Consider the following 72,089-nt stretch of genomic DNA (forward strand, 5'->3'; position numbering starts at 1 on the left):
GAAATTAATAAGTAGCCATTTCCATAGATTACTTTTCAAAGCACAAGCCAGAGTGGTATTTTTTTTTTTTTTTGGGGGGGGGGGGAATATTGCTGTACATTTTTAAAAGGTACTGTATGTTACAAGGTGTTTTGAAAGAACTCGAACTTTCTCATTTGCTTCTGTTATAAATTTTGCTTCATTCTCTTGGCATCCTTTCTTGAAGAAGCACCAATGCACTACTGAGAGCAACTGTAATACATTGGAAAGCCAGTCAAAAGAGACATTAATGTGCAGCCACCAATCAGAATCTAGCTATCAGTTCATGAGCCTACCTGAGTATACTATTTCAACAAAGATATAAGAAAACAAAGAAAATGAGATAAAAGAAGTAAATTGGAAAGTTAAAATTGTATGCTCTTTCAGAATCACAAAAAGAGAAAATGTGAATTTCATGTGTTAATTGTAGGCTTAATTTAGCACGTCATTCTAAAAGTAAAGGAAGATTATTCCTTTTTTAACATTATATTGCAGAAATAAAGAAAGCTTTAATGATTATAAATGAGTTATTGGTCTTTGGTTCTTGTGTAATGTTAAGTATCGTATTATGATGTATGAATTATTTTTTACTGGATGGGAAAGTAGTGTAATAAAACAAATATGTAGACATTTGTGCAGTTTCAGCCATAACATAAAAAATGTAAAAAAAAAACTTTATACAGTGGAAACAAATTACATAATTCTTGTAAAAAAAAAAATAATACACAATATTTTGCCATACTAGAAGCATTTTAGAAGACATGGACATTCTTTTTCATTCGAATGCACATTTGTGATGAAAATCGGATTTTTGTTTAATTTTAACAAAGTAAATATCTGAATAAATGTACCAACAGAAATTAAAGTAAAAAAATAAATAAAAACTGACGAAAATCATCAGTATTCATTCATTTACTTTTTTATTAAGGGGTTAATACTTACCTTAGTGTGTTCTCCATGTTCTGCAGAAAACCAAAGAAAACCAAAAAAATTACTGACGATAATTGTCACCATTCATTTTTTAAAGGGGTTAATACTTACATTCATGTGTTCTCCATGTTCTCCAGAGCCCATTAAGGTAAATATGGTAGCCAAGAAAGTTTCGTTTAGGATAAAATTTTCATTCCGAATATACGGTGGCTGCACTATTCAGTATTGGTTTTGTTTAAAATAAATACTTAATAGTGTAGCCATCGAATATGCAGGGAAAAGAATTTCCCTGATTATTCAGAAGGAATATTTTGTCCGAAACGAAAATCTCTAATAGACACATATTAGAAGACAACACATAATAAGATTTATTCTAGTTAGCAGCTGTAGCAGTTGATAGATAATGGCTCATAACAAGAAAAGAAAATATTGTTTTGTCTCACAGATTAATTACATACATTTGTGAAGACACAAAAATATAACTATAATAATAGACAATTTCTTATACTCTAAATGGTATATGACATTTGCCATACCCCTACATTTTCTGAGCAGCTTTCTTCTTTCTAAGAACCATCCACTTGCTGATTTTCTTCAAAGAATCAAATAGTTTTTTTTTCTTACAGCTTTCAGCTGTTTTGGGGAATCTCCCTTCAGCTGATTCTCTGTCACTGATCTGTTTCCATAGTTACTTCTTACAAACCTGCTGGGGGGTTTTGTTTTCACTGTCGATCCGAATCTTATAGTGCTGGAGTTCCTAGCACTATATTCTACTGGGTATTTCACTGTGCATTCCTGCTGTTCTTGGTTTTGACAAGTTTAGTAGAAGAATTGTCAAAGGCTATAATTACCGACAAGTGACAACAATTGAAAACAATAGCTCAACAATTATTGAATAACAAAAGGTTGACAATGATATATGCCCTGAGTTTCCTGGAAGTATAGCGTTTCCATTTTTTGCATTCACCATTATCATCCATCTTTATATTCATCTTGATATAATCAACATTAATCTTTTTTCAAAAACATATTATCAATAGTCTAATATAGAGACAAGAGCATTTGGTGACTCTGTTCCTTCATAAATGGGGGAAATATGTGTATGAAATCAATAACCAAAATATCCTATGAACAACATACTAACTGTTTAGCAATTAATTAGCCAATTATCACATACCTTAATCTATAATATTTCTATAAAATACAAAAAATATTTGAGCATCATCTAAATTGACTTAACAATTTAAGATACATTTAAATTCACCAAATACAATACTATAACATTCAATTTATTTTCTAAACTGCATTTTTTGTCTGAAGCAAAAATGTTCTTACTTATTTGTAATATTGATTGAGCTGCAATGTTTATTATATTGCAAAATGTATTTTTGTATGTCCAATTTTACATATGACTATTTGGTTTTTCATAATCTTAAAAATACATCAATTTAAAGGGATACTAAACCCATTTTTTCTGTAATGATTCAGATAGAGCAGGCAATTTTAAACAACTTTCTAATTTACTCCTACTATCAATTTTTCTTCATTCTATCTATTTATTTAAAAAGTAGGAAATTAAAGCGTAGGAGCCAGCCCATTTTAGGTTCAGACCCTGGATAGCACTTGCTTATTGGTGGATACAATTAGCAAACCAATAAGCCAGCATAACCCAGGTTCTCAATCATAATGGTCCGGCAAGTTGCTTAAAATTACATGCTCTAGCTGAATCATCAAATAAAAAAATTGGGTTTAATAAAAAAAAAATGTCCATCATTAAACTCTGGTTCAAAGAAATTGCTCCAAGAGTTAATAGATTATTAAAAGAGGTATATACATGGTGTCAAGTCTAGATTGACCTACCAGGATATCAGGAGATTTCCCAGTGGGCCGTATCAGCTTGGCCTTGCCAGCTACAATAGGCAGTGGTGCTGCTGGTGAAGTAAAGCTAATTATTTCTTTGTTTTTTTTTTCTTACACCATGTACCATTTAGTAGCCCTTCTTTTAATATTTTCTAATCAAGTCACACTGTGAGAGAGTGACACACCGTTTTGAGTGTCTTCTCCAGATCACACTATGGATAATCATTTTCACTCTGTGAAATGTCATGGATGAAATGGGGTTGAAGTATGTAATAGCAATCAGGCTTTTTTTTTTTTTTTTTTTTTTACAAACTAATATAATTTAATTCTGAAAAAAATATTAAGTAAGGAGTATCCTAGTATTTTACCTTGAGAGAAATGGGGAATGTGCATGCTGCAGACTGCATGGTGTGATGTATGCTTTAATATAAAAAACGGAACCCTAATTTTTTTCTTCAACTATTTTGGTATAAAGGACTTAGTAAAAACAAAAAATAGATGACGTGTATGAAATTGAAAATGACAATTTGTACCTTTACATTATTATAATAGTAAAACAAAAAAGATCTGAGATTCTGCTCAATTAACCAGTCTTACATTTAATTACAATATACTACATGTGACAAACCTGGCTCAATAGATACCATTTAGCCCAGTGAATATGAACACTGTAGCAAATCTTAGTAAGATACATAAAGAAAGAGAAGCTCTCTACTAGGAACAAACAACAGCTCAGTAACTTGTTGTATGGTTAGTTTACCACCAAGAACAGTCTTTTTTAGCCCAATTGTGCTTTTCACAGAGGAAAACTTTCCTGAAGTATATCAGTCTGATCCTGCATATCAAGGTCAGTCCAGCCCTAAAATACCAGGCAATTCTCCTCTGAACAAGGAGCATAGCAACCCCAGATAATCAGTTTGGCCTTTTTTGGTCCTTGTCAGTGAGATGCAGCAACTTTCCTCTAAGCACATTGGGCAAGGAGTCCACGTCTGGTTTCCCCAATTACCCTAAGGGAGAGTTTCTCAGGGTCATAATACAAATGCATACAGAAAAGATCATCTAGGGTTGCCATGTTTCTTGTTCAGAGAAGGATTTGGGTTCTGAACAGACCTTGTTAGGAGGGATCAAACTGATATACTTCAGGAATGTTCTTTTTTATAAAAATAACATTGGGCTAAAAGAGGCTGCTCTCTGGTGGTAAATTGTCATAGAACAAGCTACTGACCTGTTGTTCACTCCCGAAAGAGCTTCATTTTCTGTATTTAAACTGTTAAACAGTTCTCCTTTGGTAAAAAATAAATATGTTAAATCAAAGTGAACATAAAAAGAAACAGATTGTGTACAAAAACAGCAAACAACTTACTTGTTTTTTTGCATAATGATCATGGTAGCCCCTGCCCTCATGCCCTGACATGTTTAAAAAGCTAGGTTACATTCTGACTGATCTGGACATGAGCAAATATGACTCCTTGTTATCCGCGCTTCAGGTTTTTTTCTGACTCCTCCCCATTGATGTCTATGGGGAAAGCGTGCATCAGCACGTCAAAACAGCACTTGAATTGTGTACGGTATGGAGCTCAACGCAACCATATCACACTGGCAGTTTGAAAACTTGGCTGCGCTATAGGGGGTGAAATAACGCAAGGCGGCAGACAGAAATCAACCTGATCGAATACGATCGGGTTGATTGACACCCACCTGCTAGCAGCCGATTGGCCGCGAATCTGCAGGGGGCGGCATTGCACCAGCAGTTCGCAAGAACTGCTGGTCCAATGATAAATTTCCGACTGCGTATGCGGTCAGCATTTATCGATGTGCGGCAGACATGATACGCTACATTGTATCACTTTAATAAATATACCCCTATATATCATCCCTTTCATGAATTCAATCATCATTAAGGAAATTTGTCTTAATCAAATATATCTTAAAGGGACAGTCTACAATAGAATTTTTATTGTTTTAAAAGATAGATAATCCCTTTATTACCCCATAACCAACACAGTTATATTAATATACTTTTTACCTCTGTGATTACCTTGTATCTAAGTATCTTCTGACAGCCCCCTGATCACATGACTTTTTATTTATTATCTATTGACTTGCATTTAGACTGTGTTGTGCTAAATCTTAACCCTTTCGTGTCTGGTCTAAATTGTCTACACCGGAACATCATTCCGATATAAACAAATTGAAATCACGCGATCGTGCATATGATCGCGATATTTCAATGATGGAATCGGGTGAGTTGATCATCCGTATGATGCTTGGCATGGCCTCCATGCCGCAATCCCAATCTCTAAGTACCGTTGGCTTCAGTACAGTCAAACGGCTAGGATGTTTCAACGGCACTAAAGCCCAGAGCAGTAAGATGGCATGGAACGTCCTAATAGTGGCAAAAGGTTAAATAACTCCTCGGGCCTATATGGTTCACATGAACTAGCAGTCTTCTGTTGTTAAAAGCAATTAAAAATACATGTGATAAGAGGCTGTCTATAGTGGCTTATAAACAGGCAGATATATAAAGGTTTAAATGTTATAAAGTATATTAATATATCAATGTTGGTTGTGCAAATCTGGGGAAAGGGTAGTAAAGGCATTATCTGTCTTTTTAAACAATAATAATGTTAGTGTAGTGTCCCTTTAAAGAGATGTGACAGTGGACATATTAATCATTAGTGCTTCTATGGAATTTTGCATAATCAGTCACTTTTGTAGTTAAATAAGAAGTATATAAGCCGAAATTTAGAGTTTTATAAGGTTTATTTGTATAATCACAAATCTAGTTATTACAAACATAGGAAAATTATCTCTTGTCCATTGCTGTTTACAAAGCAATATTTTATTATTTTAATAAAAGCACTTTTATGCATATCCAGTGTAGTTTTCTCAATATATATGTTCTGCTACTAAGGTTTTTGTTAATATAAGTAATTCCCAAAACAAAACTGTGAAAAGGGAACGATTTCAAATCTATGTCAGCTTTTGTTTGTCCGAAAAAAAAGCTAAAGCATTTAATTAGTTACTTTTTTGAGGGGAGGGGGGAGATGATGTTATTTTCGTGCATTATTTTGTTGGATCAAAATAACAGACAAGATAGGATTTTGATAAAGAGAGATCTAAAGGCATAGTTCTGGAAACCATTATATAGAGTACAAAGGATTTAAAGTTGTGTAAAAGAGGGATTTTTTTATTTCTAAGTGCTGCTATAAATTACTGTATGTCATATTTATTATCATACATATCACTCTTCAAAGAATAGAATCCATTATAAAATAAAGGTTCCAGTTGGAAATCTGTTTCCCTCACCACCAAAAATATAATTACACCTTATTTGGCTTATGGGTTAGAATCATTCTAATTTTATTACAAAATAGTTAAATTTAAGTCAATTGCCACAAAAAATACAGAAATCAAGAACAGCAACACATACTCTTCATTGGTTTTCAGTTTACTTGAGTTTTTGGAAATAGTGTCTAAATTTTTATGCTTTTCCTGTTGAAGTTATTTTTGTTTTCCATTAAGCTATACCAGATGGGTAGTTGCCATTTGTCATGATTTTTTTTTTTTTTAAACTAGATGGCTTGAGTATTTATGAGAACATCAAGAATGGATATGTTATTGATGTCAAAATCAGTTACATATGAAAAAAAAAATTGGTTAAATACCACAACTAAAAAAAAACAAACAAGCAAAACATAACAGGAAGTATAACACACACACAAAATGGAATATATATATATATATAATAAATACAAATAAAATAATGCTTTATACTGAATTACCCTAAAAAAAAAAACTTGGAAGAAGCTATGGATTATTTAACAAAATAAAATTAAAATACAATGAATTTTTTTTAGTGGCATATATTTAATACTAATTAGAAGAGTGGTTTAAATAGTACTGGTATATTTATTTTAATAACTATAGAGTTATAGAGTTATCATTTCCAAAAGCCATTCAAACAGAATATATAAAAAAAAAATCTACTAAATATATTTACTTTTTGACTTTCCATAAAAAACAATAATAAATGTATATTCCATCTGTATAGTGTAAAGGGTTAAATTGAGCGTTACCTTATGTGATATTGCATTATCCATTATTTATTAATGGTTTAAATTAAGATTTTATGTAATGAATGGTTTTATGATTTATGCATATTACAAAGCAGTATCCAATATAAAAACAATTTGCTAAACAATTTAAAATCCTGGTTTTCTATACATTACATTATATGTTCCATATCCAATTTGTCTTTTTTTTTTTTTTTTTTTTTTTTGCATTTCTGATAAAGATGTGTAAATCACTTTAGTTTTCAGTCGCTCAGATACTGGAACATCCATAAAAGAAAATAAAAGTGCAGAGGTTATGAAAGAGAACAGCTTGTTGTAGTTATTAAGGGGCCGATGTTTTAAACCTCTCCAGATCAGACAAGTTTTTTTTTACACTGACCCTTGCTGCCATGGGGGAAAAAAGGGTCAGCCCCTGCGAGTGGTGAAATGGCTCCAATATAAAGTAATGGAGCACACAGGAAAAGGAAACTTCACTCCATAGAGTGAAATTAGAAGGGAGCAGGGGGACACCGTATAGCATCTTGCAATCACTTCTATGTTAGTACGCATGTGTTTTTCTATTAGGGTATAAAGTATTTTGAGTGTTTTGAGAAAAGCTCACCACCTTCCTACTGGTGAGAAAAAGCTGTGAGATCTGCAGTGCAAAAATGTACGCTGTGATTTGTGAAACAATTTCATATCTGCCCCTGCAACGTCCATGATCCCATGTTCGACCCATTTTTGCAAAATCAATTGCACTTTTTATTTTGCACTTGTAAGTACAAATTTTTATGGGGTTTCTTGCACACCCAATGTACTTAAATTATGGTTTACACTGTGCATATTTAATATGATTTATTACTGTGTAATTTACATACAAATTTTACATTTTTGATAAAACATTTTTTGGTGAACGATTTTTGATGCATCATAACAATATCATTTTTTTCCTGCATATTTTTATGTGAATAATTCAATTATTCGTTTTCTATGAATTTTAAATTACAAATTAAATTGTGCACTTTTGTAATGTATGCATCTCCTTCACATAAAAAATGCAGTATACACCCCCTTAGCAAGACACCCTGTTTTCAGGGTAAAAAGAATTCCACCAGGGAAATAGAAGGGCTGGCGAACTTTCTTATAGAATCTCACCAGCACAGAAAGCTTTAGAGAATCGGCCTCAAAATCACATTAAACCATAATAAATATATAAATAATAATATTAAAACATATTTTAACTATTGATACATTTTCCATTAAAATGTATGTAAATGTAATAATATAAATGTTCCAAATATGTGTTTTAAATTGTAGCATGTTATATAGGATGATATTTATATACACATAATATTTTATGAAAAAAATGGAGAGCGCCACTGATACTATATATAAAAAATCCTGATGAAAGGGCGTGACCCAGAAACGCGTAGTGAGTATATTGTTTGAGTAGTTTGGCCGGACCAGTAGGTTGCGACTTGCTGTTTGCTCATTTTAATTTATATATATTTTTATTTTGTATGCACTTGTTTATATTATTGTGTAACATTTTATAACATTACGAACAGTTCCTTTGTACTGTATTGATAGTAGATATCATTACACTGCCAGTGGGCATTGATGTATTAAGATACAATTCACTTGCAATACATTCTCAAGTGTTTAAATTGCTACTAAAGCTGTGATTGTTCACTCTGTATAGAGGTTGCAACTATGTTTGCATACTGTGTTTTATATATTTGAAATAAACATTAGTATCAACACTACAAGGTTGTTTTGCACAATTATTTGCGAGCGCTGTTACCACTTGTTATTTACATAATATTTTATAACATACATGCAGAAACAGAAATGGAAAGCAATTCACAGTACACTTTCATATACTGTATATGATAATATAATTTATTTTTCATGATTTATTGTCATTCACAAATTAAAAGACTGTTTGGCTGATTGGTCAAAAAGAGAAATGTTTTAATGACATTATTATCAATTATAGAAACTGATATAGCATGTATGAATATTATAAATCATACATTTACCATCAAGATAAATTTAGCAAGCAAACCTAAATTCCCATATGATGAAAACTCTTAATGATAAATTATGCAAATATTAATACATTTGGAAAGAAGTAAAAATTATTACAAATACATTGTATTAAATTAAAGGGACAGTCTAGTCCAAAATAAACTTTCATGATTCAGATAGGGCATGTAATTTTAAAAAAAAACTTTCCAATTTAAAAAAAAAATCACCCATTTTGCTTTGTTCTCTTGGTATTCTTAGTTGAAAGCTAAACCTAGGAGGTTAATTTGCAAATTTTTTAGACCTTGAAGACCGCCTCTTATCTAAATGCATTTTGACCGATTATTACCACTAGAGGGTGTTAGTTCATGTGTGTCATATAGATAACTCTTTGCTCACTCACGTCGGGTTACCTAGGAGTCAGCACTGATTGGCTAAAATGCAAGTCTGTCAAAATAACTGAAATAAGGGGGCAGTTTGCAGAGGCTTAGATACAAGATAATCACAGAGGTAAAAAGTGTATTGTTGGTTATGCAAAACTAGGGAATGGGTAATAAAGAAATTATCTATCTTTTAAAAAAATAAAAATTCTGGTGTAGACTGTCTCTTTAATAATGAAAGAAAAATAATATTTCACATATTAAAAAAGCATTTTCAAAAGTTTTTTTAATTATTACTTAATTTCTATGGAGTTTATTTCTCAGAAACTTAATTTACTGTTAAATGAATAGAATTAGTATATTTTCTAAATAGAACATACTGTATATAAGTTAAGCAATGCTATATAAATATTGATGTTTTCATCACAGCATAAATAAGCAGAATTTAACAGAAATTGGTATGTAGCATTTGTTTATCTATTTTGCAATTTATATATATTATTTCTGGAAGAGAAGAAAAAAATTATAGTAATTTATCATAATTGAATACATTTACCCTTAAATTTATGTAGTTTAATAAACTTAATATTCAAGAATGTTAGATGAAATCAAATATTTTTATATTGTTTTGTATTTATATATATAGATTTTAAACTTTAGTAAAACTCATTTTTAAATAGTAAGAAATAAATATTTGTATTGAATATTTTTTTTATTTTTTCATTCAAAATTAATTGACAAAAATGTATCAAGAATAAATGCAATAAACCATTTCTATTAAAGGCCAGTAAAATAATTAGTCATTAATAAAGTGAGGAAAGTACTAATTGTTATTCATAGTGTAGTATTGAAATCAAGAATTTTGTAGACATAATAAATGTAATAGACACTATGGGGTTGATCACAATTGTGTGCTTCTTTTTGGGTGATAATCATTTCTGAATGCTGAATAATATTTTTAGCGTTTCTGTCTAGCTATCACAATCACAAAATGTTTCTGCCAATAATATCCATCAGGCACAAAATACCCCCTAAAAACATCACAAAATCTTTATTTGTTTTTTAATCTCACAAAAATAGACACAAATATAGAAGAACAAAATGGTGATACCAGGGACTTATTGTTTAAATCACAGATTGAAGTATCTGTATGTTTTATTAATGTGCTTTAATAGTTTGTAGTGATGCTAATAAATAAAATGTGCAATTAACCTGATGAGCCAACATAGAGCTATCTATACATGTCAGATCACACATTTTTAATAATTTAAAAGTGTTTTTGTTTTATTTAAACTTTGATTGAATAGACAGTGTTTGTATCTATTTAGTGATATTAATTCCTAGTATCATCCAATATCGTGGGGTTAATTTCAGTGTTGTTTGTGTGTGGAAAAAATCAATGTTACATATAAAAAGGTTTTGTGCTACCAAGTAGTAAGTAAAAAAGTGTTGTCTGGGGTTTTATCAGGTTCTTATAACTGAGGAATTTGATAAATAATAATGAACTATTTTTCACTAAGTGCTTCCTATAAAAAATAAATATTGTGTCATCGAAAAGGGCTTATCTACAGATCTACAGCCATTAAAGGGATGTTAAATAGTCTGTTTCATTGTTGTAATAAAAAAGCACTACGCAGTTTAACTTATACTTAATAGAAATTATTGCAATATGTATTATTCATCTATTTAAATTGATTTGTACCTATTATTTCATTTTTTACACTGCATTTGTGCTTCCTGTCACAGACCTACATAGAAAAGAAGGCCTTTGCAGGAAGTTTTCTCTTAGCCTGATGTCATAAAACATCTACGCTAGTGAATAGACTAGATAAAAGAAAGGGGTCAACTTCCGGAGGGGGAGGAGCTACGAGATATCACGCTCCAAGTCGGCGTTGTGTTTGAGCACCAGGAAAAAACGTTCCCTCAGCTCCCAGCTACTAGCCACTTAGCCCTGAAGTTCCCCCGGGGGGGGGGGGGTCATGTGTTGTGGTGCATCAGCAGGTGCTGGAAATACAGCAACAGTTTTTATCTGTCTGTAAGCTGGACATCTGTTCAAGAGATCTGGGGAGATCATTGCTGGCATCCATACTGCAATTTGGAGCAGAGCACAGAGTTTGAATCTGAAGAAAGCCTGGGAAACAATCTCCTTTACCCTGATTCATGGATATAGCGGAAATACTACACCCTGAGGCCGAAATCAACTACTCTGCTTGAGGACGGAGCTGCTAATGCCCAGAGGGATCTGAGCGACACGCACTGTCCTTGCAGTCTATGCTGGCCTGGGATCAGTAGAAACCCTGCAACTACACAGAGCACTAGGTAAAGAAGTGCCCGGCAGATCAAGGGTTCAAAGCTTCAGCTTGTAAAGCCTACGGTAAACGGAGGTGAGCCAAGTTGTATTCTACTATTCAGGTTGGCAAGTACACACTGTTGCTTCATGCTGCCTCTGCTATTCTGAGCGTATAATTGATTGGACTTGGATAGCTATATCTCTACAGATGTACACTGATGCATAATTGAACAGGCAGTTTTTCTATTTTGCCACTTGCTCTCTTTTTTTTGCTGCCTTATATAAGCTAAAATAATAGAAGGGTGTCAATAAGGTCAATCTATCCTTGAACAAATGCTTAAATTCTGTTTATCTGTTTTTTATATAGCTGTTCCCTATTGTGTGGGATAACTTTAATCTCTTGCCCTGCAAGTAATAGTGTTCTCCTGTTATTACATTCTATTTGGTTTTTCTATTTAACGACTGATCTTGGTGTAAGCTTTAGGTGGCTGTGTATTTATAGCCTTGTATTTAATATAATCCCAGCTTAAAATATATCTGATAGACCCTTTTGATATATGCCCGAGGAACTGTTCCCTCCATACAGGTATTCTATGTTGGTTATATTCTTCTACTGAAAAGGAGGATACTGATTTCTTGTGGAAGGAAGTTATCTGTATGTACTGTATTGTAAATATCTGGGGATGTGCTGTCATTCTCACACATAATAGCTGTTAGATTTTATATTGCATTCTCAATCCCAGTTTGTAGAGTCGGTTCATTTTGTTAGGTAAGAGTCAGGCTTGAGTCACTTTTTTATTCACTTACTCTTTCCGTGGCAAGGGGTATCTCCCAACCCAGAGAAGGACTTTATCTTAAAAAAAGATGCCTGCTAAATCTAAAGATAAGAAATCTAAAATGACAGATGTTAGCTTAGATACTGTGGCAGACACAGCGCTCCTCCATAGTTGATACTCAAGTATTGATAGAACAACTCTCTGAATTTTTTGCTCCACAATTTAATTAAATTAAAAATGAATTTAGTTCTATTTCCTCTGAATTAAGTTCACTCTCTATAGAGGTTAGACAGTTTTCCGAGTAGAATTATGGAAGCGGAGAACAGGATTTCTAAAGTGGAGGATAAGGTCAATATTCAATAAGACATAATTTAAAAACAGGACACTAGAATTAATAATATGCAGGCCCACCTTGAGGACCTGAAGGATCGCTCAAGGCGTAACAATCTTAGAATAGTTGGTCTCTCTAAATCTCCTGTGTATGAAGACCTTATGAAATTTACTTCTACAGTCCTACCACAGATTTTAGGGTTCCCCTTACATCAGCTTCCACTAGCTATAGAAAGGGCCCACAGAATAGGCTCTAGGAAGACTTACACAGACGGCACATGGAGAAGCAGAATTTGTATAGTTAAACTGTTTAAATTTCAGGATAATATAGAAATGCTTAAATTATTTAAAAAACGGCACTCCCTCATGTTTGGGAATAATAGGGTCTTGCTTTTTCAGGATTTCTCTAGTTAGACTTCTCTTAAAAGGAAGCAAATGGCCCCCTTTTGTACACAATTATTTGAGGCTTTAAAGCACACTTGTTGTACCCAGCCAAAATAATAGTTGAGGATAAGGGAAACCGACTGGTGTTTAGTGATTCAAAAGAAGTTAGGGAATTCATTGAATCTAATTAATTTTTGTTTTATTAGGTTTTTGATATAATCCATGTTGACTATTGTCATGAATTATTTGTTAGGTAAAAATGTAAGGGTTCTGATATATCTTTGGTATCAGGATGTTATGATAAGCAAGATAAGGACTTTTGATTTTCTGAACCAGAATGTTTTTCGCTTTTTTTTTTTTCGCTTTTTTTTTTTTGTTTTGTTCTCTCCCCCCCCCCCCCCACACACACACACACACACCCTATGGTATAATTTTAATGGTAAAAAAAAAACAAAACTTGTAAAAAGACATGACACAGAAGGTGCTGGATAAACTTAGTATTTTATCATGGAACGTTGGAGGGATAACCTCACCTATGAAGCGCAAGCTTATTATTAAATCACTTGGAAAAGTCAAACCAGACATTGTTTTTTTACAGGAAAAGCACCTTAATGTTAAAGATATATACTACTTCAAATTCAAATAGGAAATACGAATTTTACACTTTAATGTTCAATTTTGGGAGAAGATTAAAATTAAAGTGTTTCCTTTTATTCAGGAGAATTTTATTTTAAGTGGATACTTTAATATGACCTTATGCCCAGATCTAGATAGATTTTCTAATAAAAATGTTAAGGAATACAAGAAAACCTCAAAATATTTCCTTAAATTTTGTCATAAGCTTAAATTTCTGGATATATGGCGGATTAAAAATCCTAATGCAAAGTGCTTTTCGTGTGAATTGAAAGTGCATAGAACATTTTCTAGGATTGACCTCTTCCTAGTTTCAGAATCTTTAGCTATTTCCCCGATTGATGTGGAAATTGGGGAAATTGTGATATCAGATCATGCAATCATCTCAATGTCATTCCCTCTGAAAGTTAAAGCCCCAAATAAAGCACAAATGTTTTTTTTTCCCACGGTATCTTTACAACAGTCCTATATTTTCATCCTGGCTTAAACAGAAGTGGAAGGACTATTGCACTTTTAATATAACTCATTATAATAAAATAGAAATCTTTTGAGAGGATTCTAAAGCTGTACTTCGTCGAGAGATTAAATCTTACTTGAATATTTGGAATAAAAAGAATAGGCCCTTAGAAATTCAGCTTGCAAATCAGATCAGGAATGCATTTAGAAGATATTGTTCTGATCAGTCCCTAATTAATTGGAATAAATATATGCTCATGAGAAAAGAGAGGGACATATTCCTAAAACAAAAATCAGTAGAAGAGGGGCGGAGCTAGCCATCAAGCAGGAGAGACGTGTCCCTGTGAAGCTCTCTCTTAACTGATAGTTTTAAGCATAGTTAAGACATCTTTAATGCATAAAAATTCTGTGGTGCACCTTTATATTTCACCCAACACTACAGCATTGATAAGAAGGAACCGAAAATCAGGAGCTATTTACCACAATTAGGTGAACTTTTAGCCGTGCTTCACATAAGCACCAACATACCGCCATAACGAAGTCACGCTACAATAAGAAGTTCCCGAAGACCCTACCTGCAATAACCCTCTTTACTCAGAGCGCTCACTGCCAGCTGTCCAGCTTGATCGCCACTGCTGCCCGGAGGGTCGGGGCTCCGCTCCGGTGCAGCAGCTTCACACTACTCAGGCATCTGACGAAAGGAGGTCTCCCCGCGCTGTCGGCAACTGAGCTCCTTCTCACCTTGGACCCTGAGAGGCGAGTGTTCCCAGAGCTGAGCCCGATCACTATTTGACCCCTGCTGAAGGCGATCCCTGCAGGTCTAACTACACCACTTGTGCTTTGGCGCGAATAGTCGCCATTTTGCGGCCTAAGTTCTTACAGTGCCGCCGGCCTGCATGTGAAGAATCCTGTTCCGGACCCCATCAGAGATCACCGGAGGGTGAGGTAAGGAAGTCTGTTTGCACCTCACATGTCTACATGCCCTCTCACACTAAGTTACTATCCCAGAGACCGGGAAAACCACTCTGACCAAGCTACCATCCCTGAAGTCTTACCTGTAACAAGGGCAATTATATTTGTTGGTCACCCAGCCTTCTCACCCTCCTCCTGCTAGCCCTGAAGATTAATATTGGGTAGACTTCACCTCACTATCTAGCCTGTGGGGCGCCGGGAACTATCCAACCTGACTCTTTCAGACCTATTTACAGCTCCGCAAGGCCCATGGAGCCTGAATAGTCTGCTGGTCCTTGGGACTTCCACTTACAAGGACCCTTGCATTGCCTTAGACCCTTTCTGATCACTCCTGGTCTCTCACTGGAAAGCAGGTCCTCATTTAACATAGTGCATGAAAGAAACTCTTTCTTCTAACTACCCTAATGAATCAACACACTCTGTTTTACTGTATCACTGTGGTTTGACCACAAAACACAGCTATCAAGCTTCCATAGTCCCAGCATATTCCATCTGGGGTCATCCCTCACCACTATACAGTGTAACAGTTATATGGATGTTACTGGAACTGGTTTTCCTAATTAATATCATAGCTGCTGCGCCAGCTCAGGTGTCCCTGTACTTCTTGTACAGGGTGTAGTGTTTTTTTATTTAACCTGCTTTTTCCTTTGTACAGGTTTACTCCTATGGTGCACACCCCACATACAGCTAGCATAAAAGCCTATAACACTGATTAATCAACTGCACCTTATTATTGAATCAGTTTAACTTTACATAACTCATATTTCCACCATCACTGTAGAGAATACTGACCTGGCTGTGGCACTAGGCAAGAGATATCATAACCCACTTCAGGCCTAATCAGATCTTATACACTCCCCTTACCACGCACTCACACAGACAAGTCTCTCCAAGTTTGCACCCACGCATAACTCATTAAAAAGTTCCACCAATATAGCAAACTCCAGATCTAAATAACCAACATTTAGACTTTAAAGAGCATACTTTATATCAGCCCTTTGTATTACTGGTTCAAGGCACTGGTTCTAAATAGACCTATAAGGTGTTTCTTGAAGCACACTGGTGGAAATAATTTAATTCAAGGTCACGCCTAAGAATTAGGATACTATAGTGCTCATGTTAACCTGCCTCCTAATCTTAACATTTTTCTTACAAGCACTTTATAGAAAATATTAATAACCTAGGTGGCACATACTAAATACCACTCACCCCGTGCTGTTTTATAGAGGTGTATTTTTTTTTGATCTCACTACGCGAGATTGGCTGTCTTGGTCCCCCCCGCGCTTCTTCCTTTCCGGCCCAGCCTGTCTGGGCTGGTCACTTCCACTACCCTTTCCCCTTCCTATGGTCGTATCCTCCTTACCCGAGGCGCGTGGTGGCTCTTGGGAGCCGCCGCAATCACTGACACACAGTCCACTAGCTGGACTTCTTTTATCACTAAGGTAAAGGCTTAATACTATGTACTAGATGTAATTTGGTACGAGGGATGTGCTAGCCCCGCTCTTGCAAGTGTAGCATTTATCATTAATGTAACAATCAGGTGTTGAAGCTTAATTCTTCTTTATCTTTGTGTTTAGTCCAGGGGTTCAACGACTCGCCTGTGGGTGTGCGGTCAGGGTGGGCCTCCTACCTATCATTCTGCTGTACCCCTTGACCCCATATCACCAACAATTATGTCACACTCAGCCAGGAAAAACACCAAGTCCCAAGCGGCCTCAAAGCAGACTGTCCTTGACCACTTTTCTCAACCACGCAAGAAACCTCCCTCAGTGAGCAAGGACATCAGCGATCCAGAATCTCAAGATGAGGGTTCCCAGTCAAGCTCTCAGTCTGTTGCACATCTCAACCACTACATCACTGAAAGCACCCTTCAGAAACTCCTCGCAGCTCAGACTAAATCTATCACTGCTGAGATCCAGAGAAGTTCGGCCGAACTTAAAAAGGAAATCCAAGAAATAGGGGATAGGGTTGATTCTCTCGAACGGCAACAAGACGATCTGGCTACTGACAACTCGAACCTCCTGGCCTACGCAGAAAATCTGGCCGAACAAATATCCCAACTGGAATTGAAACTAGCAGATGTAGAGGACAGATCCAGGAGGAGCAATATCAGGTTCAGAGGCATCCCTGAGACGGTAAACACAAGCGGCTTACAGGAGTTTCTCATATCTCTATTCACCGCATACTTGGGCCCACTGGAGGGCAACACACATGCTATGGAACGGGCCCACAGGGCTCTCCGGCCACGTTCAGTATCATCAGACAAACCGAGAGATGTGGTCGTCTGCTTCCACCACTTTACCTTCAAAGACCGATTAATGCAGGCTGCCTACAACAAACCCACTTTACCTGAAAATCTCAAAGACATTCAACTCCTACCGGATCTCTCCTCACATACTTTACAACACATAAAACTCTATGCCCCAATCACTACTCAGCTGAGGAAAGCAGGGATCAAATACAGGTGGGGATTCCCCACTAAACTGATCGTGACCAAGGATAATCAAACCCACACAGTCTCCTCACCTTCTATGGGAGGCACTTTATTGGCTAACTGGGGCCTTCAAACCGCCCCCAGCAACCAGCAGGAGCCTCACTCCAGACTGAGGGCCACAGCACCTGAATGGTCTGTTAAAGAACAGAGATCAAAGCGTTCAAAACCAAACCCCCCTGACCACACTCTAAGGCCACAGGCCTCACCCACCTGAGGTCGTTGAGTTACATTTTGATACCATTGTCTTGTTCATTTTTTGTTATTTGTTTACATGTTTATTATTACTGTAACTAACTTAGGTCAGAGTTTAAGTAGATATATACGGTTAACTAGTTACTTTGTGCTTTTCTTATAATTGAGCGGGGCTACTTGCACTAGTCCCTCCGCCTCTCAGGCAAGACTAGCTCCCCCCCAATTTCTGGTGCCCATCCTAGGGCCCCACATAGGTGGACTACTTCCACTTGCTAATCCCTACCCCATACCCCCCTCCAACCAATTTTTGACCCCTACTCCCATTTCCCCCCTTCCCCCTCTCAAGATCGCTAGATGGCCTCCCTTAGATTCCTCACCCACAATGTTAGAGGCCTTAATACTGAGGGCAAGAAAAGCCTTTTATCCCGATCTCTCCGCCACCATGGAGCGGACGTAGCCTTCCTTCAGGAGACACATCTGCTTGCGGACTCCCCCCCCACACACACATCCAAAGACTACCCAGTTTTTGAGGCGGCTTCTTTTACTAAGAAAGCTAGAGGGGTAGCCATCCTAATACACAAAAGAGTAGCCTACGAACCTCTCTTTATTTTCAGAGACCCCCAGGCCAGATATCTTATCCTTATATGTAATCTGGACCATGTCACATACACCCTTGTATCGGTTTATCTTCCGAACTCACTTCAACCTAGATACCTCAGGAAGATCCTTCTCCATGTGGAGAAGGTCAAACAAGGCAGAGTTCTCCTCGCCGGTGACCTGAATATGGTATGGGATAGGAAGATGGATAGGAAAACCAGCTCCCCCAAAAGACTCTCCTCCAGCCCTGACCCTACCTGCCGTAGATTCCGGGAACTTATATGCCAGTTCACCTATTTTGATATTTGGAGGTCCCTCCACCCTCTAGACAAAGATTTTACCCACTTCTCTCATCCACACGCTACATATTCTAGGCTAGATTACTTTTTCTGTCACCCCACAGACCTAGACCTAGTCCGTACTGTGAACATCCACCTGTGCCCATGGTCAGATCATGACCTTATCACACTAGACATCGATTCTAGTCACACTACCAAGACCAGAGCCCCCTGGAGATTACCACACCATCTCCTCTCGGATATCCCGTTTAGGGAGGAGATCAGGAAGGAGATTTGTTTCACCCTCCAGACCAATGATACCCCAGAAGTTAATGAGAATACGATCTGGGGTGCATTTAAAGCTACTCTGCGAGGCCTCTTCATTCGCAAGCAGGCCCACCTTAAGAGGCAAGCGGGCCTCTCCCTCTCTCAAGCGCACTGCAGACTGCGGGTTCTCGAAACCCAACGGCGGGCCTCGAGCCCGATAGCCGGCAAATCTGAGGTGACGGACCTTAGGCGGCATATCTGCCAATTAGAATTCCGCAAGACACAATCCAACCTTCTCCGCTTGAAACACCTTTTATACTCTAAAGGCAACAAAGCTGATTCCCTACTAGCCCATAAAATCAGGCAGCGTGCGGGTGCCACCCGTATTCACGAAATCAAACAGGGCGAATGATCTGTCCGACTCCCTTCCCAGATAGGCCAACAATTCCATAAGTTCTATTCTGAACTCTATAATATAGGAGAGACTGCGACGTTCAAGAAAGCCCCCTCGGAAACCATAGATTCCTTTCTTCACTCCCTCAAGCTTCCCACTCTCGAAGAATCTCACAAAGAGTGCATAGACACTCCGATTACTATCCAAGAGATTAAATTGGTTATTAAAAATCTGAAGTCTCTTAAAGCTCCTGGGCCAGATGGCTTTACGGCCATCTTTTACAAGACATACCGAGACGAACTTGCCCCCATACTTACCAGATTCTTCAATAGGGCCATGACCACAGGGAAATTTGATAAGGAATTCCTTGAGGCCTCTATCACCACCATTCCCAAACCCAACAAGGACCCTACCCTCTGCGCTAATTACCGACCTATTTCGCTCATCAATACCGACGTTAAGATTTATGCCAAAATTTTGGCTAACCGGCTAGCGAAATTACTCCCAGCACTTATTGAACCAGATCAAGTCGGGTTCATACCGGGGAGAGAGGGCCCGGATAACACCAGGAGGCTCCTTGACATTCTCCTAGAGGCTAAGAGAATGAACAAATCAGTTGCAGTACTCTCTCTAGATGCTGAGAAGGCCTTTGACCGCGTCAGATGGGAATATCTCTGGCGGGTCTTAGAGCACTTCCAGTTCCCTGCGCAAATTATATTGGCAATTAAGGCCCTATATTCTTCCCCGGTGGCCTCAGTGAGAGGTTTGGGGTTTGACCCCACTCCCTTCTCTATCTCCAATGGCACCCGACAGGGCTGCCCCTTATCTACGATTCTGTCCATGGAGCCTCTGGCTGCGGCTATTAGGACAGACAAGGAGATCTCGGGAATTACCTTACATGGTACGGTCCACAAAGTAGCCCTATTTGCAGATGATACCACCTTGTTTTTCTCCAAACCCTCAAGAGAGATCCCAAGACTCTTGTCCCTTCTAGAGACGTTTAGTACCATGTCGTACTATAAATTAAACCACTCGAAATCCGAATTATTCACCTCTGGGTTCCCCGAAGAGGTATCCAACAGCTTATGTAGAAAATATAAGTTTATCCCTAGCCATAAGTACGTCTCTCATCTAGGGGTTAAACTATCCAATTCTATTCCCCAAATTATCGAAGATAATTTCAAACCCCTACTGACCGAACTTAGGTCATTGCCCACACGCTGGAACTTCAAATGTGTATCCTGGCTGGGTCGCATAGCGGCCCTAAAGATGAGTTACCTCCCTAAACTCACATACGCCCTACGTTGCCTGCCAATAAGAGTACCTAGGACTCTACTAGTACAGTTTCAGAGCGCTTGTACTAAATACATTTGGCAGGGTAAACCCCCTAGAGTAGCTCATAACGCTCTGCAGTACCCTAGAATCCACGGTGGGGTTGCTTCCCCCTCTATTTTAGGTATGCGGATGCCGCCATGCTCACCCATATCTCCCAATGGGGTGTCAACGATTCGGATAGTAAGTGGAGATCTATTGAACAAGCCTCCATACCACATAACCTTACTCTACGGGACCTTGTATGGACACCACCCCATTGCAGAAGGAATCTAGACATTTCTAATCCGATTATTAAGGAATGCGTGTCCGCCTGGGACCGCCTGAGATATAACCCTAAGGTAGCTCCTCATCCCTCCCCAATTACTTCCGTAACCGGTCTTCTGACCGGTTTACCGGACTCCCACCCAAACGCTTGGGCTAAGCTGGGCGTCACGAAGGTGGGGGACCTTTGGTCTACCTCGCCTCACACAACTTTCTCCCCCTACACCCAACTCAATATCACTCCATCCACACCCTCGTATATGAAATTTGAATACTCCAGAGTTACTAGCTTCTTCTCTAGGTGGGGATTCAAACCCTCCTTGCCCCGACAGCTTACCATCTGGGAAGCTAGATGGCAACAGGGGCTTAGACTAGGCAAACCTCTGTCCCTGCACTATTCCCTTATGGAAGGTGCTGCCCCAGCTGACAAAGCCCAGCATATTCTGAAATGGGAACGGAAGTTGGACTTCACGAAACCCTCCCTTGTTCCTACTTACAAAAAAAAACCTCCACTGCATTACAGTCCTTGAAACCTACATCAAGGTACTCACTCACTGGTACTACGTCCCAGTCAGACTCGCGAAAATCTTCCCTGGGGCCTCCCCCACTTGTTGGAGAGATTGCTCACATATAGGGGACATGATCCACATTTGGTGGAGCTGTCCCAGACTCAAACCTACCTGGAACAAATGTTTCTCTACACTAACCAGCCTAGGTATCAACCTACCCAGAACCCCTGAGGCAGCTCTGTTTCACTTGGGCATTTGTAAATTATCCAAGCACCATGGCTCACTTTGTATTTACCTTCTCTCAGCTGTTAAACTCAATATAGCGAGATCTTGGAAAAAATCCCTTCCCCCAGCCTGGTCGGACATTGTCTCCACTATGGCATACATGTACTCTATGGAGAAGAGTATCTACTATGCCTCGGGTAGAATTGATTTCTTCGAACTGGTATGGTCCGATTGGAAAAACAGTTTTGATACTCTATGGCTCCCCGCCTTTGACACCTAGATGTCAGTACACCCTTAACAACATAGGCTGAAGACCTGACCTTACCCTTACTTATCTGAACTGGCTCCCCTCCTCCAAAGTCATCTCAGAATATCTCCCTCCCCTTCCCCCCCCTCCTTCCAACCCCCCCCCCCCCCTTTTTGATACTATTCTATGTCCTGTTTGGACACTGACACCCACCACTTAGATATTTTCGTTATATATATTCTATAATGCTTACATGTATTCTCTGATATTCTTGTATTTGATGTACGATTGCCTCGTACAGTTGTTGTATCTATTACTCTTTTATTTCAAAAATACCAATAAAAATGACAAATTTAAAAAAAAAAAAAAAAAAAAAAATCAGTAGAAGAAGAGTCGAAAAAGTAATCTACATTTTAAAGTTTTCCATGGTTACTCTGCAAAATATCTGGCCAAGTTGGTATTCCAGTTATAAAAAGAGGAGATAATCGAGTTACGGGTGCTGTATTTTTTTCTTATTACCAATAACTTTACTCTAAATTAAATAGTAATAGTTATAATCTTCAAAATTTCTGGTCCAAAGTCAAGATGCTCCAATTACTAGGTATGAGATTAGTAAAGCTATTGATAATTTCAAGTTAAACAAAGCCGCTGGCCCGGAGTGTCTTCCGGCAGAATATTATAAAATCCTATCTGCAGAATTTATTCCATTTTTAGAAAAACTCTTTAATAGCTATTTTATGTTTGATGTTCCAATATCGAAGTACGTCTCAGCAGCGAATATCTCTTTGTACCCATGGGCAGCGCTGCGGAATCTGTTGGCGCTATAAATAAAGAATAAAACTAATAATAATGATCCATAAAAAAGGGAAGAATCAGGAGGATCCAGCTTCATATAGACCGATTTCGGTACTCATCTCACATTACAAAATATTAGCTTCTATTATATCTTTTAGACGTGCCTCATGTTTGGATAAACTTATCCATCTGGACCAGACAGGTGTAACATAGGCCTGTCTGATATCACTGTCCCTTTAAGACTGCCTTCCCTGCTACTGACAATCATACTGTTTGGGCAGTATCTGCATTCAACTTACCTGCCAAATAATTAATCATTCATGCACCTGATTCCCTCAGCCTCTTTTTAAATCATCTCAGGCCTAATGTGCATTGCATTAGCTTTAAAGTTTTGTTCCAGAACAACAGAGGGCTGTGACTGTACCAGCATGGATTTTACCAGCATATTCAAACTACAGCCTTTCCTTTTAGCTATGCTTAAAATCATCTAATTGCAAGTATCCATATAAATCCATTTTGTTTCCTGGACACTGCTACTTAACAAACTCTGAACTTATTCTAAATTACAAGTATCCATTTGGTTATAATCACTCTCTAATTCTACAATAGCATCTTACTCAGAACTTTATATCTATTTTCTGCTACAAGTTGTCATAGCTGAAATATCCGCTTCCAAATATGTTAATATATTCAGAACTCTGCATCTATGTGTTCAGTTAAACAGCTTTCTTGTCTTTCTCCAATATATGCACAAACAATATTTAATGCCTTAAACTTGCAACTTGTCTATCACCTGTGCTGCTCTGCTTATTACTGACATTCAGCTCTATATGATAGTATGTTCTGTGAACCTGCAACAAACCTTTGCATGTATGAGTCAATCTTCTACCAGTTTACTCAGAAACCTGAACATCTTACATTGCTATATGTTTCACTCATGAATACTTCAACTACTCCTATTAACTATAAGTCACAGTATCAATTTATGTTTCCATTGAAGCCAGAATATATTATGTACATATGTTTCACTCTCCATGAATTCTACAATAACTTCTTGCAACTATGAATCACAGAATATCATCTATCCACTTCCAGGATACTCTTCCCTGGGTCAGGGGTCAGTGTCTCCAATTCCCTTCCACTGCCCTGAGGGTCTGTGTCCTGAGTGCATATACACCGGAACATGACAACAGGTTTCCTACCATCAGGAAACTCTGCAAAAAATCTACACAAAGTAATCGCTTTCTTCGATTATACGTGGAATATTAAACAATCTCAGCAGAGGAGTGCCTCTCAAGATATGGCAATTCTGAACTTGGATGCAGTAAAAGTATTGGACTCTATCTCATGGGAATATCTTTTTAAGGCCTTAGAAAATTTTGGTTTTAAGAACCAATTTGTCCAGTTTATCTATAAAATCTATCATAATCCAATATCCTTTTTAATAATCCAATATCCTTTTTTAATTAATTGGTCTTTATCTCCCAACATTATACTAGGGAGAGGTACCAGACAGGAATGTCCATTATCTCCTCTTCTTTTCAATATTGCTCTGGAACCTCTAGCCATTCGATTAAGGGATATTTTACCAGGAATTGGCTGCAGATCTCAACATTTGAAAATGTTATTGTATGTGGATGATCTGTTACTTTTTCTTAATACTTCTCTATCTATTCCATCTTTATTGCAGTGTTTAGATGATTTTAGCTCTTTCTCAGGTTACAAGGTCAATCGAGAAAAAAAGTGAACTAATGTGGGTTAGTAAATCTTCCTCATACTCGCCAATGCATCCGTTTAGAGTGCTGGAAGTTAGAAAATGTTTAGGTATAGAATTGCATAAGAATCCTAAAAACTGGTACAAAGCGAATTTCGTACCATTATTTCATAAGATCAAGGTAGACTTGGAACTCTGAGCTTCCTTCCTGTTATCTATTACCGCACGGGTCAATTTAGTCACAACAATTATATTTCCCCGGATACTCTATCCTCTTTAAAATGTACCTCTATTTTTATTAAATAGGGATATAAGGCAGCTTCTCTCATGTTTTTCAAATTTATACGGAAGGATAAGAAATCGTGTATCTCTATTAATAGCTTAATACAAAAACGTGAAATGGTGGGCCTTGCTCTACCGAATCTGAGGTTGTATAACTGGGCAGCAATAGTTAAAATAGCTTTAGATTGGATCGCAGAGTCCAATATTGTTTCTTCGGTGGATATTGAATACTATTTTATTTACTCATATTCTCTAAAGGCTATATTGCATTGCTCGTATCAGGATTTACCACCTAAAGTTGTTTCACTTATTTCATTCAAAAACATTGTTTTAGCATGGCATGAATTTTGTGCAATATTAGAGGTCGATTACTATTTTTCAGAATTTTTGCCTTTTTATGGGCAATCCTCCATTCCCCCAGGATATAATCAAAAAGCTTTCCAATGCTGGTCTGAAAAAGATCTTAATTTTGTTAGCCAAATGTTTGATGGAAATCAACAAATCTGTTCATTTGAGGCATTAGTACAACTTTATGATCTTTCCCAATTGAATCAGTTCCCTTATAGGCAGGTACAACATATTTTTTCTCAAAAATGGGACATTTCTACTCTGATCGCATGGTCTGATATTAAAACATGTATTCAGAAATTTAGAGCTGGAAAAGCCTCTATCTCACCGATGTATGATATTATGCTCACCAAACAAAGTTAACTATATCTTGGCAGGTTGTGTAATTTCTGGATCTCTTTCTTTCCCACAATAGATATGGATAAAATTAAACAAAGCTTTCTGGCTCTTATAAAATGCGAAATCTCATTGAGCTGGAAGGAATAACATATGAAACTTATTAATAACTATTATTTGTCTCCATCTAAAATGTCTAAAATGTATCCAAATAATGTAGCAATATGCCCTAACTGTTGCCGCTTGAATGCAGATATACTTCATAGGTTTTGCCCTAAAAGGAATCAACTATGGTTAAAAATTCAATTCTGGTTCAATAAACTTTATAATGTAAGTATCTCTTTCTCCGCAGAAAATATTGTTTGGTTATGTATTCAGAATTGCAGAACTGTACCGTAGTCAAATATCTTGAATATGATTATTTTGACAGTTAGACAGCTTTTATTAAAAATTTGGAAAGCTATCTCTGCGCCAGTCTTTCCACTGGTTCTCAAGGAAATCCAATCACAAATTGTATATGAATCTTTAAAATTATATTCTTTCACTGAGAAGAGAATTAAAATATTTTTGCTAGACTGGTCTCCGATCATTAATACATACCCGCTCCATATTCATAAACAGATTTTATTTCCTTTTTTATCGTCTATTAGCTTTGCTGAACTGGTCTTACTAGACGTATTTCTGCATGCATGGATTTCCAATTATAGAAAGAAACATTAGAACCTTTTAAAGGTTCATCTCTAAGTATACCAGACAATATGATCCGTATGTCGTTTAGTGGTTGGGGGGGGGGGTTGTAGGGTGTTTTTTGGGTTTGTTTTTTTTTTTTTTTTTTAAATGTATTCCTCTTAAACCTCAGTTTCAAGATTACATATTTAAATCTTGAGAGTTATTAGTTTAATACAATAATTAATATGTATGATATGTTTTTTTGTTTGTTTATACGCTATGTAATTTGCTCATGGTTATCTCTGTATGCCATTCTCTTGTCTAAGCTCTCTGTTATGTAAGGATTATTACAATGAGGTCCATAATAAGGATTAATATAACCACTCAAACTCTGTTAGTAGTAGTCAAAATATTATAATTTACTAGAGATGTATTGTAATATTTCCACACAACTGCAATATTTTTGTTTTGTAATTTGTTTGTGATTTGTTTGTTTTTTATCCTTAAATTAATAAAAAGATAATTAAAAAAAGACTTGATAACAGAGATTCAGATTTGCTCATGCCCAGAACTGACAGAATAGAAACTTAGGTTTTGAAAATCCTCTGCTCTTAAAACACTGGGAACAGGGCTACACTGAGAATTTCTAAGTGCTAATTTTGCACACACAAAAAAGGAAGTTATTTGCTATTTTTTACACAATCTTTTTTTTTATATTTACTTGGGTTTAAAATATTTTGTTTTTTTACCAATGTTTAATATCACAGCAGTGAAGGGGAGAGGGAGTGGGAGGGGCTAGCCCTCTGCTCTGATGCAGTGGGAGGGTGGGAAGAGGGGCCAGCCCTCTGATCTGATGTGGTCGGGGGTAGCAGGGAGGGACCAGCCCTCTGATTTGATGTGGTTGAAGGGTGGGACTAGGGACCAGCCCTTTGATCTGATGCAGTCGGAGTGGCAGAGAGGGACCAGCTTTCTGATGTGATGCAGTTGGAGGTTGGGAGAGGGGACCAGCCCTTTGATCTGATGCAGTGGGGGGTGGCAGGGAGGGGACCAGCCCTCTGATCTTATGTGGTGGGAGAAGGAACCAGCCCTCTGATCTGATACAGTTGGAGGGTGGGAGGAGGGGCCAGCTCTCTGATCTGATGCGGTGGGGGTGGTAGGAAGGACCAGCCCTCTGATCTGATGCAGTTGGAGGATGAGAGGAGGGACCAGCCCTTTGATCTGATGTGGTAAGGTGTGGCAGTGAGGGACCAGCCCTCTGATGTGATGCAGTTGTGGGGTGGGAATAGGGACCAGCCCTCTGATCTGATGCAGTGGTTGGGAGTGACTATGGCCATGTATGATGCTTGAAGGGACCATGCCCTCAAATGATGCTTGGGAGGGGGAGGGAGGGACCATGCCCTCATATGATGTTTGGGAGTGGGGAAAGAGGGACCATGCCCTCATAGATATAAATCTTATTAGGGGGAAAAGGGAGAGAGGGACCATGGCCTTATATGATGTTTGGGAGGGAGGGGAGGAAGAGACCATGCCCTCATATGATGCTTGGGAGGGGGGGGAATTAACAATGCCCTCATATTATTCTAAGGCAGGGGGAGAGAGGGACCATCCCCTCATACAATGCTTGCGAGGAGGGAGGGACTATGCCCTCATATGATGTTTGGGAGAGCGCTACTGTGCCCTCATATGATGCTTGGGAGGGGAGGGACTGATGCCCTTATATGATACTTGGGTGGGAGGGAGGGGGAAGGGACCAGCCCCTCTCAGTGATGTTTGGGTGAGAGGGACCAGCCCTCACAGTGAGGTTTGGGTGGAAGTGAGTGTGAGGAAACCTCACACAAATGTTTGGATGGGAGGGAGAGGGAGGGATTGCTCCTCACCCTGATATTTTGATGGGAGGGACCCTCAATACACTGATGCTTGGGTTGGAGGGACCCTCAGTACATGAAAGATGTTTGGATGAGAGGGATGGGGAGTTACCCTACATAAAGAAAAAAGTTTTGGCTGGGGGTCCTACCTACAGTTGCGTGGGTCAATTTTTAGAATTCCAGTCCTTACATTCCATATGGGCTCTGCATCCTTTACCATAATGTGTCTAAAAACCTTTTTCAGAAGTGTGGTGCACAGGTGCAAATAGTGGCCTTCTGATTACCAAAAGCAATAGTAACCCCATAAATGTCTGCTAATTCTGAAAACAGGGGATCCTAGAGAAGCTTTTGCAAGCATTTGTCTTATGACTGTATAAGTTAAGGCAGAGGGAGAGAGGGACCATATATACCATGTATATATATATATATTGGTTTCATATGTAAATAAATAAAAAAATGCTTTACTTCTGTTTAAATAGAGTGATAGCAAGTTTTTCTCTAAACTTCCTGGTAGTTAAGGGGTTTAATATCAGGTCCTAGTCTCTAATACTCCATATTTTATTTATTCATCAGCCAGTAAACAACAGAAGAGGAAATACAAAAATATACCTTTCAGTTGTAAGTAGAATAAAATACTGATTTTTATTTCATTGTTGTCTCCTTACATATAAAGATAATTCCAGCTTCCATATTGCTTCAGGTTTACATACTTCTTGAGTTTGTAAATTCTTAGAAAACCCATCAAGGGGTAAATGAAACTCTAGCCCATTTATTTTAAAGGGACAGTCTACACCAGAATTGCTATTGTTTAAAAAGATAGATAATCCCTTTATTACCTATTCCCTAGTTTTGCATTACCAACACTGTTATATAAATACACTTTTTATCTCTGTGATTATCTTGTATCTAAGCCTATACAAACTGCCCCCCTTATTTCAGTTCTTTTGACAGCCATCCATTTTAGCCCTCACAGTGAGGTTTGGGTGGAAGTGAGCGTGAGGAAACCTCACACAAATGTTTGGATGGGAGGGAGAGGGAGGGATTGCTCCTCACCCTGATATTTTGATGGGAGGGACCCTCAATACACTGATGCTTGGGTTGGAGGGACCCTCAGTACATGAAAGATGTTTGGATGGGAGGGATGGGGAGTGACCCTACATAAAGAAAAAAGTTTTTGTTTGGGGGTCCTACCTACAGTTGCGTGGGTCAATTTTTAGAATTCCAGCCCTTACATTCCATATGGGCTCTGCACCCTTTACTATAATGTGTCTAAAAACCTTTTTCAGAAGTGTGGTGCACAGGTGCAAATAGTGGCCTTCTGATTACCAAAAGCAATAGTAACCCCATAAATGTCTGCTAATTCTGAAAACAGGGGATCCTAGAGAAGCTTTTGCAAGCATTTGTCTTATGACTGTTTAAGTTATGTGTAAATAATTTCATTGAGAAACCCAAAGTTTGTGAAAAAATGTATGATTTTTTTTTTATATGTTCACATTTGGTACACACCTGACTGCAAGCTAGTCACATGAAATATTTGGGTTGTTTACTTTATAAATATATACAATTTTGGGGGGTCAATTTTGAGAATTTGGGCAGTTCAGCTATACCAAATAAGAGTTATCTCATTGCATCATTTTATACATAGTTGCAGAAGAAAACCTTAAAATTATCAAAAAATAATACAAAATATATATCAGAGGATCCAATGAATAATTTTTTAGATTTTGTTTTACAGTTAGAAAGCTACAGGTTTTTGGGACCTGTGATAATTAGTATTTTATATATTAATAATTTCATAATTCCGTGAATAAATAGCTAGTTTAAACTTTTGCACTAAAAGCTCTTTTTATGCCAAATATAAATAAATATAAATATATATATATATATATATATATATATATATATATATATATATATATATATATATATATATATATATATATATATATATATATATAAGAAGTAAGTGAGTTGAATCCAGCACCATAGGTTTTAGTAAAGTTTCTTTCCCACCTGTGTGCACGTTACCAAGGAGTATCAGCCAAACTCCAGTGTATACAGTCCATGTAGAAAATAAGGTAACAGCACCACAGCACACAATCTTCTTTTAAAGGTGAAAAATCTTTATTTGAGGTTTAGCAACCAGTAAAAAAGCGACGTTTCGGACCTACATAGTCCTTAATCATGCATAAGTTAAAATCAAACAAACAGACTTTAAAAAGGGTATCTGGACCAATCATGCTTCAATTCTCAGTGTTAATTGGTTTAACCCATACCTATCCAGGTTTGTAAATTTCAACAACACAGTGACCTCTAGTGGTACCAGAATATATTCCATCATTTAAAACCATTATAAAAACAAATACAAATCATAATCTCTATTCAGACCATATGGATGTAATGTGTTCAGACGTTTAATCCACCATACTTCTTTCTGTTTTAGTTTTAGTTCCCTATTACCCCCTCTTCTATGATGGGGGATATGGTCAATCACTTGAAAGCGAAGCTGGCTTACTGTATGGCCCATATTTGTAAAATGTGCTGATACTGGAAGTGACATATCTTTTGATTTAATGGATGCTTTATGTTGACTAAACCTATCCCTGGCGGCTTGGGTGGTCTCGCCAATGTAACAAAGGCCACATGGGCATTTAAGTAGGTAGATTGCATAGTTAGTTTGGCATGTATATAACCCATTGATTGTATATTGCTTTCTTTTGTCATTTTGTGCTAAGAATTTCCCTTTAATAACTGAATTACATTGGGCACAGTGTAAGCAGGGGTAACAGCCTTTATTAGGGGTAGTTAAGTAATTTACATCAGACATTTTAGTTGTACCTATGTCAGCTTTTACTATGTGATCCCTAAGATTTTTTACCCTTCTATATGATGGCATAGGAGGGAGTTTAAATGATTCTATCTCTGGATTATATTTTGACAAAAGGTGCCAGTGTTTTCTTACTATTCTAAAGATGTCATTACTCTTGTCACTGTATTCCATTGAAAGCACTAATCTATCTGTTCCTTTCTCTGTTGGTTTTTTATCATGTATTCTATCCAAATCCTGAATGTTTTTAGCGATATTTTCTTTTGGATATCCTCTTTGGATAAATTTATTGCCCATAGACACTAGTCTTTCTGGCAATACTTTTTGATCTCTAACTATTCTTTTAGTACGCAAAAGTTGACTCCTGGGTATGGATTTAAAAACAGTATCAGGATGGAAACTTTCATATCGCAGCAGAGTATTTCTATCTGTGGGTTTTACATATAGATCTGTACTTAATGTATTTCCATGTCGATATACAGTTGTATCCAGAAAGTTAATCTTTTGGATAGAGTAAGTAAGGGTAAATCTTAGGCCTGTCATGGAGGCATTGATATCCTCAACAAACTGTATCAGGGACTCCAATGAGCCCCCCCATATGCCAAAAATATCATCTATATACCTTAGCCACAGCTTACAATGGCTGATGAATGGCTGATTAGTGTAGACAAATTTGTTCTCAAAGCCACTCATGAACAAATTGGCATATGAGGGGGCTACATTGGAGCCCATGGCTGTTCCCCGCTTTTGCATGTAGTAAGTGTCTTGAAAGAGAAAATAATTGCAATATAGGACAAGTCTTAGCATGTCATCAAAAAAATCAATCTGAGATAGATTATATAAGCCACTGTCACTCAAAAAGCTTTTCACAGTCAATAGGCCTGCCTCATGGGGAATAGAGGTATATAAATTTACCACATCCAGTGAAAAAATTAACCAAGTATCCTCTATTTCAATCCCCATAAGTTTTGAAAGAAAATCATTTGTATCCTTAATAAAGGATTTTTGTTGTTTGACAAATGGAAAGAGGACTTTGTCCAGAAAGATAGAGATATTAGAAAAAATAGAATCGGTACAGGCCACAATAGGGCGTCCTGGTGGATGTAATAAGCTTTTATGGACTTTGGGTAATGTATAAAAAATTGGTGTTATAGGGTATTTGTTATACAAAAAATCATAGACCTGTTTAGAAATAATGTTATGTGTCAAAGCTCTATCTAATATGCCCTTAAGTTCTCTTTGTATTTCTTTAAGAGGATCATGATCCAGTATTTCATAAACCCCTCCATCTGACAGCTGTTGTAATATCTCCTGCACATAATAGTCAGTGTCTAACACTATTATTGCTCCGCCCTTGTCAGCATTTTTTATGGTGATATTTTTGTTATTTTTCAAAGTAGATATAGCCTCCCATTCCCCTTTTGTGAGGTTATGTTGTTTTGTGTAAGGATTTAATCTAGTTTTTTTCATTAGATTAGCAACATCTTGTTGAACAAATTTAACAAATGTTTCTACACCTGAGTTGCTTGTTGGAGGTACATATGAAGATTTTTTGTGCAGATTTAACTTTTTCAAATTCAAACATTCACTCTGCATATCATCTTCATTTATTGCATTAGTTTCACTTACATTGGCTACATTTTTACCACCATATATTGTTTTCAACCTTAGCAGTCTGAAAAATTTGTATAGATCTTTATCAATTTCAAACTCATCACAATCTTTCACTGGACAGTATGACAAGCCCTTCATTAATAAGCTATGCTCATTATCTGTAAGCTTATATTTAGAGATATTAATAACCAGATTAATTTCAACATTTGCCTGTGGACTAGCATTGGGTATCACTGGTATAAACTCAGACAGTGTACTATCTACTATGTCACATTCTAAGGAGTTAATTTCAGGCAGTTCATTTTCCCTTATTATACCACACTCTAAGAGGTTAATCTCAGGCAGTTCATTTCCCTCAAGTGGATTTTCAGATAACACTGGAGTACTAGCAATATTAGACAGTTCGTTCCATTCATTTCCCTTTATGAAGTTAGTAACAGGCAGTTCATTTTTGTTAAACAGTAAGGGGTTAACAACCGGCAACTTTTTTACCTCTATTGTTGCTTTCTCATACCCCTGCGATGTCTGGCTCCTCTCCGTGACCGCTGCGGCTGCCCTTGCTGGTTCCAGGAACTCCGTGTGTGCATCTTGTACTCCCTTTGATCGGCGGTGCTTCCGCCCTCCCCTCCGGTGTCGCCTTCTGAGCCTGTGTCTAAAAAACTCTCGCCGGATGATGAGCTGTCTTCCTTTTCTTGCGCTGCTGTAGTTCTCGGCTGTCTCCTCCAGCGTGGGCCCTCACGTCGTGACGTCTGGTCATGTGACCACTGGTACACTCGGTTGTTAGCATAGTCCGTTTCATCCCGTATGAATTTAACCCTTTTCCTTTCTTCCAGGTCTGAACGGTATTGTGCCAGTAATGCATCTACTTCTTCTTTAGTAGTTTTCAGCATATCCAGGGTGAGTTTAGTTTCCATTATTCTTTCCACTTCTGATACGGTTTTTTTCTGTTTCTCATACTTCATAAAGGGAAATGAATGGAACGAACTGTCTAATATTGCTAGTACTCCAGTGTTATCTGAAAATCCACTTGAGGGAAATGAACTGCCTGAGATTAACCTCTTAGAGTGTGGTATAATAAGGGAAAATTAACTGCCTGAAATTAACTCCTTAGAATGTGACATAGTAGATAGTACACTGTCTGAGTTTATACCAGTGATACCCAATGCTAGTCCACAGGCAAATGTTGAAATTAATCTGGTTATTAATATCTCTAAATATAAGCTTACAGATAATGAGCATAGCTTATTAATGAAGGGCTTGTCATACTGTCCAGTGAAAGATTGTGATGAGTTTGAAATTGATAAAGATCTATACAAATTTTTCAGACTGCTAAGGTTGAAAACAATATATGGTGGTAAAAATGTAGCCAATGTAAGTGAAACTAATGCAATAAATGAAGATGATATGCAGAGTGAATGTTTGAATTTGAAAAAGTTAAATCTGCACAAAAAATCTTCATATGTACCTCCAACAAGCAACTCAGGTGTAGAAACATTTGTTAAATTTGTTCAACAAGATGTTGCTAATCTAATGAAAAAAACTAGATTAAATCCTTACACAAAACAACATAACCTCACAAAAGGGGAATGGGAGGCTATATCTACTTTGAAAAATAACAAAAATATCACCATAAAAAATGCTGACAAGGGCGGAGCAATAATAGTGTTAGACACTGACTATTATGTGCAGGAGATATTACAACAGCTGTCAGATGGAGGGGTTTATGAAATACTGGATCATGATCCTCTTAAAGAAATACAAAGAGAACTTAAGGGCATATTAGATAGAGCTTTGACACATAACATTATTTCTAAACAGGTCTATGATTTTTTGTATAACAAATACCCTATAACACCAATTTTTTATACATTACCCAAAGTCCATAAAAGCTTATTACATCCACCAGGACGCCCTATTGTGGCCTGTACCGATTCTATTTTTTCTAATATCTCTATCTTTCTGGACAAAGTCCTCTTTCCATTTGTCAAACAACAAAAATCCTTTATTAAGGATACAAATGATTTTCTTTCAAAACTTATGGGGATTGAAATAGAGGATACTTGGTTAATTTTTTCACTGGATGTGGTAAATTTATATACCTCTATTCCCCATGAGGCAGGCCTATTGACTGTGAAAAGCTTTTTGAGTGACAGTGGCTTATATAATCTATCTCAGATTGATTTTTTTGATGACATGCTAAGACTTGTCCTATATTGCAATTATTTTCTCTTTCAAGACACTTACTACATGCAAAAGCGGGGAACAGCCATGGGCTCCAATGTAGCCCCCTCATATGCCAATTTGTTCATGAGTGGCTTTGAGAACAAATTTGTCTACACTAATCAGCCATTCATCAGCCATTGTAAGCTGTGGCTAAGGTATATAGATGATATTTTTGGCATATGGGGGGGCTCATTGGAGTCCCTGATACAGTTTGTTGAGGATATCAATGCCTCCATGACAGGCCTAAGATTTACCCTTACTTACTCTATCCAAAAGATTAACTTTCTGGATACAACTGTATATCGACATGGAAATACATTAAGTACAGATCTATATGTAAAACCCACAGATAGAAATACTCTGCTGCGATATGAAAGTTTCCATCCTGATACTGTTTTTAAATCCATACCCAGGAGTCAACTTTTGCGTACTAAAAGAATAGTTAGAGATCAAAAAGTATTGCCAGAAAGACTAGTGTCTATGGGCAATAAATTTATCCAAAGAGGATATCCAAAAGAAAATATCGCTAAAAACATTCAGGATTTGGATAGAATACATGATAAAAAAACCAACAGAGAAAGGAACAGATAGATTAGTGCTTTCAATGGAATACAGTGACAAGAGTAATGACATCTTTAGAATAGTAAGAAAACACTGGCACCTTTTGTCAAAATATAATCCAGAGATAGAATCATTTAAACTCCCTCCTATGCCATCATATAGAAGGGTAAAAAATCTTAGGGATCACATAGTAAAAGCTGACATAGGTACAACTAAAATGTCTGATGTAAATTACTTAACTACCCCTAATAAAGGCTGTTACCCCTGCTTACACTGTGCCCAATGTAATTCAGTTATTAAAGGGAAATTCTTAGCACAAAATGACAAAAGAAAGCAATATACAATCAATGGGTTATATACATGCCAAACTAACTATGCAATCTACCTACTTAAATGCCCATGTGGCCTTTGTTACATTGGCGAGACCACCCAAGCCGCCAGGGATAGGTTTAGTCAACATAAAGCATCCATTAAATCAAAAGATATGTCACTTCCAGTATCAGCACATTTTACAAATATGGGCCATACAGTAAGCCAGCTTCGCTTTCAAGTGATTGACCATATCCCCCATCATAGAAGAGGGGGTAATAGGGAACTAAAACTAAAACAGAAAGAAGTATGGTGGATTAAACGTCTGAACACATTACATCCATATGGTCTGAATAGAGATTATGAGTTGTATTTGTTTTTATAATGGTTTTAAATGATGGAATATATTCTGGTACCACTAGAGGTCACTGTGTTGTTGAAATTTACAAACCTGGATAGGTATGGGTTAAACCAATTAACACTGAGAATTGAAGCATGATTGGTCCAGATACCCTTTTTAAAGTCTGTTTGTTTGATTTTAACTTATGCATGATTAAGGACTATGTAGGTCCGAAACGTCGCTTTTTTACTGGTTGCTAAACCTCAAATAAAGATTTTTTACCTTTAAAAGAAGATTGTGTGCTGTGGTGCTGTTACCTTATTTTCTACATGGACTATATATATATATATATATATATATACTGTATATATATATATATATATATATATATATATATATATATATATATATATATATATATATATATATATATATTGGTTTCATATGTAAATAAATAAAAAATGCTTTACTTCTGTTTAAATAGAGTGATAGCAAGTTTTTCTCTAAACTTCCTGGTAGTTAAGGGGTTTAATATCAGGTCCTAGTCTCTAATACTCCTTATTTTATTTATTCATCAGCCAGTAAACAACAGAAGAGGAAATACAAAAATATACATTTCAGTTGTAAGTAGAATAAAATACTGATTTGTATTTCATTGTTGTCTCCTTACATATAAAGATAATTTCAGCTTCCATATTGCTTCAGGTTTACATACTTCTTGATTTTGTAAATTCTTAGAAAACCCATCAAGGGGTAAATGAAACTCTAGCCCATTTATTTTAAAGGGACAGTCTACACCAGAATTGCTATTGTTTAAAAAGATAGATAATCCCTTTATTACCTATTCCCTAGTTTTGCATTACCAACACTGTTATATAAATACACTTTTTATCTCTGTGATTATCTTGTATCTAAGCCTCTGCAAACTGCCCCCCTTATTTCAGTTCTTTTGACAGACATCCATTTTAGCCAATCAGAGCTGGCTCCCTGGAACTCCACGTGCATGAGCACAGTGTTATCTATATGACACACATGAACTAACACCCTCTAGTGGTGAAAGGAAAGGAAAGAGGTATAAATTACAATAAACAAAACAATACAATTTAACAAATTCAGGGGTTCACAATATAAATATCGTATATTGACTTCCACTAGACTGTACTCGTGGAAGGGAAGATCCATTGTCAGAGGTTACATAAGTTAGTACGATCACTGACACTCTCGGTATTTTCAATATTTTTAGTCCCTCGAAATGTAGTTCGCCCAGTATCCAGGAAACCTGATGATGAATCATAGTAACCAAAACTATAGAAATTAAAATTAAAATTATACCCCATGACCCATACCGGTCTTGATAGTATCCGAATCTCTCAATACCTTCAGCCAAACCATATCTATGGGAGGGGTGTCAGGGTATCTAAAATTTTACAAGGATGGATAACTATTAATACTCACATTAATATTGATTTTTAAAAGTACCTCACATAATAGGGGCGCAAGGCTATTCCCATTTTTTATATACTATGTATAAATTGCTCCCAAAGGAACATCATATCATGGAAAAAGTCCATTTGGCCTATCTTAAAATAATGATATCTTTCTAGGATCAGAGTATGCGAAACCTGTTCAATCCATTGACGGATAGTAGGTATTGATGAACTCTTCTAAAATGTAGAGATTAATCTTTTAGCCGTATTTATTAGAATTTGATATAAATGCCTTCTAATCTTGCATGGGATTTCCGAAATATCGTTAAATAAAACTATTTTTGGTGAGAGCTCCCACTGGGTACCTACAACACGGCAGGCTAATGTGTGAACTTGTGTCCAAAAGGGTTTGATCATCTCACAATCCCACCATATGTGATACATAGTGCCTGTGTGTCCACAGCCCCTCCAGCACTTATCACTAGCGTTTTTAAACATGTATTTTAATCTGCTGGGGGTTAAATACCACCTAGTAATGATCTTTAAATTTGTTTCTAACCCCATAGCAGAGTGAGCAGATTTAGATGTATATTTAAGCCAAAGGGACCATTGTCTAGCCGAAAAGCTTAAATTCATATCTTTCTCCCATTTACAAGATGTTTTCTTTTTCTTATTTTCTTTTTTTTTTACATAAAAAAAGATAAGGTTAGATACAATGTTAGATTAGCAGATGGTTTAGCATTAAGGATAGCGTTAAGGAGATGTTATATTATAAATCTAGGGATTATTGATTTTATTAGAGATCTGGGATGTTATTTAGTAAGAATAGTATAGGTTAATGCAGAAATAGCAAATGTTTTTGGGTTTTGTGAGCTGTTAGTTACTGGAAATCGATAATGGTTGTGGTTTGGATGCAGAAAGAGGTAAGAATGGGAGGTTGGGTAAGGCATGTCAGTCAGATATCTAAATGCTTATGAACAAGCATAATGTATATCAAAGCTAAAAAAAATATCAGACAATTTTAGCTCTTTATAAGAAAGTTGCAAGGCTTGTTGTTAACATATGTTCATATGTTGCTATAGAATGAAAGTTAAACAGGTCAAGTTACAATTTTAATTGCAGAGATATTTTGATGCACAATTTATCTATACCTTAGAATGTTATATTATTGTAGTCTAAACAACAACAAATATCTATTTTCAGCATGTGCTGTCAATTTATTTTCTTTTTTTTCTTTTCATCCTGTATACTGTATATTAAGAACAATAGAATGCTGAATTAATAAAATGTATATAGTTATAAAATATGATGTTAATATTTTGTCAAACAACACTTTGTTGCTAATGTGGAAAGAGTATTGTACTAATTGAATTTGTCTATTCCCATATCCCCTAGAAAATGAGTTGAGGCAATATTTAATTTTAACCCTGATAGTTTGGACAAATGTACAGTATATATTTATTAAAAACTGTATACAGGTTTATTATTTGTTGCCATTAATGGTAAATTCTCAATTCCCAGTAGGAGATTAGAATAATATTTCTGGAAACTCATTTAAAGATTTTACAACTAAAAATTATTTTCTAATCCAATGAGGAATTCAAATAATTAATAGATTTACATGGATGCATATTAATATATTAAATAGTAAATATACTTATTTAAGGTATATTAGCAATTAGGGAATCAAATGGACTTATCTCCTATTTAAAGAATTATCTAAATGGTAAATTTTATCAGACCTTGTTACAGTCTATAGAACAAAATTCAATAAATGTAATAATGTCTTCTTGGAATAAACATAGATTAAGATTAAGAAATACAAGAATGATATATAAAAGTATAAAATTGGTTAAATCAATTACATTCCCTTCTGAACTGAAAGAATTTTAGTTCAGGATAATTCACAGAGACTATATAACGCCTACAAGACAGAGGACCCTATTATCTACAGGTCTCTAGGCTGGCGATATTATTAATAATTCTAGTCAGTATTTATATTTCCCAGTTCTATGTTAGTTTATGGGACTAAAAAATGCGTCCGACAGGTGAAAGATACGAGCGTAACTTGTATGCTATGCTGTATATGTAATACCAAAATCGCGTAAAAACTCATATGTAATGGAGCCCAGGGTGTCTCACTAAGGGATTTATACTGCATTTTTGAATGGTGAAGCAGATGCATACATTTTATCACTGAAATTATTAACACACAACTACAGCAGTCATAAGACAAATGGTTGTAAAAGCTTCTCTGGGTTCCCCTTTGTTCAGAAATTGAAGACATGTATGGCTTTGTCATTGTTTTTTTGTTTATTAGAAGGCTGCTAATTGCAGCTGCACACCACACTTCTGAACAGTGAAGATGTTAATTAGTTAGTTGGTTGGGATAATAGTATTATAATGTAAGCATTACCATCCTACATGACACCTCCTACCTCCCTGATCCTTACTGATTCCCCCAAAACAGCTCTGCAACCCACCCACCCACCCACCCACATTCATTACCACCATCTTAGGTATTGGCAGACAGTCTGCCAGTATGCTATTTTTAACTTTTATTTATTATTATTATTTTTTCTGTAGTGTAGGGTCCCTTTAAATACTTTCCCACTCCATAATCCCTCCCAAGCAGTTCTCTAACCCTCCCCCCTCCAAATGGTCTCCTTAATCTTAGCTACTGACAGCTATATGCCAGTATCCAGTTTATGCACTTAATTTTTTTAATTAATTTAATAATTAAACAAAGTTTCTGTAGTGTAGTGGCCCCTCCTCACCCTCCCCACCTCACCTGTTCAAGCAATCTTGCTGTAGCTAGGGACCCCCTCTCGACTATAAAAATCACTTTTCAGTAGTGTAGTACATCCCTCCCTTCAAAATCTTTTCTGTAGTGTATCGTGATCCCAACCCCTACAGCGATAAGCCACCAACTCACCTCCCTCCCCCCCCCCCCATTATTACACATAGCACTACCGCAAGCCAATGCCATCAGGGACACAGTGTCTCTCTGTCTGCATTGGATATCTGCTTTCATATGACAAAGTAAAAATGAACAGTTCTTCTTTACTATATAAAGGCAGATGCCTTCAGGCTCTGGCCTCAGTCTTGGCTGTCAAAGCTGACAGCAGGGACTTCAACATTAAGGAAAAGGATGGACGTAGGTACTATGTCAACAGAATATGCTAGGCAAAGTACCCAGTGACTAAGTACCTATGTGCATTAGGCTTGAAGGGCCATGATACCCAAATGTTGAAACACTTGAAAGTGATGCAGCATAGCTGTAAAAAGCTCACTAGAAAATATCACCTGAACATCTCTATGTAAAAAAGAAAGCTATGTTACCTCCATCCATTGTAAAGGACTTCTAAGCAACAATTCAGTATGTCTGTCCCGGGACAGCTAAGGAATTGAGCCTTGTGCACTCTCATGTTACTTCCCTATTCAGTTTAAGGAAGTTTACTATGAAATCTCATGAGAGTTAAGTTAAATCTCATGAGATCACAGTAAAAGAGTTCATGACCTCAGCACTGTTGATGCTGATTGGCTGCAGTTCTTTTCATTATTTTCTTTTTTTTTTTACCTGCAGCTGGACAGCAGCTGAATTATAATTTTTTACACAGAACTTACTCTGCTAAGCTGAGGATATTAAGAGGTAAAATATCTTCCTTTTTTACATAGAGATGCTCAGGTGATATTTTCCTATCAGCTTTTTACAGTTATACTGCATCAGTTTCAAGTGTTTTAGCATATGAGTATTATGTCCCTTTAATGGGTTAAAAATCAACAAAATGAATCATTGATCCATTCACACATAAATACACTGGGGAAAAATTGTTAAGGTTTAATTATAGTATCAAAAACTTAAAATTTGCATGTAAATTACAGATAAATAAATTATATTAAATTTGCAGAGCATAAATTGTAATTTAAGTGCACTGGAGTGCAAAATAGTAATAGAAATTTGTGCTTATAAGAATATTTTTTGCAAAATTGTCTGAACGTGTTTTCCATGGGTGTATATGAAATTATCTCTCAAATCCCAGCGTAATTATCTACACATTTCCACCCTATAGATCTCACTGTTTTTTCTTGCAAGCTAAAAGGTGACAAGGTTGTTAAAAAAATATGCAAAATACATAATGTTGTAATAGAAAAACACATGCATGCAAAAATAGCGGTGATTGTAAGATGCTATACACAGAAAACAGTGCAATGCCTGCTCACTGCTAACTTCACTCTACCCAGCAAAGTTTCTCTTTCCATCAAACTCCATTACTATACGAGACATCTCACCACTAGCAGGAACTGTCCCTTCCACCAGGGCAGCCCCTGCGAGGGTGGGCGTGAAAAACCACATTGGAAACCGGCAAAGTTTAGATAATTGGCCCCTTAAAGTCTGAAATTCTCCAAAATTACATACAGACGGCTAGATTTAGAGTTCGGCGGTAGCCGTCAAAACCAGCGTTAGAGGCTCCTAACGCTGGTTTTGGGCTACCGCTGGTATTTAGAGTCAGTGATTAAAGGGTCTAACGCTCACTTTACAGCCGCGACTTTTCCATACCGCAGATCCCCCTACGCCATTTGCGTAGCCTATCTTTTCAATGGGATCTTCCTAACGCCGGTATTTAGAGTCGTTTCTGCAGTGAGCGTTAGAGCTCTAACGACAAGATTCCAGCCGCCTGAAAATAGCAGGAGTTAAGAGCTTTCTGGCTAACGCCGGTTTATAAAGCTCTTAACTACTGTACCCTAAAGTACACTAACACCCATAAACTACCTATGTACCCCTAAACCGAGGTCCCCCCACATCGCCGCCACTCGATTAAAAATTTTAACCCCTAATCTGCCGACCGCCACCTACGTTATACTTATGTACCCCTAATCTGCTGCCCCCTAACACCGCCGACCCCTGTATTATATCTATTAACCCCTAACTTGCCCCCCACAACGTCGCCGCAAGCTACTTAAAATAATTAACCCCTAATCTTCCGACCGCAAATCGCCGCCACCTACGTTATTCCTATGTACCCCTAATCTGCTACCCCTAACATCGCCGACCCCTATGTTATATTTATTAACCCCTAATCTGCCCCCCACAACGTCGCCGACACCTACCTACACTTATTAACCCCTAATCTGCCGAGCGGACCTGAGCGCTACTATAATAAAGTTATTAACCCCTAATCCGCCTCACTAACCCTATCATAAATAGTATTAACCCCTAATCTGCCCTCCCTAACATCGCCGACACCTACCTTCAATTATTAACCCCTAATCTTCCGATCGGAGCTCACCGCTATTCTAATAAATGTATTAACCCCTAAAGCTAAGTCTAACCCTAACACTAACACCCCCCTAAGTTAAATATAATTTTTATCTAACGAAATAAATTAACTCTTATTAAATAAATAATTCCTATTTAAAGCTAAATACTTACCTGTAAAATAAATCCTAATATAGCTACAATATAATTTATAATTATATTATAGCTATTTTAGGATTAATATTTATTTTACAGGCAACTTTGTAATTATTTTAACCAGGTACAATAGCTATTAAATAGTTAAGAACTATTTAATAGTTACCTAGTTAAAATAATAACAAATTTACCTGTAAAATAAATCCTAACCTAAGATATAATTAAACCTAACACTACCCTATCAATAAAATAATTAAATAAACTACCTACAATTACCTACAATTAACCTAACACTACACTATCAATAAATTAATTAAACACAATTGCTACAAATAAATAAAATTAAATAAACTATCTAAAGTACAAAAAATAAAAAAGAACTAAGTTACAGAAAATAATAAAATATTTACAAAGATAAGAAAAATATTACAACAATTTTAAACTAATTACACCTACTCTAAGCCCCCTAATAAAATAACAAAGCCCCCCAAAATAAAAAATTCCCTACCCTATTCTAAAATACAAATATTACAAGCTCTTTTACCTTACCAGCCCTGAACAGGGCCCTTTGCGGGGCATGCCCCAAGAATTTCAGCTCTTTTGCCTGTAAAAAAAAACATACAATACCCCCCCCCAACATTACAACCCACCACCCACATACCCCTAATCTAACCCAAACCCCCCTTAAATAAACCTAACACTACCCCCCTGATGATCTTCCTACCTTGTCTTCACCATGCCAGGTTCACCGATCCGTCCTGGCTCCAAGATCTTCATCCAACCCAAGCGGGGGCTAGACATCCACTGAAGAAGTCCAGAAGAGGGTCCAAAGTCTTCCTCCTATCCGGCAAGAAGAGGACATCCGGACCGGCAAACATCTTCTCCAAGCGGCATCTTCTATCTTCTTCCATCCGATGACGACCGGCTCCATCTTGAAGACCTCCAGCGCGGATCCATCCTCTTCTTCCGACGACTAGACGACGAATGACGGTTCCTTTAAGGGACGTCATCCAAGATGGCGTCCCTCGAATTCCGATTGGCTGATAGGATTCTATCAGCCAATCGGAATTAAGGTAGGAATTTTCTGATTGGCTGATGGAATCAGCCAATCAGAATATAGTTCAATCCGATTGGCTGATCCAATCAGCCAATCAGATTGAGCTCGCATTCTATTGGCTGTTCCGATCAGCCAATAGAATGCGAGCTCAATCTGATTGGCTGATTGGATCAGCCAATCGGATTGAACTATATTCTGATTGGCTGATTCCATCAGCCAATCAGAAAATTCCTACCTTAATTCCGATTGGCTGATAGAATCCTATCAGCCAATCGGAATTCGAGGGACGCCATCTTGGATGACGTCCCTTAAAGGAACCGTCATTCGTCGTCTAGTCGTCGGAAGAAGAGGATGGATCCGCGCTGGAGGTCTTCAAGATGGAGCCGGTCGTCATCGGATGGAAGAAGATAGAAGATGCCGCTTGGAGAAGATGTTTGCCGGTCCGGATGTCCTCTTCTTGCCGGATAGGAGGAAGACTTTGGACCCTCTTCTGGACTTCTTCAGTGGATGTCTAGCCCCCGCTTGGGTTGGATGAAGATCTTGGAGCCAGGACGGATCGGTGAACCTGGCATGGTGAAGACAAGGTAGGAAGATCATCAGGGGGGTAGTGTTAGGTTTATTTAAGGGGGGTTTGGGTTAGATTAGGGGTATGTGGGTGGTGGGTTGTAATGTTGGGGGGGGGGGTATTGTATGTTTTTTTTTACAGGCAAAAGAGCTGAAATTCTTGGGGCATGCCCCGCAAAGGGCCCTGTTCAGGGCTGGTAAGGTAAAAGAGCTTGTAATATTTGTATTTTAGAATAGGGTAGGGAATTTTTTATTTTGGGGGGCTTTGTTATTTTATTAGGGGGCTTAGAGTAGGTGTAATTAGTTTAAAATTGTTGTAATATTTTTCTTATGTTTGTAAATATTTTATTATTTTCTGTAACTTAGTTCTTTTTTATTTTTTGTACTTTAGATAGTTTATTTAATTTTATTTATTTGTAGCAATTGTGTTTAATTAATTTATTGATAGTGTAGTGTTAGGTTAATTGTAGGTAATTGTAGGTAGTTTATTTAATTATTTTATTGATAGGGTAGTGTTAGGTTTAATTATATCTTAGGTTAGGATTTATTTTACAGGTAAATTTGTTATTATTTTAACTAGGTAACTATTAAATAGTTCTTAACTATTTAATAGCTATTGTACCTGGTTAAAATAATTACAAAGTTGCCTGTAAAATAAATATTAATCCTAAAATAGCTATAATATAATTATAATTTATATTGTAGCTATATTAGGATTTATTTTACAGGTAAGTATTTAGCTTTAAATAGGAATCATTTATTTAATAAGAGTTAATTTATTTCGTTAGATAAAAATTATATTTAACTTAGGGGGGTGTTAGTGTTAGGGTTAGACTTAGCTTTAGGGGTTAATACATTTATTAGAATAGCGGTGAGCTCCGGTCGGCAGATTAGGGGTTAATAATTGAAGGTAGGTGTCGGCGATGTTAGGGAGGGCAGATTAGGGGTTAATACTATTTATGATAGGGTTAGTGAGGCGGATTAGGGGTTAATAACTTTATTATAGTAGCGCTCAGGTCCGCTCGGCAGATTAGGGGTTAATAAGTGTAGGCAGGTGTCGGCGACGTTGTGGGGGGCAGATTAGGGGTTAATAAATATAACATAGGGGTCGGCGATGTTAGGGCAGCAGATTAGGGGTACATAGGGATAACGTAGGTGGCGGCGGTTTACGGAGCGGCAGATTAGGGGTTAAAAGTGTAATGCAGGGGTCAGCGATAGCGGGGGCGGCAGATTAGGAGTTAATAAGTGTAAGGTTAGGGGTGTTTAGACTCGGGGTACATGTTAGGGTGTTAGGTGCAGACGTAGGAAGTGTTTCCCCATAGGAAACAATGGGGCTGCGTTAGGAGCTGAACGCTGCTTTTTTCCAGGTGTTAGGTTTTTTTTCAGCTCAAACAGCCCCATTGTTTCCTATGGGAGAATCGTGCACGAGCACGTTTTTGAGGCCGGCCGCGTCCGTAAGCAACTCTGGTATCGAGAGTTGCATTTGCGGTAAAAATGCTCTACGCTCCTTTTTTGGAGCCTAACGCAGCATTTGTTTGAACTCTCGATACCAGAGTTAAATTTATGGTGCGGCCAGAAAAAAACCCGCGGAGCGTTAACAGCCCTTTTACCGCCGAACTCTAAATCTAGGCCAGAATGTTTGGCATCTGGAAACAAAATGCTACATTCTATTGTTCTAACATACAATAATTTCATGGCCAATAATTTTTAAATATAATGGGAAATTAACATGACAGAATATTTTACTCCTTGATAACTAACAATCTAAAGTTAAGGAAAAACACTTGATAATTACTATTCTTAGGACAATATGGTTAGTATTTTAAAGGGAAAGTCAACACCAGAATTTTTGTTGTTTAAAAGGATAGATAATCCCTTTATTATTACCCGTTACCCAGTTTTGCATAATCAACACAGTTATAATAATTATATCTATTATATAGCCTTATATCTAAGCCTCTGCAAACTGCCCCCTTATTTCAGTTCTTTTTACAGACTTGCATTTTAGCCAGTCAGTGCTCACTCCTAGGTAACTTCACATGCATGAGCTTAATGTTATCTATATGAAACACATGAACTAATGCCCTCTAGTGATGAAAAAACTGTCAGCTTAGAGGCGGCCTTCAAGGTCTAAGAAACTAGCATATGAACCGCCTAGGCTTAATTTTCAGCTAAGAATACCAAGAGATCAAATTGCTGATAAAAGTAAATTGGAAAGTTGTTTAATATTACATGCCCTATTTAAATCATGAAAGATTATTTTGGACTTGACTGTCCCTTTAAGAATTGGCTTTCTAAAAATGAGCTTACATGAAATTATTATTAAACAGTATGATAGTCTTATGGATGCAGCAGGCCTTTTTTTTAACAGTCATGGGCAGTTTATATTAAAATGTTAAATAAAAATATTAAAAATAACTTTAAAGGGACACTGAACCCAATTTTTTTCTATTGTGATTCAGATACAGCATGAAATTTTAAGCAACTTTATAATTTACTCCTATTATCAAATTTTCTTCATTCTCTTGGTATCTTTATTTGAAGTGCAAGAATGTAAGTTTAGATGCCGACCCATTTTTGGTGAACAACCTGGGTTGTCCTTGCTAATTGGTGGATAAACTCATCCACCAATGAAAAAATGCTGTCCAAAGTCTGAACCAAAAAAAGCTTAGATGCCATCTTCTTTTTTATATATATATTTATTTATATATACAGGTATACCTCACTTTACAGCGCTTCACTTTACAGCGATTCGCTAATACAGCGCTTTGTGGAGCTGAAGTTTAACCTCCAAGGATTTTGAAACAGTGCTGTAATCATTGTGGAATTGCGGGAAAGTGGATGGCACCATTTTGTTATGCGCAGTTCACTCTTTTACAGTCTTACAGTGCAATCTGTGTCTCAGTATAGTTTGGCAAATTTTACTACAGTAATTGTCACTATTTTACAGGTACAGTATTTATTGAATGATAGAGTACTGTGCTAGTGTTAAACTAAACATATCACTATTGCACCCCTAATATATGTTAGTTCAAAAATGTTTTAAAGATTTTAAAAACTGAAAAGAAAGCTAAAACTGCCTTGTTTCACTTTAAGGCGGTTTTCACTTTACAGCGGGGCTCCAGTCCCTAACCTGCTGTATGAGCGGGGTATACCTGTATCCAACAGTAGATACAAAAACATCAGAAATAAAATAGATCACACCACGCAGGGTGTAATAAGAGGGAAGGACAAAACAAATTAATATTAGCGTATGAGAATACTTTTTATAGTATACAACACAAAAATACCTTCTTTGAAAAAAAGCAGGAAAAACAAAACAAAAGAAAAACAATACGTCTATGACTTTTCTAGACATTTTCCTCTTTGTTTGTCTCTCTTAAATTTTTCTCTTCTTTTTTCTTCCCCTTCTTCTCGTTCCTATTCTTTATCTATTCCCTTCCTCCTATTCCCCTTAGGGAGAATCCATGTCCATTGTTGGAATATTTTATATTTTATAAATCCATGCTCACTAAAACACAAAAACAAATCCACACAAAACAAAACAAAACAGAAAAAAAAAATTATAATAAAAAATAAATAAATAAGTAAATATAAAAGTTCTTCCTCTCTCTACCCGATCTCCCCTTCCAACTCTTATTACCAGTTCCTATATCTTCAGGCACTAGTACCATTCAGACGGAAAAATATTCAGTAAGATTAATTGTTCAAAATATTCCGTTTTGTGGTATTGGGATGTTAATAAGAATTGCGTTGAGGTGGGATAAGATAAAATACCCCTCAACCATTTTGAAAAAAAAAAAACATTACTTTTTTGTTATGTATAGGTAGTATATTGAATTGTTCAAAAAGTATTTGATGATACATAGACTGTGAGAAGCTCTCTATTGCTGGAGCTGTTTTATTTTCCCAATTCTTTAAAATCAAACTGCGACCTACCAAGATTGCAGTATTTATTAAAGTAGTGTTTACTTTATTTGGGGTTTCTCGTAAACGACAAAAAAATATCTCTGGATTTAAATTTAACGCAACCTTCTAGCTTATGATTAAGCCAATATTCTACCTTAGCCCAAAACTGCAAAATCTTAGGACAGGACCAGAAACAGTGTACTAAATCTGCCACTAGGTTATTATATTTAGCGCACTGACCAGCTCCTGCTAGATTCAATTTATTCATTTTCAGTGGAGTCAAATAAACATTATTGATTAACTTGATCTGGGACTCTTTCCAGGCTACCGATATATTTGCCTTCTGGGTCCATTTATAGCTTGCCTTAATTCTATCTATAGTAACTTCGCTATACCTTATTCTCCATTTCTCAACTAGTTTATCCAATATTAATTGACCTTGTTTTGCCAACATAATTTTATATAGTAGGGATATGTTATGGTTTCCGGTTTTCTATATATTAATATATGACGCTATCTTAGGCCTAGATTTAGAGTTCGGCGGTAGCCGTGAAAACCAGCGTTAGAGGCTCCTAACGCTGGTTTTGGCCGCCCGCTGGTATTTGGAGTCAGTGATTAAAGGGTCTAACGCTCACTTTCCAGCCGCGACTTTTCCATACCGCAGATCCCCTTACGTCAATTGCGTATCCTATCTTTTCAATGGGATCTTTCTAACGCCGGTATTTAGAGTCGTTTCTGAAGTGAGCGTTAGAGCTCTAACGACAAAACTCCAGCCGCCGGAAAATAGCAGGAGTTAAGAGCTTTCTGGGCTAACGCCGGTTCATAAAGCTCTTAACTACTGTACTCTAAAGTACACTAACACCCATAAACTACCTATGTACCCCTAAACCGAGGTCCCCCCACATCGCCGCCACTTGATTTAAATTTTTTAACCCCTAATCTGCCGACCGCCACCTACGTTATACTTATGTACCCCTAATCTGCTGCCCCTAACCCCGCCGACCCCTGTATTACATTTATTAACCCCTAACCTGCCCCCCACAACGTCGCCGCCAGCTACTTACAATAATTAACCCCTAATCTTCCGACCGCAAAACGCCGCCACCTACGTTATCCTTATGTACCCCTAATCTGCTGCCCCTAACACCGCCGACCCCTAGATTATATTTATTAACCCCTAATCTGCCCCCCTCAACGTCGCCGACACCTGCCTACACTTATTAACCCCTAATCTGCCTAGCGGACCTGAGCGCTACTATAATAAAGTTATTAACCCCTAATCCGCCTCACTAACCCTATCATAAATAGTATTAACCCCTAATCTGCCCTCCCTAACATCGCCGACACCTAACTTCAATTATTAACCCCTAATCTGACGACCGGAGCTCATCGCTACTATAATAAATGGATTAACCCCTAAAGCTAAGTCTAACCCTAACACTAACATCCCCCTAACTTAAATATAATTTACATCTAACGAAATTAATTAACTCTTATTAAATAACTTATTCCTATTTAAAGCTAAATACTTACCTGTAAAATAAATCCTAATATAGCTACAATATAAATTATAATTATATTATAGCTATTTTAGGATTAATATTTATTTTACAGGCAACTTTGTAATTATTTTAACCAGGTACAATAGCTATTAAATAGTTAAGAACTATTTAATAGTTACCTAGTTAAAATAATAACAAATTTACCTGTAAAATAAATCCTAACCTAAGATATAATTAAACCTAACACTACCCTATCAATAAATTAATTAAATAAACTACCTACAATTACCTACAATTAACCTAACACTACACTATCAATAAATTAATTAAACACAATTCCTACAAATAAATACAATTAAATAAACTAGCTAAAGTACAAAAAATAAAAAAGAACTAAGTTACAAAAAATAAAAAAATATTTACAAACATCAGAAAATTATTACAACAATTTTAAACTAATTACACCTACTCTAAGCCCCCTAATAAAATAACAAAGACCCCCAAAATAAAAAATTCCCTACCCTATTCTAAATTAAAAAAGTTAAAAGCTCTTTTACCTTACCAGCCCTGAACAGGGCCCTTTGCGGGGCATGCCCCAAGAATTTCAGCTCTTTTGCCTGTAAAAAAAACACATACAATACCCCCCCCCAACATTACAACCCACCACCCACATACCCCTAATCTAACCCAAACCCCCCTTAAATAAACCTAACACTAAGCCCCTGAAGATCTTCCTACCTTGTCTTCACCATCCAGGTATCACCGATCCTTCCTGGCTCCAACATCTTCATCCAACCCAAGCGGGGGTTGGCGATCCATCATCCGTTGGCTGAAGAGGTCCAGAAGAGGCTCCAAAGTCTTCCTCCTATCCGGCAAGAAGAGGACATCCGGACCGGCAAACATCTTCTCCAAGCGGCATCTTCGATCTTCTTGCATCCGGTGCGGAGCGGGTCCATCTTGAAGCAGGCGACGCGGATCCATCCTCTTCTTCCGTTGTCTCCCGACGAATGACGGTTCCTTTAAGGGATGTCATCCAAGATGGCGTCCCTTGAATTCCGATTGGCTGATAGGATTCTATCAGCCAATCGGAATTAAGGTAGGAATATTCTGATTGGCTGATGGAATCAGCCAATCAGAATCAAGTTCAATCCGATTGGCTGATCCAATCAGCCAATCAGATTGAGCTCGCATTCTATTGGCTGATCGGAACAGCCAATAGAATGCGAGCTCAATCTGATTGGCTGATTGGATCAGCCAATCGGATTGAACTTGATTCTGATTGGCTGATTCCATCAGCCAATCAGAAAATTCCTACCTTAATTCCGATTGGCTGATAGAATCCTATCAGCCAATCGGAATTCGAGGGACGCCATCTTGGATGACGTCCCTTAAAGGAACAGTCATTCGTCGTTCAGTCGTCGGGCCGGATGGATGTTCCGCGCTGGAGGTCTTCAGGATCCTGCCGCTTCGCTCCGGATGGAAGACCATAGAAGATGCCGCCTGGATGAAGACTTCAATCGGATGGAAGATCCTCTTCTGCCCCGCTTGGATGAAGACTTTGACCGGATCATGGACCTCTTCAGCCCCCCGCTTGGGCTTGGATCAGGACATCGGAGGAGCTCTTCAGGACGGATCGGTGAACCTGGATGGTGAAGACAAGGTAGGAAGATCTTCAGGGGCTTAGTGTTAGGTTTATTTAAGGGGGGTTTGGGTTAGATTAGGGGTATGTGGGTGGTGGGTTGTAATGTTGGGGGGGGGGTATTGTATGTTTTTTTTTACAGGCAAAAGAGCTGAAATTCTTGGGGCATGCCCCGCAAAGGGCCCTGTTCAGGGCTGGTAAGGTAAAAGAGCTTTTACCTTTTTTAATTTAGAATAGGGTAGGGAATTTTTTATTTTGGGGGGCTTTGTTATTTTATTAGGGTGCTTAGAGTAGGTGTAATTGTTGTAATATTTTTCTTATGTTTGTAAATATTTTTTTATTTTTTGTAACTTAGTTCTTTTTTATTTTTTGTACTTTAGCTAGTTTATTTAATTGTATTTATTTGTAGGAATTGTGTTTAATTAATTTATTGATAGTGTAGTGTTAGGTTAATTGTAGGTAATTGTAGGTAGTTTATTTAATTAATTTATTGATAGGGTAGTGTTAGGTTTAATTATATCTTAGGTTAGGATTTATTTTACAGGTAAATTTGTTATTATTTTAACTAGGTAACTATTAAATAGCTATTGTACCTGGTTAAAATAATTACCAAGTTGCCTGTAAAATAAATATAAATCCTAAAATAGCTATAATATAATTATAATTTATATTGTAGCTATATTAGGATGTATTTTACAGGTAAGTATTTAGCTTTAAATAGGAATAATTTATTTAATAAGAGTTAATTTATTTCGTTAGATTTAAATTATATTTAAGTTAGGGGGGTGTTAGTGTTAGGGTTAGACTTAGCTTTAGGGGTTAATCCATTTATTATAGTAGCGGTGAGCTCCGGTCGTCAGATTAGGGGTTAATAATTGAAGTTAGGTGTCGGCGATGTTAGGGAGGGCAGATTAGGGGTTAATACTATTTATGATAGGGTTAGTGAGGCGGATTAGGGGTTAATAACTTTATTATAGTAGCGCTCAGGTCCGCTCGGCAGATTAGGGGTTAATAAGTGTAGGCAGGTGTCGGCGACGTTGTGGGGGGCAGATTAGGGGTTAATAAATATAATCTAGGGGTCGGCGGTGTTAGGGGCAGCAGATTAGGGGTACATAGGGATAACGTAGGTTGCGTCGGTTTACGGAGCGGCAGATTAGGGGTTAAAAAAAATATGCAGGGGTCAGCGATAGCGGGAGCGGCAGATTAGGGGTTAATAAGTGTAAGGTTAGGGGTGTTTAGACTCGGGGTACATGTTAGAGTGTTAGGTGCAGACGTAGGAAGTGTTTCCCCATAGGAAACAATGGGGCTGCGTTAGGAGCTGAACGCTGCTTTTTTGCAGGTGTTAGGTTTTTTTTCAGCTCAAACAGCCCCATTGTTTTCTATGGGGGAATCGTGCACGAGCACGTTTTTGAGGCTGGCCGCGTCCGTAAGCAACTCTGGTATCGAGAGTTGCATTTGCGGTAAAAATGCTCTACGCTCCTTTTTTGGAGCCTAACGCAGCATTTGTTTGAACTCTCGATACCAGAGTTAAATTTATGGTGCGGCCAGAAAAAAGCCCGCTGAGCGTTAACAGCCCTTCTACCGCCAAACTCGGGGTACATGTTAGAGTGTTAGGTGCAGACGTAGGAAGTGTTTCCCCATAGGAAACAATGGGGCTGCGTTAGGAGCTGAACGCTGCTTTTTTGCAGGTGTTAGGTTTTTTTTCAGCTCAAACAGCCCCATTGTTTTCTATGGGGGAATCGTGCACGAGCACGTTTTTGAGGCTGGCCGCGTCCGTAAGCAACTCTGGTATCGAGAGTTGCATTTGCGGTAAAAATGCTCTACGCTCCTTTTTTGGAGCCTAACGCAGCATTTGTTTGAACTCTCGATACCAGAGTTAAATTTATGGTGCGGCCAGAAAAAAGCCCGCGGAGCGTTAACAGCCCTTCTACCGCCAAACTCCAAATCTAGGCCTTAGTCTCTTCCAAAGTTTTCCACTTCTGTATCGTTGGTCCCTGTATAAAATGTCTTATCTGTAAATATGCAGAAAAAAATCTTATTAGAAATATTGAACTCCCTGGATATAGCCTCAAAGGATTTCAAATATTGTTTATTATCAAAACATTGGTGCACAAAATTCAGCCCTTTAATTGCCCACCTATTGAAAGTTTCTGACGAAACACCCGGTACAAATTTCGGATTTCCCCTTATTGGGAGGAAAGAAGAGAATTCATAATCCACGTTTAAGGCTATATTAAGTTTTTGCCATGCCTCCACCACACTATATATTGTGTTTAAATTTGTAATACCTTTGGGGAGTTGCGAGGCTGGACAATGTAGTATAGCATTTAGCAAAAAAGGGGAAATAACTCCTTCTTCTGTTGATAGTGATGTAAGATAGTTAGCTTCCGAAATTCAGGTTTTAACATTACCAACATTGTCAGCAAACAACAGCATTCATATGTTTTTCAAAAAAGGATATCAAGAGAATGAAGCAAATTAGATAATAGAAGTTAAATTGGAAAGTTGTTTAAAATTGTATTCTCTGAATTGGATTTCATGTCCCTTTAATGTGAAATTTGTATTTTTGTATTGTATATTTTTGTTATCCTGCTAATATAAAAAATATAAAAAAAAAATCTATATTTTTAATATTTAGGGCTAGATTACAAGTGAAGCACAAATATTTTTGCAAAGGGTTTTTGAGATTGTTTGCTCTCCTTTTTAATTTCCCTGATATTACAAGTTGAGCGAAAACGCAATTTTGCTAGTGCAATCTTGATTTACGCTAGCAACCTTACCATGATTTCAGAGCTGTGGTTAACTGTTTTGCGTAATTAAAAAGTTGCACAAAGCACTTAAAAAATACATTACAAAGTACAGTTATACTTATAGTAACAAGCTATAATGAAAATTATTCTCAAAAAATACTGCACACAAACTTTACAAGGGCTCAAAGATATGAGATCAAAAAAAAAGCAGCAGATGGGCTTTTACATTGAGATACATACATATACATGTCTAAAGATGGATATATATATATATATATATATATACTGTATATATATATATATATATATATATATATATATATATATATATATATATATACACACACACTCTCTGGACACTTTTTTAGGTACACTGTGCTTGTACCAGATTGGACCCCCTTTTGCCTTCAGAACTGCCTGAATTCTTTGTGGCATAGATTCAGCAAGGTGTTGGAAAAATTCCTCAGAGATTTTTGTCCATATTGACATGATAGCATCATGCAGTTGCTGCAGATTTGGCAAGCTGTACATTCATGATGTGAATCTCACGTTCCACCGCATCCCAAAGGTGCTCTATTGGATTGAGATCTGGTGACAAAGGAGGCCATTGGAGTACAGTGAGCTCATTGTCATGTTTAAGAAATCAGTTTGAGATGATTTGAGCTTTGTGACATGGTGCATTATCCTGCTCGAAGTAGCCATCAGAAGATGGGTACACGGTAGTCATAAAGGGATGGACATGGTCAGCAACAATACTAAGGTAGGCTGTGGCATTTAAATGATGCTCAATTGGTACTAAGGCCAACAAAAAAAAACTGTGAATATGTACAAGTAACAAAAACATTCTCCATTATGACAACCAATAGGATATATAACATAGGTTCATGTTTGAACTGTACATCCAAATTTTAATGTCCCCAATATGTTGGACTCATGACTCTTTATGTCAATACTAGGATGAGAGAGCATTATTCCTCATTCAAAATTAATAGATCATCCACCCCTCTGGTGCAACATTTTGGTCTCAAGCACAATGGTAATCTAAGTTCATTTTCCTGGTGTGCTATAGAGAAAGCCCAAAAACCTAAAAGAGGTGGTGATCTAGATCGTATTCTAGCCAAATGAGAGGCATTTTGGATCTTCACAAGAGTCCCATCATGTTTAAATACCCGTTATGATGTTATGAATCTTTGGGAATAGTGTATTTTCCTTATCTGTCTAATACGTCCTTCATGATTAATCTGTGTCTCTTATAGCAATCATAATATTTGTTTATTATGTAAAATGTCATACGAATATGTTTAGACGTAACTAATTTCAAAGATTAATCTCAAAGCTTTATTATCATGCTGTTACACTAACATCTAATGTATTTGTCTGTGTATTGATGTCCTTATTTGTAATAAGACCTTTTTTACTTTGTATCTTATTTCGAATTTTCACTGTTAAATTGTGTAGGTGCTGTAATATATATATATCTAGTGAATACGTGTATAAGATTGGTTCACACACACATGGGGTAGATGTTTTTTAACCAATCACTGTCTTTTGTATCCTTTTTAAATTGTGGTTGTGGAACAGCACAGCAGGCTATGACTACGGCTCCAAGCCAAAATGTGTAAACCATTCTGTGCTGTATGTGTGAACCCCTGTAGTTCTATACCCTGTTTTTAACCTTTGCAATAGAATTTGCAGTTTTTACACAAGACGATATCTCTCTTTAGTCTGTACACTGTACCACCTTTTTTAGTCTGTGCACTTATACTGAATTATCAGCAGGAGCAGCTGTTGCCTGTCCTATTGGTTCACAGACCTATCACATGAGTTGGCCTGTCTGCAAAGATGCTGTTACCTGAGTTGGAGGATCTGCTGGTACTTGAAGAGGCAGACAGTGTATGCCCATGCCTAAAGAGTGGAACCAGCAGACTTTGATGTCCCAGGGGATCGCGTAAAGTTGTGGCAAAAGATACCTGGATTTCTGGAGTGAGTAAGGATAAAGTGGTCTGAGAACCTACATCTCGAAATTCAGTAAAAACTTATTCTGACATTTAGATATATCAGGACATTTGATTTTACCTTTCTTTGCTTCACGGCCAAGAAAATATCCCCCACACCATTACACCACTACCACCAGCTTGAACCTTTGATACAAAGCAGGATGGATCCATGCTTTCAGGTTTTTAATGCCAAATTCTGACCCTACCATCTGAATTTTGCACCTGAATTTTAGACTCATCAGACCAGGCAACGTTTTTTTCCAATCTTCTTTTGTCCAATTTAGGTATGCCTGTGTGAATAGTAGCCTCAGTTTCCTGTTCTTAGCTGACAGAAATGGCACCCGGTGTGGTCTTCTGCTGCTGTAGCCCATCTGCTTCAAGGTTCAACGTGTTGTGCGTTCAGAGATGGTATTCTGCATACCTTGGTTGTAACAAGTGTTTATTTGAGTTATTGATGCCTTTCTATCATCTCGAACAAGTCTGCTCATTCTCCTCTGTCCTCTGACATCAACATGACTTTGTCGTCCACACAACTGCCGCTCACTAGATATTTTCTCTTTTTTGGAAAACTCTGTAAACTCTAGAGATGTACAAAGAGGAGACACAGCAGCACTGATGCAAGGAAATCCAGGGCCAAAAAAAGTAAAACAAAATTTACCTTTATTAGAACGGTCTACATAAGTACACAAAAGAGCTTCCCTGACTAGTTTTGTGCTCACCAGAGCACTTAATCATAGGGTAAGTTGCTAGGTGTGAACCCTCCCTTTTTAAAGGGAAAGAAACACCTGTCAGTGATTAGTTAAATTTACATGCATATTAAAATTCAATATATGTATGGGAACCTATGAGTGCACATGCACATTGAAAAATCAATCAATCACAAAACAAACAAAATCTGTTACAAATCACATGCACAATGTATAAGGAGAAAACAATATTACAAATGACATATTACAAGAAAGTTCCGTGTATGCATATGTCAATGCACCAATACAGATATACTGCAAAAAACAATGTCAGAGACCAAAAACAATATTTATAATTGCAGGTGGCAAATTACAATAAATATCCATGTATGCAAGTATCTATACAAATACAAATATGCTGCAAAAACAAATTCTAAAATTATTTAAGGGTATTAAAAAGGTCCCCCCAAAAAACGAGTTTATGCAGATCATGGATATTAAATTGCTACAAAAAGCCTTAAATGTCTAACCATGTGAAACAAGATATGCATACATGCACATCTGAAGTGTAGTCCAAAAAGAAAGAAAGAAAACACTCCATAAAAAAACACAAAAAAAATATATATATAAATATATATATGAGAGATAAGGATATATCCATAATGTAAAAAACGTTTAAAGCGATACATTTCTCAATGTTATTAAATGGAGCATCGCAAGGACCACTTTACTTATTGTTTCAAAAGGGAAGACAAATAAAGAACATAAAGAAGACATAGAAAAAGATATAGAAAAAATCATCAGAGAACTTTGTAAAACATTGATGGACATGATATGTCAAAAGTCAATATAACCAATATTAGGCTGACCAGTAGCCAGTAATGTTTGTACCATGCAATACAGTGGGTAACGTATAAGAAAAACACTACTCAACAAAGTATCTCATATCCCACTCCTTATTCAAACCCAGGGGTGTGATAGTTCTGAGATTGTAGATCCAGTATAGTTCTTGTTTCTGTAATAGTTTACATCTATCACCACCCCTGGGTGGGAACATGATGCGGTCAATTACCTGCACTTTCATATTAAAAATATTTGTCATGTGTACAAGATTGAAATGTCTGGCAACCGCTGATTCTTTGACATACTCCCTGGTGTCCCTCACATGTTCCCTAATTCGAGATCTTAATTCTCTGGTCGTTTGGCCAGTATATTGCAGAAAACATTGCTTACACTCAAGTAAGTACACAACATACGTACTTCTGCAATTTGCATAAAATTTATGAGAAAATTCCTCACCAGTTTGGGTGCTTTTAAAGCCATCACCTATACCAATAAAGCTACAGGTAACACAAGGGCCATGGCCACACCTATAAGTCCCCTTCCTTCTAATCCAGTCACTTTTGTCCTTACCCCCTGAATATATTAGACTGGGAGATAGTTTAGAAGACAAAGTTGGAGGCTTTTTAGATACAAACTCACATTTCCCAATAAGGGGTCTCAACACCTCATCCTCATTAAGTAGATGGAGATTTTTCTTCAGAATAGAGCAAATTTCATTATATTGGCTCGAATACTCTGTTGAAAAAACTACTGTCTCTTGTGTTATAGTACTGTGTCTCACAGATCCCTGAACCAACTCTCCCTGTGATTTTTCTCTTACCTCCACATAATTCTGATGAAGTAAAGAATCATTGTAGCCTCTTAACTTGAGTCGCTCAATTAATGCCATGACTTGTTCATCAAACAAAGCATCTGAATTAGTATTTCTGCGTAGTCGCAATAATTGGCCCCTTGGAATTGAGCGCACCAAATGAGGAGGATGACAAGATTTAGCATGATAGTATTTCCTGCTACAAAAAGCCTTAAATGTCTAACCATGTGAAACAAGATATGCATACATGCACATCTGAAGTGTAGTCCAAAAAGAAAGAAAGAAAACACTCCATAAAAAAACACAAAAATATATATATATATATAAATATATATATGAGAGATAATGATATATCCATGATGTAAAAAACGTTTAAAGCGATACATTTCTCAATGTTATTAAATGGAGCATCGCAAGGACCACTTTACTTATTGTTTCAAAAGAGAAGACAAATAAAGAACATAAAGAAGACATAGAAAAAGATAAGACAAAGTTGGAGGCTTTTTAGATACAAACTTACATTTCCCAATAAGGGGTCTCAACCTATACCTATATAGCCATGACAACCCGTTCAGGGATCAGATCATCTTTTTTATGCGCTTCATAGATGATCTGATATTTGTCATCAAGGAACCTTTTGACTATAATGGCTTTTTAGCCTATTTAAGCCAAAATGAGTTCAATCTTAACTTTGTTGGTGACACTTTTTGGAGAAGTGGCTAATGTCCTTGACTTGACCTTAAAGGGAGATGAGGTGCATGGAATGATCGTCAGTGACACATATCGTAAAAAAACAGCAGGAAATACTATACTTCATGCTAAATCTTGTCATCCTCCTCATTTGGTGCGCTCAATTCCAAAGGCCAATCTGTGAGACACAGTACTATAACACAAGAGACAGTAGTTTTTTCAACAGAGTATTCGAGCCAATATAATGAAATTTGCTCTATTCTGAAGAAAAATCTCCATCTACTTAATGAGGATGAGGTGTTGAGACCCCTTATTGGGAAATGTAAGTTTGTATCTAAAAAGCCTCCAACTTTGTCTTCTAAACTATCTCCCAGTCTAATATATTCAGGGGGTAAGGACAAAAGTGACTGGATTAGAAGGAAGGGGCTTATAGGTGTGGCCATGGCCCTTGTGTTACCTGTAGCTTTATTGGTATAGGTGATGGCTTTAAAAGCACCCAAACTGGTGAGGAATTTTCTCATAAATTTTATGCAAATTGCAGAAGTACGTATGTTGTGTACTTACTTGAGTGTAAGCAATGTTTTCTGCAATATACTGGCCAAACGACCAGAGAATTAAGATCTCGAATTAGGGAACATGTGAGGGACACCAGGGAGTATGTCAAAGAATCAGCGGTTGCCAGACATTTCAATCTTGTACACATGACAAATATTTTTAATATGAAAGTGCAGGTAATTGACCGCATCATGTTCCCACCCAGGGGTGGTGATAGATGTAAACTATTTCAGAAACAAGAACTATACTGGATCTACAAGCTCAGAACTATCACACCCCTGGGTTTGAATAAGGAGTGGGATATGAGCTACTTTGTTGAGTAGTGTTTTTCGTATACGTTACATACTGTATTGCATGGTACAAACATTACTGGCTACTGGTCAGCCTAATATTGGTTATATTGACTTTTGACATATCATGTCCATTAATGTTTTACAAAGTTCTCTGATGATTTTTTCTATATCTTTTTCTATGTCTTCTTTATGTTCTTTATTTGTCTTCCCTTTTGAAACAATAAGTAAAGTGGTCCTTGCGATGCTCCATTTAATAACATTGAGAAATGTATCGATTTAAACGTTTTTTACATTATGGATATATCCTTATCTCTCATATATATATTTATATATATATATATATTGTGTGTTTTTTTATGGAGTGTTTTCTTTCTTTCTTTCTTTCTTTCTTTTTGGACTACACTTCAGATGTGCATGTATGCATATCTTGTTTCACATGGTTAGACATTTAAGGCTTTTTGTAGCAATTTAATATCCATGATCTGCATAAACTCGTTTTTTGGGGGGACCTTTTTAATACCCTTAAATAATTTTAGAATTTGTTTTTGCAGCATATTTGTATTTGTATAGATACTTGCATACATGTATATTTATTGTAATTTGCCACCTGCAATTATAAATATTGTTTTTGGTCTCTGACATTGTTTTTTGCAGTATATCTGTATTGGTGCATTGACATATGCATACACGGATCTTTCTTGTAATATGTCATTTGTAATATTGTTTTCTCCTTATACATTGTGCATGTGATTTGTAACAGATTTTGTTTGTTTTGTGATTGATTGATTTTTCAATGTGTATGTGCACTCATAGGTTCCCATACATATATTGAATTTTAATATGCATGTAAATTTAACTAATCACTGACAGGTGTTTCTTTCCCTTTAAAAAGGGAGGGTTCACACCTAGCAACTTACCAACTTACCCTATGATTAAGTGCTCTGGTGAGCATGAAACTAATCAGGGAAGCTCTTTTGTGTACTTATGTAAACCGTTCTAATAAAGGTAAATTTTGTTTTACTTTTTTTGGCCCTGGATTTCCTTGCATCAGTGCTGCTGTGTCTCCTCTTTGTACTTTTATGCTTTTTTCGGCTACACCGGCCGCTATCTAACAGCATGCACCCCCTGTGACCTGTGTATTATTTTTATCACTCCGCCTCTGCCTCAGCTCACGGACCCAGCCGGAACTACCGCATTTGCAGCGGCCTGTCTCTTTAAACTCTAGAGATGGTTGTGTGTGTGAAAATCCTAATAGATCAGCAGTTTTTTACTCGTCTGGCACCAACAACCATGCCACATTCAAAGTCACTTAAATCCCCTTTCTTCCCCATTCTGATGCTCGGTTTGAACTTCAGCAAATTGTCTTCACCACGTCTAGATGCTTAAATGCATTGAGTTGCTGCCATGTCATTGGCTGATTAGCAATTTGTGTTACCAAACAGTTGAACAGGTGTACCTTATAAAGGGGCTGATGAGTGTATATATATAGATCTTTGACAAAGCGCCAGTAAGGCATAAAACGTGTCAGATGACATCACCCTCCACTAGTACCTACGTATCCTGGTCACTGCATTGCACTTAATTGGTGTGTTTCTAAATCAACTTCAATAAAGGAATGCGATTTTATATTACTCCGTTATAGTGCTTCATGTGCCTTTTCTAAAGACTTATTTCACCTCACCTTGGCTTTACACCTAAAAGGGGACGTTATCTTGTATATGTATATATACAGTGGGGCAAAAAAGTATTTAGTCAGCCACAAATTGTGCAAGTTCTCCCACTTAAGAAGATGAGAGAGGCCTGTAATTTTCATCATAGGTATACCTCAACTATGAGAGACAAAATGTGGAAACAAATCTAGACAATCACATAATAATAATTTATTTGCATATTATGGTGGAAAATAAGTATTTGGTCAATATCAAAAGTTCATCTCAATACTTTGTTATATATTCTTTGTTGGCAATGACAGAGGTCAAACGTTTTCTGTAAGTCTTCACAAGGTTGTCACACACTGTTGCTGGTATGTTGGCCCATTCCTGCATGCAGATCTCCTCTAGAGCAGTGATGTTTTGGGGCTGTTGCTAGGCAACAAAGAACTTCAACTCCCTCCATAGGTTTTCTATGGGGTTGAGATCTGGAGAATGGTTAGGCCACTCCAGGACGTTGAAATGCTTCTTACGAAGCCACTCCTTCGTTGCCCGGGTGGTGTGTTTGGGATCATTGTCATGCTGAAAGACCCAGCCATGTTTTATCTTCAAAGCCCTTGCTGATGGAAGGAGGTTTGCACTCAAAATCTCACGATGCATGGCCCCATTCATTCTTTCATGTACATGGATCAGTTATCCTGTTCCCTTTGCAGAGCAACAGCCACAAAGCATGATGTTGCCACCATCATGCTTCACAGTAGGTATGGTGTTCTTTGGTTGCAACTCAGCATTCTCTCTCCTCCAAACACGACGAGTTGTGTTTCTACCAAACAGTTCTATTTTGGTTTCATCTGACCATACGACATTCTCCCAATCCACTTCTGGATCATCCAAATGCTCTCTAGCATACTTCAGATGGGCCCGGACATGTACTGGCTTAAGCAGGGGGACACATATGGCACTGCAGGATCTGAGTCCCTGGCGGCATAGTGTGTTACTGATGGTAGCCTTTGTTACGTTGGTCCCAGCTCTCTGCAGGTCATTCACTAGGTCCCCCCGTGTGGTTCTGGGATGTTTGCTCACCGTTCTTGTGATCATTTTGAACCCACGGGGTGAGATCTTGTGTGAAGCCCCAGATCGAGGGAGATTATCAGTGGTCTTGTATGTCTTCCATTTTCTAATTATTGCTCCCACAGTTGATTTATTCACACCAAGCTGCTTGCCTATTGCAGAGTCTTCCCAGCCTGGTGCAGGTCTGCAATTTTGTTTCTGGTGTCCTTCGACAGCTCTTTGGTCTTCACCATAGTGGAGTTTGGAGTGTGACTGTTTGAGGTTGTGGACAGGTGTCTTTTATACTGATAACAAGTTCAAACAGGTGCCATTAATAATGAGTGGAGGGCAGGGGAGCCTCTTAAAGAAGAAGATACAGGTCTGTGAGAGCCAGAAATCTTGCTTGTTTGTAGGTGACCAAATACTTATTTTCCATCATAATATGCAAACAAATTATTTCCAAATCAGACAATGTGATTGTCTGGATTTGTTTCCACATTTTGTCTCTCATAGTTGAGGTATACCTATGATGAAAATTACAGGCCTCTCTCATGTTCTTAAGTGGTAGAACTTGCACAATTGGTGGCTGACTAAATACTTTTTTGCCCCACTGTAAATATATATATATATATATATATATATATATATATATATATATATATATATATATATATATATATATATATATATATATATGATGAAGCTTGCACTCACTGGATTTTTAGAAAAGGTGCTTTATTTAGCACAAATAAACTAAATAAAAAAACTAACTAAATAAAGCACCTTTTCTAAAAATCCAGTGAGTGCAAACTTCATCTGTTCTGTACTAAATTAAATCGTGCCTGCACCCTAGTAGATGTTTTTTAAGTGAGAGTGCGCTTTCCCTGCTCTATTATTTATATATATATATATATATGTGTGTGTGTGTGTGTGTGTATTAGAGCATTTTGCCGTAAAGTAAATGAAAACATCTAAAAGCATTACAATTTTCTGTACATTTGCAGATTATTTTCTATGTATTTATAAATAGATATTCCTATACATATATATTTATATATATATATATATATATATATCAAATTATATATATATATATATATATATATATGTATAAATATATATTTTATTAAAAAAACATCAGATATATATAGAAATATTTATTTATGAATAAATAGAGCCTAATGTGTTACGTAAAGAACATTGGAAAATGAAATATTCATAATTTCATGTTGGGTTAGTGCTATTGAGAATATGTGATGGTGTTTGAGCGAGAGTGTTGTGTTTTTTTCACCATTGACTTCTATGGGGGGTATGTGTAAACGTGATTGCAAATTTGGAATTTAGACTTTTTACTCGTCTGGTTACTGTTGGAGAAAAAAATGTTTACTTTCAGCTTGTAATACCATCGCAACCCAACTAGCACAAAAATGAAAATACTAGCGGAATTTTCGCTATAGCAAAAAATGCAAAATACTGCTCCACTTGTAACCTAGCACTTAGCCTTTCATAAAACAAAAGAAAAATATTAGCAGAGAAGAAAATCAGATTTCTTCTTGTCCTTTTCCCTCATTGTATCATGTCAGCAATTAACAAATTCAGTCATTACCAGGTGGTAGAAGCACCTTAGGGTCTCTGAGCAAGTTATGTGTTTAAAATGCTGGTGCACGGTGCATACTTTAATTCACTTTTGAAACAGTTCCGAAATGCATGCCAATTTGGAACTTAGTTTGTCTGCGGAATGCTGGTTACTGCAGCATAACTCACTTGAAAAGAAAGTTTATTGTAACTTGTAATGGTGGCACAATGGAAATTGCGTTAAAGCAACATTCCATGCGGTGTGTTCGCAACGGATTTACAGCGCAACTTGTCATCTGTGCCATTATGTGTAGCATGCGTCCCTAAAGGTGAGTCAAAAAGGAAGAAAACATACTAGAACATCCACAGGTTTGAGCGAATAAAGCAACTAGTTTCATGATGAAAAGGAATTACCTGTGTGTATGTATATATATATATGTGCACAGAAAAGATGTCCAGGCACTCCAATGTATAAAACGTCCAAAAGTTTATTAGTAGAAAGTTATAAAAACAGGAGGTAAGTGTTTCGTGCCTGTATGCACTTGTTCACTTCTCATGGGAATCCCAGTCTATCCCAGCTTATATAGGCACTCCCCTTAAAGGTGTATATTTATATAGTTAATTAAAGACCTCACTCTGCAGAAACGGAAAAAGCACAATATATGGTGTACATACAATAGTAATCATTATACCCGGCATTATTAGACAATATATAAGATAGAATACTGATGGAATCCATTTATAAAAAAAAATTCATATATAACCAAACAGTGCCATGGTATATTCAAAGAGATAACCCTATAAGCTAATTCAACAATATCTTTGTTATATTCAAAACTCATAAATTCATTTACTTAATTAATAATTATTGATTCCAGCCATGTAAGGGTATTGTTAATGCTCATTTGATACAATAGGAAAAAACAGGGAGACCTTAGACACAAAGGTCAATATCTCTTCTGAAATTTAACCCTTGTGGTACAGTGCTATTAAGGGTAAAAATCCAAAATATTTCCCTAAGACCTAGCTTTGTCTCTCTATCTCCTCCCCTTTTCCATATGGGGACATGGTCAATCGCCTGCCCTGTCAACAAATTATTGTCTAAATTGTGGTTTTCCCTAAAATGTCGTGCTATGGGGGTGTCTGATTCTATGTCCTCAATAGACCTTAAATGTGCTAAAAAACTGTCCTTTAGGGGTCTCTTTGTTTTTCCAACATATTGTTTGAAACACCCCCTACAGGTCAACAAGTAAATTACGTGTGTGGTAGCACAATTAATGTAAAATTTAATGTCATGAGATTTCTGGGTACTGGTAGAGGTATATATATGTGTGTGTGTGTGTGTGTTTCTATTTTTATGTGATCTATAGATTATAGATCTAATGATCTAATATATCCTATAATAAAATATATGGAAGTTTTCCATTTAAGAAATGTGGGACATTTACTTCCAAACTCTATAAAGATGTAAAATAAAAGAAAAACTTTAATTTTAGTGATTTTAAAAAATGTACAGTTCATTCACAATAAGGGTAGAAAAGTAAATTTGCCCTTGTGAGAATATACAAATGGATTTGAAAAGAAAAAAAAAAAAAGATAACAGTTATTAAATAACATAAAATGTAAGTGTTTGTATATTCATGTCTCCCTAAATGTTTGAAGTTGATCACTTTGAACAATTTAAAAATTATAATAATAATAAAATATATAGATCATTTTATTTTCATTGACGTGTGCCATTTATAAGTACAAGTGGTGGTAATAGTTTCATTTTTTTTTTTATTTTAATCTATTTTTAATTTTTTAACCTTATATATTTGTTTACTATTTTGTGTTTTTACTTGATATCTCAGTTTACAAATATATAGAATATGAGACCACAATAAAAATATATCAGAATTAAATATACTGCTTACTAGTCAATCTTTGCTATAATTTTTTTCTGCATAATATGCAGATTTTTACCATAGCTCTTGTTAAACCTTGTAATAAACTATAATGTAAGATCAGCCCATAAGCATTCATATTTGATGAATAAAAATTGATTACTTCAAGGACACTTCTTTCCCTTTCATGTTAGCATTTTAAAATCCTCCACGAATCTGAATCTTAAACAGGAATGATTACAGCATTATAGTAATCCTTAGAGCCAATACTAGAGGATTTGCTAGAGCGACAGAGATCAATAGTTGACAAAAAGAATATCTCTTCTGAGTTGCCTGGGCTGCGTCTTCTGCTAGTAAACATAAAACATTCAGAGACAAAAACTAAAAAGAGACAGATGTTAAAGTTGTCCCTACAGAAAGTTTCCCCCAACTTAAAAACTATTGAATATGTTGTTTAAGAAAGACATATTTTTTGAAAACCTTAACGGACATTTTTGGCTAAATAATAGACAGAATTGTTTACAAAACATAAAACCTTGGATTGCTGGAATTCTCTGGGTTGTAACTGTGTTTTGCATAAAGATAAGACATTTGTAAAAGGATTTTAGGTAATACTTTCTTAACAAATATAGTTTAGGAGATTTTAATGCTTTGAAATCCTGCATCTTGGCTATAGTCCAAATATTAGATAAAAGCGCCAAACTTTTGACAACAGGATTGTCCACAATCAGTCAAACAAATGTTTAGTGTAAGCTGTATATATCCCTAAATGCTTTCAATTTTTACATATTATATATGTGGCCATTACATTTTATTAAGGAACAATTAGTGTGTATTTAAGAAATGAAGAAAGATCATCTTTACAGGTAGTTTCATATAGTAGTTGGCGTGGAACGGATTTCTTCTAGCTTGCATATAGGTCTGTGTAAATACATACAGTATTTATTATGTTTATAAGTTAAAATGTATTGTTTCTTCATTCCAAATAATTGTTGTTGAAAACAAGGGAAATATAGAATTTGAGATTTGGGTTCTAAAGAAAATCCTAATTGGTTTTACAAGCGCTACAGTGGCCTTATGGCACACAATTTGTCTAAGAACTTACTGGACTGCTCCATTCCTTAAGATATAAATGTCCTTTGTGCTGTCTCCCATGGAGATAATGAGATTAAGCTGATATTCCAATAGTTACACATTAAATTGCAGTAAAGCAGCAATGGGAAACTGATACAGATCATTTGTACTTGTATAAAGCCCAATAGGGAGTCCAAAGTACTGGCCATGACTGACAATTATTGCATCACTGCATATTTATTTGTTTGATAGAAACTAGGTGAAAGAAGTCATTTTATGGTTTCAGATTTTTACAGTTACCTCAATAGGTTAAAGTAAGCCATATAGATTAATTGGAATATATTCTATTCCTTTTTTTTTTTGTACATCATGCAGCTAGAACATAATGATTCTGATTTTTACCATTTTTTTTAAACTGCATCCCTGTGCAGTAGCTAAGCATAAGGATTTCACTTACAACAAAATACAGCATCTACAGAAGTTTAATTACTAGTAAAGCTGTGTGAGCGCTGTGCTAAGGATTATTTCTGCCTCTGTGTTATTTGCATTTTTGCATAATCTGGGTTAGTGGAAGTGGCAAAGAAAATTGATCATGCATAAAAAGTAGTGGGATTAGTTTCTGAAGGTATACAAATCTCTGTGGTTTTACATAGGAAACAAATCTGTATTTCTAATAACATTCTTCTAAATATATGTATAATTCACGCACATGTTAATCATCATCAATATATATATAATGTAATGTATATATATATATATAATATTTCTTATAGGGACAGTAAAGTCATAATTAGACATTCTTGATTTAGACAGAGCATACGATTTTAAACTACTTTCCAATTTACTTCTATTATTTACATTGCTTACTTCCTTCTTTGCTAAAAGGTTTATCTAGGAAAGCTCAGAAGCAGCAAAGAACCTAGGTTCTAGCTGCTGATTGGTGGCTGCATATATATATATATATATATATACCGATTGTCATTGGCTCACCCATGTGTTCAATTAGAAACCAGTAGTACATTGCTGCTCATTCAACAAATGATACCAAGAGAACAAAGAAAAATTGATAATAGTAGTAAATTAGAAAGTTGCTTAAAATTGCATGCCCTATCGGGATCATTAAAGAAAAATGTTGGGTTTCATATCCCTTTATTGATACAATACTGATTGTAATGGTTACCTTAATTAATTTGGAAAACAAGAAGTAATATTGCATAAAATTTATTTAAAATGATGTCTTTAGAAATGCATTATTTCAAACTTAGAAACAGAAATAATTTCTGAAGAAAGCATGTTTATTGTAACCAGGTGTAATTTTACAATGGCTCTTAAAGATGTTATACAGAAATATAAGACTGGAAAAGCTAAACATGTTGATAGAGAAATAAAGAAATAGTGTATGGTACTGTAAGCACAATTATTATCCCAAGCTCATGCTAAAAATGTAGGTTTTAAAAGGACATTTCGGCTAAAATGTAAATGTACCTAGATGAATTGCATCTGTGAATAGAAACATATTTGCAATATACATGTATTGGCAAAAACACTTCTAGTACAAGTTATTACTGTTTTAGTGTTAATATTTTTCTCTGCACGTGCATATAGCTAGATATTCTCCATGCACCAGCATTTTAAATACTGGGGCTTGTTTAATGTCAGTAATTAACAAATTGAGTCATTACCAGAAAGTACAAGCACCTTAGGCACCCTGAGCAACTGCTATGTTTAAAATGCTGGTCACTTTGCATACTTAAAGGGACAGTCAACACCAGAATTTTTGTTGTTTTAAAAGAAAGACAATCCCTTAATTACCCATTCCCCAGTTTTACATAACCAACACAGTTATAATAATACATGTTTTACCTCTGTAATTACCTTGTATCTAAGCTTCTGCTTACTGCCCCCTTATGTCAGTTCTTTTGACAGACTTGCATTTTAGCCAATCAGTGCTCACTCCTAGGTCACTTCACGTGCATGAGCTAAATGTTATCTATATGAAACACATGAACTAATGTCCTCTAGTGGTCAAAATGCATTCAGATTAGAGGCAGTCTGCAAGGTCTAAGAAATTAGCATATGAACCTCCTAAATTTAACTTTCAGCTAAGAACACCAAGAGAACAAAGCAAAATTGGTGATAAAAGTAAATTGGGAAGTTGTTTAAAATTACATGCCCTATTTAAAGTGTCAGTAAACTTTAAAAATAATGTTATATAATTCTGCAGATAGTGCAGAATTATATAACATTATATTAGCCAAACATTATAAAACATAATTGTACCCTGTCAGACAGAGCAGGAGCGAGCTGCACTTAGTCTTATGGCGCGGTCGGGCCGGGCTGTGACTATACAGCTGGCCCGATGCTTTGAGTAAATATAACAGACCTGCTCAGCAGAGTACAGAGAGCGGGTCTGTAAAACAGCGTTTCTTTTTAAAAATTAATAGGGTACAATTAATATAATGTTATATAATTCTGCACTATGTGCAGAATTATATAACATTATTTTTAAGGTTTACTGTCCCTTTTAAATCATGAAAGGTTTTTTTGGACTTGACTGTCCCTTTAAATACACTTTTGAAACAGCTATAGCTTTTCTTAGAAGCATTTTTGCCAATACATGTATATTACAATAATGCTTCTATTCAAAACTGAACTGCATCCATGTGGATTCCAATTTTAGCTGGAATGTCCATTTAAGGGCTGATATTCTAGATTCATTTCAAAGGTTAAGGTTATAGATTTCATCTAAATACACATATATTATTTTTACATATTATTTTCATATTTAAATATGCTGCAAATAATTTTGCTACTAAATATTCTTTGGGATCTTAGTCACACAATATGGCCATATTCTGCTAAGCCAGTCACCACTTACAAGGTGTCCCAAGATTGACTGGTCCTAACACTATACAGTTTAGCTTTGCTGGGCTGAATCATTTGATTCTAATATTAAAGGGACACTGAACCCAATTTTTTTCTTTCGTGATTCAGATAGAACATGCAATTTTAAGCAACTTTCTAATTTACCCCTATTATCACATTTTCTTCATTCTCTTGGTATGTTTATTTGAAAAGCAAGAATGTAAGTTTAGATGCCGGCCCATTTTTTATGAACAACCTAGGTTGTCCTTGCTGATTGGACAGCACCAATAAACTAGTGCTGTCCATGGCCTGAACCAATAATTTTCTGGCTCCTTAGCTTAGATGCCTTCTTTTTCAAATAAAGATAGCAAGAGAACAAAGAAAAATTGATAATAGAAGTAAATTAGAAAGTTGCTTAAAATTGCATGCTCTATCTGAATCATGAAATAAAAAATGTGGGTTCAGTGTCACTTTAAATACAGAATTCCAACACTGCAGTTCTATGCCTCAAATCATGACTGCACAGAATGAAACTCCCTAGCTTTATATATATATATATATATATATATATATATATATATAGTAATCTGCAACATAGGACTGCACTCACTGGATTTATGTAAAAAATCTCTTTAATTAGGTAACGTTTCGGAGCACGCAGGCTCCTTCCTCAGACCAGTACAAAACATGCAACTAAACACTGTGTCTTATAAGCCTATTGAGCCCCACCCACCACCAAATTAACTGTGAATTGCGCCAAAACTGGGGTTGTCATAGTGATAACCCCTAACCCCCTCAGTGTTACCATACTACTAATCAAACAATTCCTAGGATAATTCATAAAAACTTCAAAGTTGTATAGGTGGTACAATAAATGCATGAGCCACAAAATATGCATATTACTAAATGTAAAGCTAAACATCCATGTGTTCCAGTACATACATAAATGGATTAATTAGATAAGAGATATATGACTGCCAAAACATTTCATATTGGTGTAAATTAAACCTTCATATGTGATATATAGACATATATGGCAGTACAGCAGTGCATTACATATAGTCACATCGGTTATACATGTATTAGTCATTACATCAGAGTAGCACTGTGTAACCCTCTTATTGTATTGAACTGTGAGTTCATATTACCGTTCAATACAATAAGAGGGTTACACAGTGCTACTCTGATGTAATGACTAATACATGTATAACCGATGTGACTATATGTAATGCACTGCTGTACTGCCATATATGTCTATATATCACATATGAAGGTTTAATTTACACCAATATGAAATGTTTTGGCAGTCATATATCTCTTATCTAATTAATCCATTTATGTATGTACTGGAACACATGGATGTTTAGCTTTACATTTAGTAATATGCATATTTTGTGGCTCATGCATTTATTGTACCACCTATACAACTTTGAAGTTTTTATGAATTATCCTAGGAATTGTTTGATTAGTAGTATGGTAACACTGAGGGGGTTAGGGGTTATCACTATGACAACCCCAGTTTTGGCGCAATTCACAGTTAATTTGGTGGTGGGTGGGGCTCAATAGGCTTATAAGACACAGTGTTTAGTTGCATGTTTTGTACTGGTCTGAGGAAGGAGCCTGCGTGCTCCGAAACGTTACCTAATTAAAGAGATTTTTTACATAAATCCAGTGAGTGCAGTCCTATGTTGCAGATTACTATGAATACTTACTGATCTGGCACCCTGGTTGGCGACTATTGGACATTGAGAGTGCAGATACACATGGAGGATATATATATATATATATATATATATATATATATATATATATATATATATATATATATATATATATATATATATATATATAGCCAGGGAGACTCATTCTGTGCAGACATGATTTGAGGCATAGTACTGCAGTTGGGAATTCTGTATTGGTATATTAGAATCGAATGTTTCAGCCCAGTAAGGCTAATCTGTATATATATATATATATATATATATATATATATATATATATATATATATATATATATATATATATATATATATATATATATATATATATATATATAT

This window comes from Bombina bombina, chromosome 4 (genome assembly GCF_027579735.1).
Source record: "Bombina bombina isolate aBomBom1 chromosome 4, aBomBom1.pri, whole genome shotgun sequence".
In the NCBI taxonomy this organism is placed as follows: domain Eukaryota; kingdom Metazoa; phylum Chordata; class Amphibia; order Anura; family Bombinatoridae; genus Bombina; species Bombina bombina.